This window comes from Oncorhynchus gorbuscha, linkage group LG14 (assembly GCF_021184085.1).
Source record: "Oncorhynchus gorbuscha isolate QuinsamMale2020 ecotype Even-year linkage group LG14, OgorEven_v1.0, whole genome shotgun sequence".
Lineage (NCBI taxonomy): Eukaryota > Metazoa > Chordata > Actinopteri > Salmoniformes > Salmonidae > Oncorhynchus > Oncorhynchus gorbuscha.
The window spans coordinates 41535768-41607856 of record NC_060186.1 but is presented as its reverse complement, the minus strand read 5'-3'; the positions used below and the strand labels follow the sequence as shown (position 1 = coordinate 41607856).

Here is a 72089-nt window from a genome sequence, read left to right as displayed (position 1 = left end):
TTCGATCTTAGTCCTGTATTAACGCTTTGCCTGTTTGATGGTTTATCGGAGGGCATAGCAGGATGTCTTATAAGCTTCCGGGTTAATAAGAGTCCTGTTCCTTGAAAGCGGCAGTTCTCACCTTTAGCTCAGTGCGGATGTTGCCTATAATCCATGGCTTTTGATTGGGGTATGTACATATGGTCACTGTGGGGACGACGTCATCAATGAACTTATTGATGAAGCCAATGACTGATGTGATGTGCTCCTCAGTGCCATCGGAAGAATCCCGGAACATATTCCAGTCTGTGCTAGCAAAACAGTCCTGTAGCTTAGCATCTGTGTCATTTGACCAATTCTTTATTGACAGAGTCATTTGTTTATGATGAAATGGTGCTGGATTAATGGAGGCAGCTCCTGTTTTCAGAGTGACTTGTGGTAACTCTCCGTGGTTCTAAATCAACAGTTGTTTAGTAGTCTGAAAATGTCAGAAATATTAACTTGCTTGACCATGCTGTAGGTCATGTAACTGTTTTTACATGCAATATGCTTTGTGCACTTCACTGGACAGAGTTTGCTCATTGTGATGAAACAAAGGTGTGGTTGAATTTATTCTACCACTGTGTCTTCTTGTCTCTGCCTTATACAGTATATCAAGGTCGCAAGGCATATGAACTAACAGGTTATAGAGAAAACAATGCAATTATCACAATACATTTTCTTGGCTTATCCAGTGATTTTACACACGCACTGCTACAGAAGCTAAGAAAGTAGTGGTGTAGCGTAGGCTGTATTGTAAATCACTTACAAAAAAAGATAACGGTATTTGCAGAATACTGCAGTTATACTGCATTCCAACTATAGTTATACTACAGTGTACTGCAGTAATACTGCAGTACACAGTACATAAGGAAGGCCTAGCGTAATTTCTTTGCAAGCTGTATTTAGTCCTATATAGACCGTTTTCCATCGAGTCCATATGGTGACATGCTTTTCTAAGTTTGTTTTTAAGATTATTTCCCCTGTTCAATTAAGTCTCGAAAAATGTAAGCCTCTCCTATAGCTGACAAGTTCAACGTTCACTTGTCGGTGACAAACACAATGCATTGTTTACATGTTTGTCATAGGTTCTTGTGTCAGGACCCGGTTACGAACCCGGGTCTCCGGAGTGAGAAACAGTCACTTAACCAACTGAGCCACGAATAGTTGGCACAGCCCAGAAGATGAGGCAGACACAGCAGTACTTGAGATGGTGTATTTAATGAAGTAAAAAGTGAAGTTCTTCAGGAAAACATGTAACTCCACAACCTCAAAAGGAATTCCACAAGAACAAAGGTAATCCTCCAAGACAAAAAGGTAAATCCACAAGGTGGAAGGTATAGCACAAAAAGCCTAAAAAAATACTCAAAAACAAACAAACAAGAACAAAAAACAGAATTCCACAAGAGAGTCCACCGGGATCAACAATAGTACACAGAGTACTAGGGCTGGGTGCTAACATACAAACACAGAGCAAAGGACTGAGGAAAACAAAGGGTTTAAATACAATCAGGGGAAACGAGGCACAGGTGCAAATAATAATAGGGATCAAGGGAAAACAAAAGGTCAAAAGGCACAATGGGGGCATCTAGTGACCAAAAACCGGAACAACCCTGGCCAAATCCTGACATTCTTGGGTGGCATGCCCTGTCTTACCTTTTGTACTCGATTGATTGATACATTGCTCCATTTCTTGAACATGTCTTGATATCAGAACCCTCCTTTTTTTAGACACAACAAAGGATGAATTTAATATTTTATTTTTTAATTGCTTCATGCGAACCTCTCACTCATCTCAAATTGCACTATGCTTTACCATCACCACCTCTCTCCACACAGGTTGATGAACGCCGAAAGCTGAACGAGAGACCTCGTTTATTGTTTTTGTAAAGCTAACATTGTTTCTATATACTTTTATTATTTTATTTTGGATTCTGTGGCTCTGTTGGGCTTAGTTGCTATGAGCATTGCTGTCTGTCCCGGGATCCCTCCAGATTCCGCAGAGAGACACCGAAGCCCAGCTAGCCTAGCTGGCTCGGCGGTCTTAAATGGAGGACGCTATTGAACGTTTCCAACATTGCAGGAGCAGTGTTTAATTTTGCTTTGTTCCGGGACAATGTGGACCGTGCTGTCTTTCAATGTAGCAGCTGATTGCTTGCGGAGGACTACAGGGGCAAAGTGGCTACTCTTACCAAGCACGTAGCAAACCTTCACAAGCTACTGGCAAATCCACGCCGCCTACTTTTTATTTTTCTTCCACCCCAGTAGCCGGATGCCGCTCTGGTCTAGTGGAAGTGTCGCCGCTGTGTTGTCTCTCCACAACCGACTGGCAGGTGCTTAGCAGGGTTCCATCCCCAAGGGGTCTTCCCCCTTCCCTGGAGAATGGAGCTGTTCTCGACCCAACCAACCAGCCATGGAGATACGAAACTCGCTGTGGAAGTCAAAGACAGTCCTCTGGCAATGGGAGTCTCCTTGGAGATGTTGAGCCAGGATCTGACAGGGACTAGAAACAGCTTTGCCGCCCTGGATCCAGAGGTTCCAGCGCCGCCTTCCTTGCAGGCTTCCCATTCAAGATCGGATCCGGAGGTTCCTGCGTCTTCGTCCTCTGTTCTGTCTCCCTCTCTGGTGGCTTCAACCTCGGGTTCAGATCCTCGGAGATCCCACCCTCATCAGACCATGAGGCTGCCTGAGAGACCGGCCCATTCATCGCCAGCTGTCATCATAGGCAGCTCTATGGTGAGAAACATCTCAGTTCCCGAGGCAAAAACTCTGTGCTACCCAGGAGCACGAGTACAAGACATCACAAAGCAGCTTCTGACTTTTCTACGACAGATGCCGGGAGCTGGCACTGTCGTTGTCCATGTGGGATCAAACGACATCAGGAGGGCTAGCTCGGAACATCTGAAAATTTATTTTAAAGAACTGATTTTTGTATTACCATCGTTCCATCATTGGTACACATCTGGCACATCTGTACACATCTGGCTAAAATATTATTGTTATTGTATCTCTGAGGGAGTCACTTTTATAGATAACTTTGACACCTTCTGGAAACAGGAGATACTCTTGCTCCTGGACTCCTGTCCAAACAATGACTTATCAATGACCCAAGACCGCCTCAGCTAATCCCTACCATTGTGACAATGAGTCATCAATAATGATGCAGCTAATGTACATTATCCTAGGGGTGATGGCAGACACAATGTAAGTGACTTAATTTATGTCCCCCTAATTGCCCTGAATACCTTTGTTAATCCTACAGCCATTGGATGCAATAATCATGAGCCTATGAACCAGAGTTACACTGTTACCACTGAGGAGGTGTGTCCTAGTAAGAAGACCACTTTGTGCAGCTCACCCTGAACTATCAAGTATACTTCTGATAAGCTTTCCAGTAAAGCATTAAAAACAATCAACCAACAGTGGTATTCTATCCATAATAAAGCGCTGATCTGCCTTCTTAACAACACTATCAACAAGGCAGGTCCAACAGGCCCTGGTTTTGTCGTGCCTGAACTACGTTTCAGTTGTGTGGTCAGGTGCCACAAAGAGGGACTTGGGAAAATTACAGTTGGCTCAGAACAGGGCTGCACGGCTGGACCTTAAATGTACATGGAGAGCTAACATTAATGACATGCATGTCAATCTCTCATGGCTCAAAGTGGAGTCTCTCTGATTGACTTCCTCATTACTTGTTTTTGTAAGAGGTGTTGACAAGCTGTAGGTACCGAGCTGTCTGTTTGAAATACTAGCACACAGCTCGGACACCCATTCATACCCCACAAGACATGCCACCAGAGGTCTCTTCACTGTCCCCAAGTCCAGAACAGACTATGGGAGGCGCACAGTACTACATAGAGCCATGACTACATGGAACTCTATTCCACATCAAATCAAATCATATTTTATTGGTCACATACACATGGTTAGCAGATGCTGATGTGAGTGTAGCGAAATGCTTGTGCTTCTTGTTCCGACCGTGCAGTAATATCTAACAAGTAATCTAACAATTTCACAACAACTACCTTATACACACAAGTGTAAAGGAATGAATAAGAATATGTACATATATATGGATGAGCGATGGCCGTGAGGTATATGCAAGATGCAGTATATGGTATAGAGTACAGTATATACATATGAGATGAGTAATGTAGGGTATGTAAACATTATATAAAGTGACATTGTTTAAAGTGACTAGTGATACATTTATTACATCCAACTTTTTATTATTAAAGTGACTAAAGATTTGAGTCAGTATGTTGGCAGCAGCAACTCAATGTTAGTGATGGCTGTTTAATAGTCTAATGTCCTTGAGAAGCTGTTTTTCAGACTCGGTCCCAGCTTTGATGCACATGTACTGATCTCGCCTTCTGGATGTTAGCGGGGTGAACAGGCAGTGGCTTCGGTGGTTGTTGTCCTTGATGATTTCTTTGGCCTTCCTGTGACATCAGGTGGTGTAGGGCAGGTAGTTTGCCCTGGTGATGCGTTGTGCAGACCTCACTACCCTCTGGAGAGCCTTGCGGTTGCGGGCGGAGCAGCTGCCGTACCAGGCGGTGATACAGCTCAACCGGATGCTCTCGATTGTGCATATGTAAAAGTGTTTTTGGTGACAAGCCAAATTTCTTCAGCATCCTGAGGTTGAAGAGACGCTGTTGCACCTTCTTCACCACGCTGTCTGTGTGGGTGGACCGTTTCAGTTTGTCCGTGATGTGTACGCCAGGGAACTTAAAACTATCCACCTTCTCCACTACTGTCCCGTTGATGTGGATGGGGGGGGTGTTCCCTCTGCTGTTTCCTGAAGTCCACGATCATCTCCTTTGTTTTCTTGATGTTGAGTGTGAGGTTATGCTTCTGACACCATACTCGGAGAGCCCTCACCTCCTCCCTGTAGGCCATCTCATCGTTGTTGGTAATCAAGCCTACCACTGTAGTGTCGTCTGCAAACTTGATGATTGAGTTGGAGGCGTGCATGGCCATGCAGTCATGGGTGAACAGTACAGCAGAGGGCTGAGAGCGCACCCTTGTGGGGCCCCAGTGTTGAGGATCAGCGGAGTGGAGATGTTGTTTCCTACCCTCACCACCTGGGGGCGGCCCATCAGAAAGTCTGGGACCCAGTTGCACAGGGCGGGGTCGAGACCCAGGGTCTCAAGCATAATAACGATTTTGGAGGGTACTATGGTGTTAAATGCTGAGCTGTAATCAATGACCAGCATTCTTCCTTAGGTATTTCTCTTGTCCAGATGGGTTAGTGCAGTGTGCAGTGTGGTTGCGATTGCGTCGTCTGTTTACCTATTGCGGCGGTAACAAATTGGAGTGGGTCTAGGGTGTCAGGTAGGGTGGAGGTGATATGGTCCTTGACTAGTCTCTCAAAGCACTTCATGATGACGGAAGTGAGTGCTACGGGGCGATAGTCATTTAGCTCAGTTACCTTAGCTTTCTTGGGAACAGGAACAATGGTGGCCCTCTTGAAGCATGTGGGAACAGCAGACTGGGATAGGAATTGATTGAACATGTCCGTAAAAACACCAGCCAGCTGGTCTGCACATGCTCTGAGGACACGGCTATGGATGCCGTCTGGGCCGGCAGCCTTGCGAGGGTTAACACATTTAAAAGTTTTACTCATGTTGGCTGAGGTGTAGGAAAGCCCACAGGTTTTGGTAGGGGAACGTGTCAGTGGCACTGTATTGTCCTCAAAGCGAGCAAAGAAGTTGTTTAGTTTGTCTAGGAGCAAGACATCGGTGTCTGCGACGAGTCTAGTTTTCTTTTTGTAATCAAATCAAATCAAATATGTGATTGACTGTAGACCCTGGCACATATGTCTCGTGTCTGAGCTGTTGAATTGCGAGTCTACTTTGTCTCTATATGTCACGTTCTGACCCTAGTTCTTGTGTTATTACTTTGTTTTAGTTGGTCAGGACGTGAGTTGGGTGGATTTTCTATGTTTTGTGTTTCTAGGTTGGGTTTCGTGTTTGGCCTGATATGGTTCTCAATGAGAGGCAGGTGTTAGTCATTGTCTCTGATTGGGAAACATATTTAGGTAGCCTGTTTTCTGTTGGGGTTTGTGGGTGGTTATTTTCAGTCTTTGTGTGTCTGCACCAGATAGAACTGTTTCAGTTGCCACCTTGTTGTTTTGTGTTTTTGAAGTGTTCAGTTTTCCATTAAAAAGATGAACACTAACCACGCTGTGCTTTTGTCCTCTCTATCTCCAGACGACAACCGTCACACTATACTGACGCTTAGCTTGTTTGATTGCCTTGCGGAGGGAATAGCTACACTGTTTGTATTCGGTCATGTTTCCAATCGCCTTGCCAGTGGTTCGCGCTTTCAGTTTTATGCGAATGTTGCCATCAATCCAAGGTTTCTGGTTGGGGAAGGTTTAAATAGTGACCGTGGGTACAACATCACCGATGCCCTTGCTAATAAACTCGCTCACCGAATTAGTGTATACATCAATGTTGTTGTCTGAGGCTATCCAGAACATATCCCAGTCCAAGTGATCAAAGCAATCTTGATGCGTGGAATCAGATTGGTCGGACCAGCGTTGAGCAGACCTGTGCACGGGCATTTCCTGTTTTAGCTTTTGTCTATAGGCTGGGTGTCATGACTTCTGCCGAAGTCGATGCCTCTCCTTGTTCGGGCGATGTTCGGCCATCGCCGATCTATTTGTCATTTTCCATTTGTTTTGTCTCATTTTCCCACACACCTGGTTCTCATTGTTCCTCATTATGTGTTGTGTATTTAACCGTCTGTTTCCCCCATGTCTTTGTGTGGTATTGTTTATCTGTTTTGATGTATGCGCACGTTAGTCTGGTTGCGCTGGGTTATGTATACCCGTTTTGTATTTCGTGTTCATTGTGCCGTGTGCTTTTGGTTCTTTTTGTTCACCTGAATAAAAGGCTTCGTACGCTAGCTAATACCTGCCCTCCTGCGCCTGACTCCCTTGCAGCCACTTACACATACCTGACACTGAGTCGTGGTCAGATTTCCCGAAAGGAGGGCAAGGGAGGGCTTTGTATGCGTCACAGAAGTTAGAGTAGTAATGATCCAGAATTTTGGGTCGCATGGCTCTTGGTAGATAATGCGGTCGGCATTTGATTGTAAGGAATTCTAGATCAGGTGAACAAAAGGACTTGAGTTCCTGTATGTTGTTATGATCACACCACGACTCGTTAATCACAAGGCATACACCCCCGCCCTTCTTCTTACCAGCGATGTTTGTTTCTGTCGGCTAGATGCGATGCGTGAAGAACCGAGTGGCTGTACCGACTCTGATAACTATCCCGAGTGAGCCATGTTTCCGTGAAACAGAGAATGGTAACTAATGCAAGCAGTACAATCTAAATTGTAAAAAGCAGATAAAAATACACCTTATGGAACAGCGGGGACTGTGAAGTAACACAAACACAGCCACAGACACATGCATACAAACACATGATAACACACATACACATGGATTTTGCATTGTAGATATTTGGTAGTGGAGTATGGGCTTGAGGGCACGTAGTGTGTTGTGAATTATGTAATGAATGTATTGTAATGTTTCTTAAAAATGGTATAACTGCCTTAATTTTGCAGGACCCCAGTAAGAGTAGCTGCTGGCTTGGCAGCAGATACACGGCTGTGCCATCGGTTTCAAGACATGCACGCAGCACTGATACATAAGAGTAGAATATTTAACCTAATTTTGGGACATTCTTGCATTTTATTATTATATCTTTCAAGTTAGTTGTAAAACCTTGTGTATTTCTTTAACCGTTTACGAATCAAGAAGGAAATCACAACCAATTATGTTTCTAACGTGGGTGGGCTATTTTCTACTGAGCTCACATGGGTCATCTTGTGGTGTTGAAGTGTTACCATGGTCCACCATTTGAGAGAAAGTAGTCCCATTTTTTCAAATGAAAATGGTTTCAGAAAATGTATTCTTGTGACAATTCACAATCACAATCGGTTTCAAATCGTATTACGTTCATAAATTATTTCAAACTTGTTTGTCGCTTTCCAGTAGCCTACTGAAAACATGAAGCATATGTTTCATGAAAAAGTTAATTGAACCATGTTTTTCAGTTTGTTTATCTGTATAACTTTGTCATTTATCGAATAGTTTTTGTTACCCATTTTTATTTTATATCAACAAGTTTCATATTTTAGATTCTTTAAAGTGGCCACCCTTTGCCTTGATGACAGCTTTGCATTCTCTCAAACAGCTTCACCTGGAATGCTTTTCCAACAGTCTTGAAGGAGTTTTCACATATGCTGAGCACTTGTTGGCTGCTTTTCCTTCACTCTGTGGTTCAACTCGTCCCAAACCATCTCAATTTGATTGAGGTCGGGGGATTGTGGAGGCCAGGTCATCTAATGCAGCACTTCATCACTCTCCTTGGTCAAATAGCCAAATCAAATCAAATTGTATTTGTCACATACACATGTTTAGCAGATGTTATTGTGGGTGTAGTGAAATGATTGTGTTTCTAGATCCAACAGTGCAGTAATATCTAACATTTCAATGCCCTTACACAGCCTGGAGGTGTGGTGATGCGTTGTGCAGACCTCACTACCCTCTGGAGAGCCTTGCGGTTGTGGGCGGAGCAGCTGCCGTACCAGGTGGTGATACAGCCCAACAGGATGCTCTCGATTGTGCATCTGTAAAAGTGTTTTTGGTGACAAGCCAAATTTCTTCAACATCCTGAGGTTGAAGAGACGCTGTTGCACCTTCTTCACCACGCTGTCTGTGTGGGTGGACCGTTTCAGTTTGTCCGTGATGTGTATGCCAGGGAACTTAAAACTTTCCACCTTCTCCACTACTGTCCCGTTGATGTGGATGGGGGGGTGCTCCCTCTGCTGTTTCCTGAAGTCCACGATCATCTCCTTTGTTTTCTTGATGTTGAGTGTGAGGTTATGCTTCTGAGGTGTGTTTTGGGTCATTGTTGAAAAACAAATGATAGTCCCACTAAGCACAAACCAGATGGGATGGCATATCGCTGTAGAATTCTAAGGTAGCCATGCCGGTTAAGTGTGCCTTGAATTCCAAATCAATAGCAGACAGTGTGACCTGCAAAGCACCCCCACATCATCACACCTCCTCCATGCTTCACGGTCGGAACCACACATGCTAAGATCGTCCGTTCACCTACTCTGCGTCTCACAAAGACACGTCGGTTGGAAACAAAAATCTCATCAGACCAAAGGACAGATTTCCACTGGTTTTATGTCCATTGCTCGTGTTTCTTGGCCCAATCAAGTCTCTTCTTATTATTGGTGACTTTAGTGGTTTCTTTGCAGCAATTCACCATGAAGGCCTGATTCATGCAGTCTTCTCTGAACAGTTGATGCTGAGATGTGTCTGTTACTTGAACTCTGTGAAGCATTTATTTGGGTTGCAGTCTGAGGTGCAGTTAACTCTAATGAACTTATCCTCTGCAACAGAGGTAACTCTGGGTCTTCCTTTCCTGTGGTGGTCCTCATGAGAGCTGGTATCATCATAACACTTGATGGTCTTTGCGACTGCAAAGTTATTGACATTTTCTGCATTGACTGGCCTTGTCTTAAAGTAATAATGGACTGTCATTTCTCTTTGCTTATTTGAGCTGTTCTTGCCATAATATGGACCTGGTCTTTTGCCAAATACTGTAGGTCCATCTTCTGTATGTTACAGCACAACTGATTGGCTCACAACACAACTGATTGGCTCACAACACAACTGATTGGCTCAAACGCATTAAGAAGAAAATAAATGAAAATAAATTAATAAATGAACTTTTAACAAGGCACACCCTTTAATTGAAATGCATTCCAGATGACTACCCCATGAAGCTGGTTGAGAGAATGCCAAGAGATTGAAAAGCTGTCATAAAGGAAGAATCTCAAATATACAATATATTTGTATTTGTTTAACACTTTTTTGGTTACTACAAAATTCCATATGTGTTTTTCATTCTTCGCTATTATCCTACAATGTAGAACGTAGTAAAACATAAAGAAAAACCCTTGAATGTGGTGTGTCCAAACTTTTGACTGGTACTGTACATTGGAAATAGATAGGAATGACCAAAAACTTTGCATTTGAACCTAACACATTTTGGGCTATTTCTCATTTCGATCTTCTGATCTGGCACGCATCTCCCACAACAATCCATTATATTATGTTCTCACTATTCTGTAATGGGAGTAAAATATTCATGACAGAGAAAATATATGGGTGTAAAACATAGAACGCTGAGTGAAACATTATATCCCATCTCTTTGGTCAGTCCACAATTTCATGATCATCCAGGGTTGTGACGTTGATGGTGTTTTGACTAAGACGTTGTTGATATAGATGCAGTGACCATCATCCATGACTAATAGAAAATGTACTTTAAAAAACTGTGGTGTGCACAGCTAGTGCATTTCCAGGTAAATGGAGAAAAACACCTGTTTGAAAAGAAAGAAACTCCAGCACACTGGTAATCTGGCATGGTCTTAAAAAAAACTCAAGTAATCTCAGAAGAACACAAAAGGGTAGTTCTGATGTATTTGCTCTCAAAAGTTACAGTTTCAATCACTGTAGCTTTTTCATAATTTACATAATGTTTTGCACATTTTACATTTGAAAAGAAGTAAACGCCAAGCAACATTTCAGTCAACAGCGGTGTGATCTTTAGTCCAAAAAGTTGCGTTTGCAATGAAAACAAAAGTTTCAATAGGACATATTCAGGTAGGTCCCTCCCCGTTTTGTTCTGTTTGCTTCCATTTAAGAAACATTTTGCAACTGAATCAGCGTAATGAATACACCGCAGATCTTCTTCAGGATTTAAATGGATGCAGGGTCTTTTGACCAAAATGTTGATTGGAATTTCTTAATTTTCAAACACAAAATGTAAAAAGTGTAGATGTACAGATAATACTGGAAGAGCATAAACTAATTGAAACTGGAAAGTTTTGAAGCCAAATATATGAGAACAGACAGAAGTCATAATAGATTGCTCCCTATCAGCCATTTTCCAAAATTGCTCCCTTCCTCTCTCCTCATCTCCTCCATCTGCCCTGATGTGAAAACAGACTAGGTAAAATCATTACGGCCGAGTTCTACTAGGCATTTGCTTCCACTTGTCCAGTTTTTTCACCTCGGATTCAGTGTACATGAGATTAACAGATGAAGCCATTTTAGACTGTGGCAATGCAGCCCACATCTCACGTACAGACAGTCACTTTCTATTCGTAGTGGAGGCTGCCCCCTTGTGAATGATCAGGAACAGTGACATTTTCAACTCCAGATACACCAGAGGCTGTATGTATCAAGGGTCTCAGAGTAGGAGTGCTGCTCTCGGACCCTTGTTACACCTGGCCCAGACTAATAACCCTGGGTAGTGTTCATTATGCACCAGAGACATAAGGAAACATACTGAAACAGGGAGGGAATGTGAACTTCTCCAATAAGAAACTCTTGTTTTCCTGAGCAAAATATTTGTCTATGGTCGACCCTAATGAATATGAACCTGGTTTTACTTGGGTCTGCCTTCGGTTTATTTTGTTATTCCCCAAATAACAAATCCACATTGTTTTACAGTGATTCTTGGCAGAGTTCCTCTGTCCAACATCTGCGTTCTTTTGCCCATCTTAATCTTTTATTTTTATTGGCCAGGTTGAGATATTACTTTTTCTTTGCAACAAGGCCAGCATCCCGGAGTCACCTCTTCACTGTTGATGTTGAGACTGTGAAATAACACATTTGGAATCATGTAGTAACCAAAAAAGTGATACGCCATCCTATCTGGTTCGCACTTAGTGGGACTATCATATATATTTTTTAACATGACAAGGACCCAATACACACCTCCAGGCTGTGTAAGGGCTATTTGACCAACGAGAGTGATGGAGTGCTGCATCAGATGACCTGGCCTCCACAATCACTAGACCTCAACCCAATTGAGATGGTTTGGGATGAGTTGGAACGCAGAGTGAAGGAAAAGCAGTCAACAAGTGCACAGCATATGTGGGAACTCCTTCAAGGCTGTTGAAAAAGCATTCCAGGTGAAGCTGGTTGAGAGAATGCCAAGGCTACTTTGAAGAATCTCAAATACAAAATATATTTGTATTCGTTTAACAGATTTTTGATTACTACATGATTCCATGTATGTTATTTCATAGTTTTTGTGTCTTCACTATTATTCTACAATGTAGAAAACCCTTTAAGGAGTAGGTGTTAGAATACTTTTGACCGGTAGTGTATACACTATATATAGAAAGGTATGTGTACACCCCTTCATTAGTGGATTCGGCAATTTCAGCCACAGCTGTTGTTGACAGGTGTATGAAATCAAGCACATAGACATTCAATCTCCATAGACAAACATTGGCAGTAGAATGGCCTTAGTGAAGAGCTCAGTGACTTTCAACGTGGCACCGTCATAGGATGCCACCTTTCCAACAAGTCAATTCGTCAAATTTCTACCCTGTTCGAGCATCCTCAGTCAACTGTAAGTGTTGTTATTGTGAAGTGGAATCATCTAGGAGCAACAATAGCTCAGCCACAAAGTGGTAGTCCACACAAGCTCACAGAACGGGATCGCAGAGGGCTGAAGCGTGTAGCGCGTAAAAATGGTCTGTCCTCGGTTGCAACACTCACTACTAATAACTGTTTGTCGGGAGCTTCATGAAATGGGTTTCTAGAATCACACTTCACACTTCTGATGGACGAATCTGGGTTTGGCGGATGCCAGGAGAACCCTACCTGCCCAAATACATAGTGCCAACTTTAACGTTTGGTTGAGGAGGAATAATGGTTTGGGGCTGATTTTCACGTTTCGGGCTAGGCCCCTTAGTTCCAGGGTTTCTGTCGCAACCAGAAGACCCATGTGGCAGCGCACAATTGGCCCAGCGTCGTCTGGGTTAGTGGAGGGTTTGGCCGGCAGAGATGTCATTGTGCTCTAGCGACTAGGGGGGAATATTCAAATAAACAAACATTAATTGGTCTATTATAATCCGATCGCAGGTGACGTTATGCGGTGGGTGTCACGCCCTGACCTAAGAGAGCCGTTTTATTTCTCTATTTGGTTAAGTCAGGGTGTGACTAGGGTGGGCATTCTAGTTTTCTATTTCTTTGTTTTTGGCCGAGTATGGTTCCCAATCAGAGGCAGCTGTTAACGTTGTCTCTGATTGGGAATCATACTGAGGTAGCCTTTTTCCCACCTGTGTTTTGTGGGTAGTTATTTTCTGTTTTGCCTCTTACCTGACAGAACTGTTCGCTTTTGTTTTGTTACTTTGTTCGAGTGTTTTGTTTGATAATAAAAATAAATCATGAACACTTTTCACACTGTGCTTTGGTCCACTCCTTCCGACGACAGGCGTTACAGTGGGCCAAAATTACATCCCACCAGAAAAGACTGAAATTCCCAGTGATAAAAAAAAAAAACAGCCTACACAAAAAGGGTATTATCATAATTTCTGATGGTTATTTCTACCTCAGTGTGGAAATGTTTAAAAAAAACAGGACGAATGCGTTTTTACCTGCCCTTTAAGAGTTTATTGGCTACGTATTAGGTAACGAGAGTCACACAATGGACAAAAAAGCACTGTTCAAAATGTTTTTTTTTTTAAATTTATTGAAGTTGTGGCATTGCAGTTAGTTGTTTATATCCCTTTCATTGATAAACAATCAGCACATGTCAAGAGGTAGAAATTAACATCAGTCTGAGGATATGTGGACACACACGGACACACACTTTCTTTCTGCATTACCCTCCTCCTGGCCACAGAACAACAAAATAACCTAAATCTAAACCCATTCACGCCAACACTGTGAAGAGTTAAAATCCTAAATGCTATAATAATTTACCTAGTGATTTTACTGAGCAACAGCCTTCCAAATGCACTCCAAATTATAAATACATACAGTTGTCTGTATTGTGTAGGGGGTTGCACCAATTAGGGGCTGTTTCATTTTATGACCCCCTACTGAAGACATTTACAGCCTTAATCTTTGACTTTTAGGCTGATAACTAAGTGTTTTAAGTCCTACCCTGTATCACCTATCTCTCGACATTGAACAAACAAGGGCTATCCGATCAGAACCAAAATACACATGGAGTATAATACAGAGGACGATGACAAATAAGAGGAAGAGCTATGAGGGGGGTTATGTGCCGGGGCTGGCGCCTGCGGGGTAAGGTACTGGGGACAGAAGGATGAGGGATGGAGACAGGGCGGTAACTGTATACTTCTGCTGTCCTGGTGTGCATGCCCAAAACAAGCACACACGTGGAGAGGGGGAAAGGGAGGGGAGAGACAAGAGAAAGAGGACATAGAAAATTAGCATGTATGAAGTGAGGGGTGGTTAATACATATTTGTGAAACAGAGCGGGAGAGAAACAGACCAGAAACACAGGTTCAAGTGTATTGACATTGATTACAGCTCAAGTCAGAGATATACAAAGAAAGAGGATGAGAGGAGGGAACAGTTGAATAAAAACTTAAGTGATCAAGACAACCAGTGAACTAAGAAAGATACTTTCAGGAAGAGTTCCACAAAGAAAGAGAGAAGGGGGAACTAGAACCACAGCGCTCCATGGACCTCATTTGACCCAGGAGATGTTGAGGCAGTGGGCGATGAAGGCGTATGTGTCGGAGGTCTTCCACCACCTCATTTGACCCAGGAGATGTTGAGGCAGCGGGCGATGAATGCATATGTGTCGGCCACCTCCTGGATGACCTTGCTGGTGGGCTTGCCGGCACCGTGGCCCGACTTGGTGTCCACGTGGATGAACAACGGGTTACTCTGGCCCGCCCAGCGGCCCACCACGTGCTGCAGTGTGGCGATATACTTGAGGGAGTGCAGGGGGACAACGCGGTCATCGTGGTCACCTGTGAGGAGGAGGACTGAGGGGTACTGGACACCTTCGCCCTCGGGAACGTGGATGTTGTGCAGCGGGGAGTATCTGGCGGGAGTGGAGAGAGACATCAGGGGACAGAAAAGAGAATTGGGGCATTGGTCAAAGTCAATGCACATTTACATGTGGGTGACCATCATTTAACAGGCAAAAAATAGGGATGTGAACAGAACAACATATCTGAACAAAAATTAGATTGGCTTGGCCAAAGGTACATTTCAATGATGTATCATGTATGATTAGAAGGTTATGTCAGAAAAACAGGGGTTCCTGACTAATGAGGAAAAATCATACCCATAAAAAGACAGTGTGCTTGATTCTATTTTTGAGCTAAAATACACCCAGATACACTTTATCAAGGACAAAGTAACTGAGACTGCACAAACATTTTCACACTAACACATGACAACCCCTATTGTGAGATTATACACTGAGTATTCAAAACATTAAGAACACCTGCTCTTTCCCTGACAGACTGGTGAAAACAGGTCAAACCAGTTTATAGCTATTAAAACTGGTTAACTTCATTGAGAAAGGGGCAGGATTTTCACTTTTGGATGAAAAGCGTGCCCAGAGTAAACTGCCTGCTACTCAGTCCCAGATGCTAATATATGCATATTATTAGTAGGATTGGATAGAAAACACTGAAGTTTCTAAAACTGTTTAAATGATGTCTGTGAGTATAACAGAACTCATATGGCAGGCAAAAACCAGAGAAAAAAATCCAACCAGGAAGTGTGAAATCTGAGGTTTGTAGTTTTTCAACTCAGCCCGTATTGAAGATACAGTGGGATATTGGTCATCTTGCACTTCCTACTAAGGCTTCCACTAGATGTCAACAGTCTTTAAAACATTGTTTCAGGCTTCTACTGTGAAGGAGGGGGGAAGGAGAGGGGAATGAGTCGGAGGTCTGCCAGAGAGCCATGAGCTGGTCAAACGCATTCACATGAGAGGTAGCTTGCGTTCCATTGCTTTCCTACAGACAAAGGAATTCTCCAGTTGGGACATTATTGAAGATTTATGTTAAAAACATCCTAAAGATTGATTCTGTACTTCGTTTGATATGTTTCTACGACCAGTAATGTAACATTTTGGACTTTTCGTCCGACCTTTCCGCTGGACTTGCACGCACGTTTGGATTTGTTTACCAAACGCCCTAACAAAAGGAGGTACATGGACATAAATTATGAACTTTATCGAACAAATCAAACATTTATTGTAGAGCTGAGATTCCTGGGAGTGTATTCTGATGAAGATCATCAAAGGTAAGTGAATATTTCTAATGCTATTTCTGACTTCTGTTGACTACACAACATGGCAGATAGTTCTTTGGCTGGTTTGGGCTTTGAGCGCCGTGCTCACATTATTGCATGGTGTGCTTTTTCCGTAAAGTTTTTTTGAAATCTGACACAGCGGTTGCATTAAGGAGAAGTTTATCTTAAGTTCCATGTATAATAGTTGTATCTATTATCAATGTTTATTATGAGTATTTCTGTGAATTGATGTGGCTCTCTGCAAAATCACTGCATGTTTTGGAACTACTGAACATAACATGCCAATGTAAAATTAGATTTTTGGATATAAATATGCACTTTATCGAACAAAACATACATGTATTGTGTAACATGAAGTCCTATGAGTGTCATCTGATGAAGAAGGATTTTTAAGCCGTTAGACAATTGAGACATGGATTGTGTGTGTGCCATTCAGAGGGTGAATGGGCAAGACAAAATATTTAAGTGCATTGGAACGGGGTATGGCAGCCGGTTTGTATCAATAACTGCAACACTGACCAGGTTTTTCCACGCTCAACAGTTTCCTGTTTGTATCAAGAACGGTCCACCATCCAAAGGACATCCAGCCAAAGTGACACAACTGTGGGAACCATTGGAGCCAACATGGGACCGCATCCCTGTAGAACAATTTTGACACCCTGTAGAGTCCATGCCTAGACAAACTGAGGCTGTTCTGAGGGCAAGGGGGGGTGAAACTCAATATTACGAAGGTGTTCCTAATGTTTGGTACACACCATTTATGAATGGTATAATTGCATGATATGATAGCATTTTGCAAACCTAATTCCCCTGTCGCCCCAAGATGAATGGTTTTGAGCAAGGAGGAGCACTCACTTGATGAGCCAGTCAAACTGTTCCTTGACATCGCAGCAGCCGAAGTCGGTGGTCCAGGCGTGGCCAATAGTGAACTTGTGGAACTTGAGCATGTCCATGACGCCCACCTGGGCCACGGCACAGCCAAACAGCTCCGGCCTCTGGTTCACACACGCCGCTGGGGGAGAGAAAGGGATTGACAGACACACACACACACACAGGTGAGAAGTTTGACACGCACCAAAAAGGTTAGCAGGCAGCAAGAGACATACACACACACAGGTGAGGAAGATCTCAACAGGTTAGGGTAGTGCCAGGGTTAGTTTTCAGACTGGGCGTGAGCTCACTGTCTAAAAGCATCAGCAACAAACAATAGTGATGCTATCATTGTGGGCCCTACCTACGAGCAGGCCCCCGTTGGACCCTCCGTTGATGGTGAGTTTGGAGGGGGATGAGTAGCCCTCTTTGATGAGGTACTCTGCTGCACACTGGAAGTCTGTGAAGCAGTTCTGCTTGTTGGCCAGCATGCCCGCTAAAGAAGGAAAGAAAGACACACACACACACACAGAGAGACAGAACGAATGAGTGTGTGTAAAGTTCAGGAATCAGAATTTCAAACCTGCCAACCCTGTCCAACTTTTTAGAGTATCAGACGCGCGCAGAAAATTAGATATTTAGCACTCGCCGAATTTGGGTTTTCTTTCCCCCCGCTGTTTGTGAGTCTGATCGCAATTATAGAATTGTACCAAATCAAGTCTATAAAAGGTTGGAATACTTTCTTTCTTGACAGCATTCCACTTACACATATGGTAAAAGTCACTCACAAGATGTAATTAGAAAGAACACACAAAGGGCCTTTATTCTTGGAGTTTTTTTATTTTATTAAACACACGTTAGTTTATTAACACAAGTTATTTAGGCACAAAATGTACAAACGTCTTATCCACTATAACTTTTAAAAAACTCTGATATGATAAGAACAAATGTTTGAAGCAGAGCATCAGTATCATATAAACATGTTCTCCATAATAAAACCAAAAAGCTATGACAGGAAACAGGGGGTGAGAACAAATCTTATGGACACCTTTACATGTTCAGGAAGTCATTTCCTAGACAGATTTGCCTGGTAGTTAGCAGATTGAGCATCAGGGTAGACTTTTCTGTGGAAAACTGTACCTCTGGCAATCATTGAAACCTTGGTAACGAGGGCAATCAGCATGTCTGTACTGAGGGAGGTACTGTACTGTGTTTTGTTCTTGGAAACGAGACTGAATATTCATCCGCAATCTGCATTGCTGTGGAATATGACCAATATCCCCAGCCTCACAGCCGGAAGTAGACCAGGCTGCTCCCCCTTTTCATTGTGCCAATTTCTCTCTAGGCCTGATCCGTGCGCATGTTGACCAGACTCTGCTTCAAAGGTTGTTGCCTGATAGAGTCTAAACTCATCATCCACCAGATCAACAGAGGTTCCCCTCAGGAACAACGCAGGGAAAGAGAGCCATGAACAAGTTACGGGATGAGAACTTGGCAGTCTGCCTGCTGGCAATGTCAGCGACCACTGCATGCTGGAGGAGCACATCTCCAAATGGAAATATCAGCAACATGTAGTCTGCTACAGAAGAAAATACGTTTCTGACATCAAGATAGAAGGTCTGCAGATCCAGCTTGCCTTGGCTTCCTATGTAGGTGGGGGTGTCCTGGCCAATGGACAGCTCCTTGTCAGGAAGCTGGTTTTGTCTCTCCAGGTAGAGTGTAGGCTTGACACCACTACTCGTTTCTGCCATCATGGTAGTGACAGTGTCTGGCTTGCAGACGGACAACACTCGTTTCTGCAGTTGAATCTTTAAAGTTGACTTTGCTTCCAGAGGAGCCAGGTGAGGGCTTGGAGGATCCAGGTGAGGGCTCGGAGGAGCCCGTGGAGGCACCAGGTGAGGGCTCGGAGGAGCCAGGTGGGGGCTTTGTAGAGCCAGGTGGGGGCTTTGTAGAGCCAGGTGGGGGCTTGTCGAGCCAGGTTTGGGCTTCGTAGAGTCAGCTGGGGGCTTGAGCAGTGGTATTGGCAATGTGGAGGAGGAGGAAAAACTCTTGGGCTGCCTAGCAGAGGGCTCAAGTGAGGACGAGGAGGAGGATGTGGCTGTTGTGGTGGACCTTGGGGGCACAGTGGTCTTGTTTCCCGATACCTCATCGGCAAAGAACAGTGAGAGGATCCCATTGCTGCAGAAGGCAGTTAATACACTGGCCAAGGGACAAACATCTTGTAGATACCAGCTTCAAAATATTCCTGACATCAGTGTCACATAGGATCTGTAGGTCACGCAGAGAAGTCTTCCTCTTGCTAGAGCGTCTGCTAAATGACTTAAATGTAAATGTAAATGTACTCTTGTCAAGATAGTAAAAGATGGTTTACAAGAAAATCTTCAGTATAAACACCGAGCTGCCTCAACGCCGTCTCTGCAGCTATGTGTATCAAATGGCAGGCACAACCAACCAAGTACACATTTTCATTTCTGGTCTTTAGAAATGCTGCCACTCCTTTTCCCAGACCTTGCATGACATTATCCACTGGAAAACTCACACAATTGAATCACAGAATGCTCCTCTTCTTCATTTCAGAGTCAATTATGTCAAATATAGCTTTTCTTGTGACTCTCTCGATTCACATAGCTTAAGCAATAACACTACAACCTTGCCAATACTTGCATCGAAGAGCCGTACTACAATCGGATACATTTTGACATCCTCCATGTCGGTTCTGCCATCGGTAGCCAGACTGAAAGGACACCTCTTCATTGCCTCTGTGATTCATTGCTTAGTTTGGATTAGAGGTCGGCATGGCTGATTAATTAGGGTTAATTTAAAGTTTTCATAACAATCGGTAATCTGCATTTTTGGATGCCGATTATGGCCGATTACACTGCAATTCGCAAGGAGACTGTGTGGCAGGCTGACCACCTGTTACGCGAGTGCAGCAAGGAGCCAAGGTAAGTTGTCAGCTAGCATTAAACTTCTCTTATAAAAAACAATTAATCTTAACATAATCACTAGTTGACTACACATGGGTGATGATATTGCTAGTTTAACTAGCTTGTCCTGCGTTGCATATAATCAATGCAGTGCCTGTTAATTTATCATCGAATCACAGCCTACTTCGCCAAACGGGTGATTTAACAAAAGCACATTCGCGAAAAAAGCACTTTCGTGGCACCAATGAAGCCTAACAATGAACATCAATGCCTTTCTTAAACCTGCATATTTAGTTAAAATAAATTAATGTTAGCAGGCAATATTAAGTAGGGAAATTGTGTCACTTCTCTTGCGTTCCAGTGCAAGCAGAGTCAGGATATATGCAACAGTTTGGGTCGCCTGGCTCGTTGCGAATTGTGTGAAGACCATTTCTTCCTAACAAAGACCGTAATTAGTGGTCCTTCTGTAGCTCAGTTGGTAGAGCATGGCGCTTGTAACGCCAGGATAGTTTCTTCCTAACGTAGAATGTATGCACACATGACTGTAAGTCGCTTTGGATAAAAGCGTCTGCTAAATGGCATATATTATATTATTATTATTATAATTTGCCAGAATTTTACATAATTATGACATAACATTTAAGGTTGTGCAATGTAACAGCAATCTTTAGATTCAGGGTCGCCACCCATTCGATAAAATACGGAACGGTTCCGTATTTCACTGGAAGAATAAATGTTTAAATGTAATAAATGTTTTGTTTTCAAAGTTATATTACTATATTCTTATTATATTATATATAGTATTATATTATATTCGAGATGATAGTTTCCAGATTTGACCATATTAATGACCTAAGGCTTGTATTTCTGTGTGTTTATTATATTATAATTAAGTCTATGATTTGATATTTGATAGAGCAGTCTAACTGAGCAGTGGTAGGCAGCAGCAGGCTTGTAAGCATTCAAGCCCAGCACTTTCCTGCTTTTGCCAGCAGCTCTTTGCAATGCTTGAAGCACAGCGCTGTTTATGACTTCAAACCTATCAACTCCTGAGATTAGGCTGGCAATACTATATTGTCTACAAGAACATCCAATAGTCAAAGATATACGAAATACAAATGGTATAGAGAGAAATAATCCTATAATTCCTATAATGACTACAACCTAAAACCTCTTAACTGGGAATATTGAAGACTCCCTGTGATATCAAGAAATGATGCACTGAGGTTAAAGGTAGGCCTTGAAATACATCCACAGGTACACCGCCAATTGACTCAAATTATGTCAATTAGCCTATCAGAAGCTTCTAAACCCATGACATAATTTTCTGGAATTTTCCAAGATGTTTAAAGGCACAGTCATCTTAGTGTATTTTAACTTCAGACGCACTGGAATTGTGATACAGTGAATTATAAGTGAAATAATCTGTCTGTAAACAATTGTTGGAAAAATTACTTGTGTCATGCACAAAGTAGATGTCCTAACAGACTTGCCAAAACTAGAGTCGTGGCCAAAAGTTTTGAGAATGACACAAATATTAATTTCCACAAAGTTTGCTGCTTCAGTGTCTTTAGATATTTTGGTCAGATGTTACTATGGAATACTGAAGTATAATTACAAGCATTCATAAGTGTCAAAGGCTTGTATTGACAATTACATGAATTTGATGCAAAGAGTCAATATTTGCAGTGTTGACCCTTATTTTTCAAGACCTCTGTCAATTAACTTCTGGGCCACATCCTGACTGAAGGCAGCCCATACTTGCATAATCAATGCTTGGAGTTTGTCAGAATTTGTGGCTTTTTGTTTGTCCACCCGCCTCTTGAGGATTGACCACAAGATCTCAATGGGATTAAAGTGTGGGGAGTTTCCTGGCCATGGACCCAAAATATAAAAACAATTTTTTCCCAGAGCCACTCATCATGCTGGAAAAGGCATTGTTCGTCACCAAACTGTTCGTGGATGATGGGGGGAAATGGCTCTCGGAGGTATCAGTCTGTCCCTGATATCAGTCTGTCCCCTGATGTTTTTGTACTATACTGGTGGTGCCCCAATCCCGCAGCTGAATCAACTTTAGGAGACGGTCCTGGCGCTTGTTGAACTTTCTTGGGCATCCTGAAGCCGCCTTCACAAAAATCTAACCGCTCTGATTGAAGTTCTTGATGATCTGATAAATGGTTGATTTAGGTGCAATCCTACTGGCACCAATATCCTTGCCTGTGAAGCCCTTTCTGTGCAAAGCAATGATGACGGCACGTGTTTACCATGGTTGACAGAGGAAGAACAATGATCCCAAGCACCACCCTCATTTTGAAGCTTCCAGTCTGTTATTTGAACTCAATCAGCATGACTGAGTGATCTCCAGCCTTGTCCTAATCAACAATCACACCTGTGTTTCACACCTGTGTTAACGAGAGAATCACTGACATAATGTCAGCTGGTCCTTTTGTGGCAGGGCTGAAATGCAGTGGAATTTCTTTGGGGGGGGGGATTCTTTGCATGTCAAAGAGGGACTTCGCAATTAATTACAATTCATCTGATCACTCTTCATAACACTCTGGAGTATATGCAAATTGCCATCATACAAACTGAGACAGCAGACTTTGTGAAAATTAATATTTGTGTCATTCTCAAAACTATTGGCCATGACTGTATAGTTTGTCAACAAGAAATGTGTGGAGTGGTTGAAAAATGAGTTTTAATGACTCCAACCTAAGTGTATGTAAACTTCCGACTTCAACTGGATCAAATAATTTAGCATCCTTATATGTAAGCACTTACCTGAGCTTCCTTGATGACTGTCAACATCATACTTACTACTTACACAAAGTACAAAATGCATGATATGATAGCTTGGATTGCATTAAGCATGACCACTTCTCCTGGTATCGAGGAAGGAACTTTGAGGCACATGCACTCTACTTTGTAGGGTTCGGGGTTACTGCTGCTGCTCTGTCTGTTTCTCTCAGTTCCCTCACTCGCATCGTCTGACATCGCTTTACTGACTGGCTGCAATAACAATGATTTGCTAAATTAGCTGCTCATTTTGTTATTGCATGGGACCTATGCTTACTTGTTTTTCATCAGCACATGTGCTTAGACAAACATTTTGGATCACACCTGGTTCAGTCCTCTGAAAAGGTATTTACAAAACATTAATAAAAGACTACAGAACATTTCAAATAAATATATGTTTTGTGGAATTAGCACAGATTGCCTGTATGTTTATTCTATTACATGTACAGTGTAGAATGGAGATCATTATAACGTTTTTCTTAGCACATGCCCCCAAGTCTCTATAGTAGAGGAACGCTTGTCACCTCAAACAGGGCCAATCACTAGGGCCAGCTCACAAGTATTATCTTTTTAGACACGGTTCCTAATCAACACTAAAAACAAAATCATTTTGAAAACATAAAAACAAAAACAAATGATTGCATCGACACAGACAGCAAACTGGCTACACAGAGCTTAAGTAGGCTAGCGCAAAGGGAATCTGAACACTGATGAGGAGGCTAGCGCAAAGGGAATCTGAACGCTGTTCAGTAGGCTGGCGCAAAGGGAATCTGAACATTGATCAGTAGGCTAGCGCAAAGGGAATCTGAACACTGATGAGGAGGCTAGCGCAAAGGGAATATGAACGCTGTTCAGTAGGCTAGCGCAAAGGGAATCTGAACACTGATCAGTAGGCTAGCGCAAAGGGAATCTGAACGCTGTTCAGTAGGCTAGCGCAAAGGGAATCTGAACGCTGTTCAGATGGCTAGAGCAAAGGGAATCTGAACACTGTTCAGTAGGCTAGCACAAAGGGAATCTGAACGCTGTTCAGTAGGCTAGCGTAAAGGGAATCTGAACACTGATCAGTAGGCTAGCGCAAAGGAAATCTGAACGCTGTTCAGTAGGCTAGCGCAAAGGGAATCTGAACACTGATCAGTAGGCTAGCGCAAAGGGAATCTGAACGCTGTTCAGTAGGCTAGCGCAAAGGGAATCTGAACGCTGTTCAGTAGGCTAGAGCAAAGGGAATCTGAACACTGTTCAGTAGGCTAGCGCAAAGGGAATCTGAACGCTGTTCAGTAGGCTAGCGCAAAGGGAATCTGAACACTCTTCAGTAGGCTAGCGCAAAGGGAATCTGAACACTGTTCAGTAGGCTACAGCAAAGGGAATCTGAACACTGTTCAGTAGGCTAGCGCAAAGGGAATCTGAACGCTGTTCAGTAGGCTAGCGCAAAGGGAATCTGAACACTGTTCAGTAGGCTACCGCAAAGGAAATCTGAACGCTGTTCAGTAGGCTACCGCAAAGGCATTTTAGAAGCATTGCTTCTATAGCTAATACCGGATGCTTCTAAAATGCCTTTGCACTAGATTTGAGATTTGATCAATTAAAAAAATTCTGAAATGATGTATGCACTGCAAAGAAATACAATAGGCACCTTTACAACCTGATAGACTGTAACTGTAGTTGTGAACCACGTCACAAAAAGCATTACAAAAGTATAATAAAAAATACGTTGGGAGTTTAGAAGACTTTTTATTATACTTTTGTAATGCTTTTTGTGACGTGGTTCACAACTACAGTTACAGTCTATCAGGTTGCGTGATCGTTGTAATGTTACGTGGAAAATACAACTAATGAGACGCAGAATTAAATGTATATCACACTCACACAAATGCGACCAGTTACTTTTCATATTTGTATTTCATTTCTTTCACTAGCAAATGCAAGTGAACTGCTGACACTTTAGAGCCCACTGAATGTCCATCTTATGTTCGCTAACGTTAAACAACAACCTTTCCACAACACACGGAGTCGAAAAGGGATTTGTCCATGTGTTTACGCACAGCTGACAGTCGGCAAACTCAGCATCACATCAAACAGGAGGCGGGGCAGACGGGGTAGCTGCGTCCAATAATGATGTATTAATCTCCATGTCCGCTGACACAAACTCCGTACATGTCTGTGTGTTGCAGCTAGAGAATCGGGATTTACTCAGCGGATTTATTTTTTCTTAAAATGTAAGAAAATAATAATCAGGCCCTATTAATTTATGCGTACTTTTATCTCGGATCGCGTACCTGCATACATGGACAGAGTGTAGTTGGTAGGCAAAATTAGTGCATGTTGGCAGGTCTGGAATTTATAACCGAGGGTCCTCTTCTCTCAAGTGACTGGCAACCTGTGTCTGTGTTACCTTTGTGCCAGGTCTCTCCATACTCCCCTCCTCCTCTGATGTTGGCTACCGCCAGGACTCCTCCCATGTGTCGGACAAAGATCAGCCGTGATACACTGGAAAAAACAACATTTAACATCCTGTTACTTCATTTACTCTGTCTAAACAAGTCAAGGTAGATAGAAAGCATTGTGTAGAAGGGCCAAGATATGATACTCCTCAAAAAGACAGTAAATGGAAACATTGCTTGCAAATAATGTTACCTTAAACAGCCTTACATGTCAACAATACATCTGTACTAGTCAAGGTAGTGCTGAACGATTAACCAAAATGCTGTATGTGGACACACCTTCAAACTAGTGGATTCAGCTATTTCTGGTAGGCCACAGAAAGGGACCACCGAGTGATGAAGTGTGTAGCGCAGATAAAATCATCTGAAACTACCAAGTTTCAAACTGCCTTTGGGAGCAACGTCAGCACAAGAACTGTTCGTCGGGAGCTTCATGAAATGTGTGGCTAGCAGTGTCACATGTGGTTGTATCTGTAGCTACCAGTATAACAGCCAAATAGAAAAAGTAGCCAACCAGTGAGTTCTAGGGGGAAAAGATTGCAGAACAAGCTCTAATTTGGTGGCCTCTGGTTCATTCTAATGCCTTGATTCCATCCGAAATACACAGCTAAATTATTGAATACTTTCACAAGTTTAGCTCCCAGATTGGTAAAATGAGTTGAGGTATTGAACAGAAAAACATGACTTTCCAATTCAAATGACTGAACATTTATGTTTTCAGTGTGTTAGTTGTTTTGGATATCGCCTAGGCCTATACGATCAGGACTGTTTTCTAAGTAAGATAACCTTTTTACATTAAACCTGTCTCTTGAGATGCAGTAAACTGTAAATATGACTTGTAATATATTTGTAAGGTATGAATTGCAACAATAATGTTTGTTCTTCAAATGATGTATTTTATTGGCTCTTCTGCTGTTTTTGCTTGATCTGAAATGTGGTCGGAGGCTCAATATGGATGGTGTGACGCAATTGTGGAGTCTCCAGAGGCATGCAGAGGCCAAATTGAGCTCTGTACTGCATCGCTGTACACCTCCCAAATGTTAGAACAATGCGGAAGGCTCCATATAGCTCCGCAATGGCATAATTGGGTGACGGTAGATGGGGGCGGAAGGTCCAGTATAAACACAAACTCACTTCCTTGACAACTTCCTTCAAATCAGCTCTGTGAAGGCCATATCACCGTAAACGCTGCGCGGCCAATGCAGACGTCGGATTGACCACGCAGCCAGCAGCATTTTAGGGCAAGGAAACCATTTTGTAATTTGGGTCAACCAACCTTTTAACAGTTTGGCCTGTCAATCAAGCAGAGTGACAGAGTGACAGCACTGTTAGTCAGACCAGCAGGAATCCCAAAAATCGGTCTTCTCACAAAAAACGTCTGTAATGCCGAGCGGTTTGGCCACTAAGGAAAGATGAGACTCTCAAAAACAAAATGGTGTATTCTGTTTTGCTCTACAACCCTCAAAACAGTCACAGAACTCGTCTAAAGGTAACCCGGTACTGTTTTTTAAAATGAATGGAAGTATGGAAGTAGTTTTCTACCAACAACAACCAAATATTTCTTGAGCTTTATTATATGTGACCTGTTTCAAGAACCTAGGTGTATGTCGCACGTTACTACTTCACGGGAGAGGCATTTTAACTTAAACATTTTTTTCATCAAAATGTGCTTTTGGGCAGAAATGCCTTCTGGAACATGTGCGAATACAATTGTTAAATTACATACCTAGTTTGTTTAGCCAACGAAAAAAGTCAGGAACCTTCCCGCTAGCCATGATTGGCTGAGAGAATGGATGGGCTGGACATGCTGAGAGATGAGTTCAGATTGGTCTGCCATGTAGCATCTTATGTCTTTAACATGAGCTTCTCATATGTGTAGATAATCCTTGCTACTGTGGCTTTTTTGAAAGATATGGAGAACTGCAAGTGTTGCTACTGCTCTCAATAACATTGCTGCCCTGAATTTATCAGGCGCTATCGACAAAGGTCAGTGGGGAAAAGTTGTGATGGACTACTTTCTGGAGGACGATCGTGCCATGCTGACTCTCTCGGACTCCGAAAATGAATTAGACGATGAGGATGTCCTAGATATAGGACAGACACTTTAAAACCTAGTTTAATTTTTTTTAGAGACCATCCATTTTTACATTTATGAATGTATTATTCAACGCATTTCTATGGGCTATAGTAATAAAGTCCAAATTCAAAATTGTATCAAATCATTTTTTACATATTTTGGTATGACCATCTTAATGAAGTGGAAAAAGTAGCCAGCAGAGCAATGAGTCTGTTATCGTCTATTTAGCCGACGAACGGCGCATATGGGAAACACAGGTATTACTTGTGGTAATCAATGTGACTTGTGGTTGTACCTGTAGATATCAGTGTGACTTGTGGTTTTAACTGTGGCTAACAGTATGACTTGTGGTTTCACCTGTAGCTAGCAGTGTGACTTGTGGTTGTACCTGTAGCTGGGAGTGATGGAGATGTTGAACCCTCCGTAGCCGTAGAGGAAGGCTGGGTGAGAGCCGTCCAGCTTCAGGCCCTTCTTATGGACAATAAACATGGGGATCTCTGTGCCATCCTTACTGGGGTAGAATACCTAGAGACAGATACACACTGAGTGCAGAAAACATCCTCTTTCCATGACAGATTGACCTGGTAAATCCAGGAGAACGCTATGATCCCATGAATCCACTTCAATCAGTGTAGAAGGGTAGGAGAAAGGTTAAAGAAAGATTTTAAGCTATGAAACAATTGAGACATGGATTGTAATATGTGTGCCATTCAGAGGGTGAATGAGCAAGACAAAATATTTAAGTGCCTTTGAATGGAGTATGGTAGTAGGTGCCAGGAGCACCGGTTTGAGTGTGTCAAGAACTGCAACGCTGCTGGATTTTTCACACTCAAGAGTTTTCCGTGTGTATCAAGAATGGTCAACCACCCAAAGGACATCCAGCTAACACCTTGTAGTCCATGCCCCGACGAATTTAGGCTTTTTTTAGGGCAAAACGAGGTGCAATGCAATATGAGGTGTTCCTAATGTTTTGTACACTCCGTGTATACACAGTGGTTTGTTGAAGTGACAAACCACACACATCCAATCAGTCAATTCTGGTGATTTGTGTTAGTAAAGAAAAGCACAAAGTACATAAAATAAAGAACACACCCTTTAAGTGAGGTCCTGACTAACAGAAGATACACTATACATAGGAAAAGGCTGCACACTCATCTCTCATTCGGGTGGATATATTTGACCAACGTTTCATCTTTAGCCAAAATGTTGGTCAATTAAATCCACCTTCTTTTTCATTGGCACTGTATGTAAAAGGATACCATCCTTTGAAGGGTCATCATGTACATGTAATATGGTAGGTATCTCACCTGAGTGGTCTGGTAGTCAGAGGGGTCAAAGCCCTTGACAGTGACTTCCCGGAACACGTGGGGATGCAGGGGCTCCTTGGTCAGGTCACAGTGATAGATAACAGCTGGACGGTACAGAGAGGAGGGACAGATCATTTTATATTTTTCAGATTCAGTTTATTTGTAGAAAAGTCACATCTGAATTACATTTGTACATTACAAGAGCCAAGAGAGAGGAAGGGGGTGAAATAGTAGAAAGTGTGTGTGTGTGTGTGTGTGTGTGTGTGTGTGTGTGTGTGTGTGTGTGTGTGTGTGTGTGTGTGTGTGTGTGTGTGTGTGTGTGTGTGTGTGTGTGTGTGTGTGTGTGTGTGTGTGTGTGTGTGTGTGGGGGGTTATCTGGCAAGAGGAAGGAGGTGAAGCAGTAGAACATCTGTGCGTGTGTATGCATGTGTATCGGTCTCTAACTCAGAATTGAGGGAAATATGATAGCCTAGAAGGAGGTGAAGCAGTAGAACATCTGTGCGTGTGTATGCATGTGTATCGGTCTCTAACTCAGAATCGAGGGAAATATGATAGCCTAGGAAGGAGGTGAAGCAGTAGAACATCTGTGCGTGTGTATGCATGTGTATGTAACAATGCATGTGTATGGGTCAATCACAGCCTAACAGCCAGAAGGGTCTGTAAGGGAAGGACTGAGATGCAGTGCCTAGAGGAAGTAGAAGATCTGAGTCCTTATTGCATCTGAAGAAGAACATCTGTGTCTGATTCACTGGTGGCACCAACTTTTTCAGTTGACGGCACCAGCACATGATTTGTATCGATAATGTCGTCCCATAATGTGCCTGGATTCATACCGAACCAGGCTAAAAATGACAAATAATATTTTTTTTGGGGGGGGGGGGATTTTGAAGTCACTCTACAGTTGTAGTACACTATGAAAGCAGTTTTATCTTTTGGTAAATTTAGTTGATTTTGAAGAAATCTTAAGGTATCAAAAAAATAGATTACAAAAGATATGGAATGGAAATATTGAATTTGGCATTACTGGTATTAGCCCATACAAACGTATTGCATAACATATTCACTACATGGAACAACAGACAGCCCCCCCCAAAAAAAGCTGAAGGAAGTTTGTGGACGGAGGGCCAAATAAAAATACAAGCCGAGGGCGGACTGTTCGAATGTTCATTGAAAATTTTTTAAATGACCATATAGTCTAGTGAACCTAATTGAACCTACTGAAAACCTAACAAATCAATATGATCAGATAAATAAAGCAATATTTTCTTATGGCTCTGTCAGTAATCTTTAATTTTCAACAGACACAAAAGACAAATTTCCTTTATATAAAAATCCCCATAACATGAACATTAAATGAAAGAAACCGGTATTCAAGGCACCATCAGTAGCCTATATTTTCTATTTTAGCAAAAGTGGGCTAAATTTACTTCAAAGAAAAAAACAATAATAGCCATCCACTCAACTGAAATATTTTAAAAATATAATTGGATTGAAATACAATAAAATAAAGTGCAAAAATCTATTAATCAAAAACAACACTTTGTTTAAGAAGATGCAGTGAAAACAAATATTAAACTTTAACTTTTAAACTTGAACTGAGTAAAAACTCTAAATATGTGATTGCACAGTAATGTTCACTTGTTTGAGGTTGAGGTGATACTTGAGTCCCATCCACAAGTTCATCAATTGTAAGGCTCAGCTGGGAAATCTCAGAATTGAGTGGAGGTGTTCAGCAGTAAGTCGACTTCTGTGTGATGTTTTGTTCAAGTTCATCAAAGAAAACAGTTGTTCACACAGGTATGTGCTGCCAAACATAGACAACGTTTGAGCAGCCTGGATGCGCAGCTGGGGCATTGTGTGAAACGGGCGAACTCCGCAGCACCCACTGCCGCATATTTTGCCCTCAGTGCATCATTGCATTGGAGGTCAATCAACTCCATTTGGAGGTTTGTGGTGAGCTTTCCACGTCAACAGCAAATGGGTTCGAGCAGTTCCAACCTGCTTTTTTGTGCTTCAAAGTCAGCAAATTGAAAGTCAGCGGCAAGCATACCTATTTTATCAGCCAACACGCACTGGTAGAGAGCTTCTCTTTCATGGTCTGGCAGCTGGGAAAGTGGCTCAAATTTTCTTTCCGCATCTGCGTCTCCCACAGAGTCAGTTTGGTTTTAAATGACTTCTGTATGTCCTAACCCTGCAGCTGCAAGTTCATTGCATTCAGATGACTCGTAATGTCACACAGAAAAGCCATTTCACACAGAAACATTCTCGGAGTTGTGTTGTGTCTTTCCCTTTGCTGTCCAAGAACAGACAAATTTCACGAAGCTGGGGGAAACATCTTTGAAGCACCTTTCCCTGGCTTAGCCATCGCACCTCTGTGTGATAAGGCAAATCACCATGTAACTCCGTCAGAAATGCCTTGAACTGGCGGTGATTCAAACCTTTGGCTCTGATAAAGTTAACTGTGCGCGTGATGATGCTCATTACATCCATTTTGGTAAATTTAACGCTTCCTGGTGTATGATACAATGAAGAAATCTTTTTATCTTCGCCACCAGTCCGCTCCTGTGTCCACACATAGCAGGTTCCGTCGGTTGTCAAACCCACGAGTTTTTCCCAAGGCAGCTCCATCTCATTTACACATCTTGACACCTCTTCATACAAATCATGCCCCGTAGTTGTGCCATGCATAGGACGTAAAGCCAAAAACTCCTCTGTCACGCTTAGGCTGGAGTCCACTCCGCGGATGAAAATTGACAACTGGGCAATGTCAGAAATGTCGGTGCTCTCATCCACAGCCAAGGAATATGCAATGAAATCTTTTCCCTTTTTCACAAGCTGCTCTTTTAGATTGATGGAATGGAAATGGTGTTTCTGCTCAGACTCACATTTTTGGCAAACTTTAATCTGGTTTTATGAAATCCCCTCCGTAAACGGGTATCTCTTCTGCAAAATAAAACTATTGACAGCAGCCTGGCCTGATTTGGAACAGACGAGATTTGAGCCTCTGCCAAAAAAATGTGCATGAAGGAAGTTTGTTCTCAGATTATACTCTTTCAGTCACTTTCTCCACACAGAAGACACACAGGTTTTCCAGCTACCTCCGTGAACAAATACTCCGACTCCCACCTTGATACCTTCCGTTTTGCCATTTTTGATGGGTAGAAAGATTTTAGTGATGCTGACAACATGGACTTGAACCCATTCAAATATCTCTGGTAAAAGATCTGTAAATCAAGATCATGTGCAGCGGACGCGGGCCTGAGAGACCCCATCCAACCTGACAGAGCTTGATAGGATCTGCAGAGAAGAATGGGAGAAACTCCCCAAATACAGGTGTGCCAAGCTTGTTGCGTCATACCCAAGAAGACTTGAGGCTGTAGTCGCTGCCAAAGGTCCTTCAACAAAGTACTGAGTAAAGGATCAGAATACTTGTGTAAATGTGATGTCAATTATTATTATTTTTTTTTAATTAAAACTATTCTAAAAACCTGTTTTTGCTTTGCATTATGGGGTATTGTGTGTAGATTGATGGGGGAAAAAAACTATTTAATACATTTTAGAATAAGGCTGTAACGTAACAAAATGTGGAAAAGTCAAGGAGTCTGAATACTGTCCGAATGCACTGTAGTTCCATTCATTTTTTAACTGGCCAAAATGGAAAACCACTGTGTTCGTGAGTCAGCTTTCAATAGAGTGTTCATAATAGTTTGTCGGCCAAACCTTTTGGACGCTACTGCCGTTTTTGTGAGAAGAACTGATTTTCAGGATGTCTCATGGTCTGATAAACACTGCTCTAGCTCTGCCACCTTGCACCACAGATGCGGAAGGACGACATCGGCGGATGTGGTGGATTGAGACGCAGCCCATTGAGACACAGCCCAGGTTAAAGCACATTTGAGGTCTGGGAACAATCAAAAGATTTTTGGGCGGGAGCGTCCAAGTACACGTTGTGTTTGGCTAGCAGTGTTTTTGTACTGTACAGTGTAGGCTACATGTGATGGCAGAGTTTCCAAAACAAATGCGCTGTCATTGAAACAAATCATCATGATATCAGTCTGCCAGGTAGGCCTACTCTTTAGTCAACATTTAACTGAGAAGGTTTTTGGGGATGCCTTTAGAAATGTATATTCAAACAATGCACTGCACATCGCAAAGATTCAACCAAGACTTCAGATTTTATTTTATAAATAGGTCTCCTGGTCTGCATATCCATTGTGTTTGAATACATCTTGATAATAAAAGCACATTGTAAACCAAAAACTAACATGAACAAAAACAACACTTATTTTCTCCACTGGCACCCTAGCGACCGATTAAGAATAGGTGTTTGGGTCGCAGTTTTGAGCCCTGGTCTTTGATAGCCTACCTGGCGAGAGGAAGGAGGTGAAGTAGTAGAATATCTCAGAGTCCCTCTTGCGTCCGGTGAAGCCCACCACAGAGCCCACATCCAGGGGGAACGTCCTGAGCTCCTCCCCCGAGCTCAGACGGTACATCTTAAGGACGTTCTTCACATCGTGCAGGAAACACACGAACAGGAGGCTGGAGTAGGTACAGGTGGCAAACACTGGGAGAGGGAGTGAATGAGAGAGAACGCAAGAAGGGTTAGTCAAACAATCTACATTTTTAATAACCATGATCATGTGGTTAACAGAATACTCCTAGAGAGTATATAGCATTTGTTATTTACTGAGGACCTGATCAAAACCAATAGAGACTGACTGTCGGTCTGGTAGTGCTCCATTCCTCCCTGTCATAATTAGCAACAGAGGACATGGAACGCATATTATGTCCCGTGGTGTGGTTAATGTAAATCACTTAATTTATCTTCCTTTAACTCCCCTGAATACCTCTGTCAATCTGGCAGCTACCCATGTCAAGATTGGTTTATTGAATGTAAGATATCTAAATAATAAGTAGTTCATATGCAATGATTTTATTATTTCCACTGACATTGACAGTGTTTTCCAAAAGCACATGGAGTAGCCAGCCAAATAGAAAAAGTAGCCAGGCACTATTTTGGTGGCCTCTGGTACATTGAAATGCTAGATTGTATTTTCAACCAGCAACTATGAGGAAATAACACTGATTACACATTTTCACTTTGGCAGTGTTAGTTTCATCAGCTGTTGTACAATATGATATAAAACACAGGAACATTTTAATTTGGACTGCAGGCTTCAAGCTTCCTTTTAAGAGGCATTTTCTCAGCTACCTGCCATGCAGGACTGATTGAATAATGAAGCAGGTGTTAATCATGGCCTTTACTACACAGAAAGCAGCAGTGGACTACTCTTATTACTCTTATTGTCAACCTTTTCATTAAATCACTAAATCAATATCTTTGAAAATATCATATAAGTATCATTAGCTTTTAAAACAATTCAATCTGTTTTCTTATATTATATTTTGGACCAGAGTGAGGCTCTCTCTCCACCAGCCTACATATTGTTCCTGCAGCGAGGAGGATTCACCATCGTCATCTAATGTTTTCATAATTTATCTGCAGATTAATTGGCAAAAAGCCTTCCAGTGTGCAAATTAGGGAGCCAAATGAACAGCTCTTACCGATGCAATTCAGTAGGCAACTGACGATTCACTCACTTTAACGCCACTGTCTGGCAAGTCCTGATGGACTTCATATCGAAAATACAAACGAGATCTTTGCTTTATATACGAAACCATGAATATATAACTATGTTGTATGATTTATGACTGGAAAGGATATATGAGATTGACTTTATTCAGTCAGTTCGATACCTGGCTGCATATGAAACACGCCAGAGTCCAACATTAACTTTTCTCACTGGCCCAGTCGGCCAAAACTCTACTGGCCCGAACAGAATTTCTACGGGCCTGGACAAGGTGTAGTTCTTAAATGCAGAACCTATAGCAGAGGTAGGCAACCCGGGAAGACCAGGTGTTTTATTTTTACATTTGATTTATTTCACCCTTATTTAATAACCAGGTAGGAAAGTTGAGAACAAGTTCTCATTTACAAATGCGACCTGGCCAAGATAAAGCAAAGCAGTTCGACACATACAACGACACAGAGTTACACGTGGAGTAAAACAAACATACAGTCAATAATACAGTAGAAACAAGTCTATATATGATGTGAGAAAATGAGGTGAGATAAGGGAGGTAAAGGCAAAAAAGGCCATGGTGGCAAAGTAAATACAATATAGCAAGTAAAACACTGAAATGGTAGATTTGCAGTGGAAGAATGTGCAAAGTAGAAATAAAAATAATGGGGTGCAAAGGATCAAAATAAATAAATACAGTAGGGAAAGAGGTAGTTGTTTGGGCTAAATTATAGGAGGGCTATGTACAGGTGCAGTAATATGCTCTGAGACCTGGTGCTTAAAGCTAGTGAGGGAGATAAGTGTTTCCAGTTTCAGAGATTTTTGTAGTTCGTTCCAGTCATTGGCAGCAGAGAACTGGAAGGAGAGGCGGCCAAAGAAATAATTGGTTTTGGGGGTGACCAGAGATATACCTGCTGGAGTGCGTGCTACAGGTGGGTGATGCTATGGTGAAAAGCGAGCTGAGATAATAGGAGACTTTACCTAGCAGGGTCTTGTAGATGACATGGAGCCAGTGGGTTTGGCGACGAGTATGAAGCGAGGGCCAGCCAACAAGAGCGTGCAGGTCGCAATGGTGGGTAGTATATGGGGCTTTGGTGACAAAACGGATGGCACTGTGATAGACTGCATCCAATTGGTTGAGTAGGGTATTGGAGGCTATTTTGTAAATGACATCACCGAAGTCAAGGATTGGTAGGATGGTCAGTTTTACAAGGGTATGTTTGGCAGCATGAGTGAAGGATGCTTTGTTGCGAAATAGGAAGCCAATTCTAGATTTAACTTTGGATTGGAGATGTTTGATGTGGGTCTGGAAGGAGAGTTTACAGTCTAACCAGACACCTAGGTATTTGTTGTTGTCCACGTATTCTAAGTCAGAGCCGTCCAGAGTAGTGATGTTAGACAGGCGGGCAGGTGCAGGCAGCGATCGGTGAAGAGCATGCATTTAGTTTAGTTTAGGTGTGTTGAATTTAGGAAATCACTGAACTGACGCATTAACTAAGTAGCTCAATGTGGTTCCTAGTTGGAACAAAATCCTGCAGTACCTGCTGCACTCCCGGAACAGGGTTGCCTACCGTCTCTCTATATTCAGCAACGCTGTCTAATACTCCCTTTATAGGACAGAGCAAACTGCCTTTAACCAGAATAGAAATAGGAGTGGGAGGTCCCTGTGCACAACTGAGCAAGAGGACAAGTACATTAGAGTGTCTAGTTTGAGAAACAGACGCCCCACAAGTCCTCAACTGGCAGCTTCATTAAATAGTACCCGCAAAACACCAGCCTCAACGTCAACAGTGAAGAGGCGACTACGGGATGCTGGCCTTCTAGGCAGAGTTGCAAAGAAAAAGCCATATCTCAGACTGGCCAATAAAAATAAAAGATTTAAGATGGGCAAAAGAACAGACACTGGACAGAGGAAGATTGGAAAAGTGTTATGGACAAACAAATATAAGTTTGAGGTGTTCAGATCACAAAGAAAAACATTTGTGAGACGCAGAAAAAATGAAAAGATGCTGGAGAAGTGCTTGACGCTATCTGTCAAGCATGGTGGAGGCAATGTGATAGTCTGGGGTGCTTTGGTGGTGGTAAAGTGGGAGATTTCAAATCAAATCGGTCACATACACATGGTTAATGCAGATGTTAATGCGAGTGTTACGACAGTGCAGTGATATCTAACAATTTCACAACCACTAGCTTATACACAAGTGTAAAGGAAAGAATAAGAATATATACATATAAATATATGGATGAGCGATGGCCATGCGGTATAGGCAAGATGCAGTATATGGTATAGAGTACAGTATATACATATGAGATGAGTAATGTAGGGTATATAAACATATAAAGTGGCATTGTTTAAAGTGACTGGTGATACATTTATTACATCCCATGTTTAACTATTAAAGTGTCTAGAAATTTGAGTTAGTATGTTGGCCGCAGCCACTCAATGTTAGTGATGGTTGTTTAAAAGTCTGATGGCCTTGAGATAGAAGCTGTTTTCCATCTCTCGGATGTGTACAGGGTATCTTGAAGAAGGAAGACTATCACTCCATTTTGCAACGCCATGCCATACTCTGTGGGCGTGCCTTAATTGGAGCCAATTTCTCCTAGAATAGGACAATGACCCCAAGCTCCAAACTATACAATAACTATTTAGGGAAGAATCGGTCAGCAATTATTCTGTTTATAATGGAGTGGCTCGTATAGTCACCGGATATCAACCCCATTGAGCTGTTGTGGGAGCAGCTTGACCGTATGGTACATAAGAAGTGCCCATCAAGCCAATCCAACTTGTGGGAGGTGCTTCAGGAAGCATGGGGTGAAATCTCTTCAGATTACTTTGACAAATAGAATGCCAAAAGGTCTGCAAGGCTGTAATTGCTGAAAATGTAGGATTCTTTGACGAAAGCAAAGTTTGAAGGACACTATTATTATTTCAACTAAAAATCATTATTTATAACCTTGTCAACGTATTGACTATATTTCCTATTCATTTTGCAACTCATTTCATGTATGTTTTCATGGAAAACAAGGGCATTTCTAAGTGACCCCAAACTTTTTAACGGTTGTGTACATGAGATGAATGCCTTGAAATGAGTGATGAGAACTATGTAACACTGGAAAGAGAAACTAAAAAGCGGAAGGGTACCATCAAAGTTAACGAAGCTGACATTAATTAACTTAAGAGAGAGAACAAGTTGTTGAGCAGATCCCTACTTGATATACAGACTAGATCAATGCACGAAAATCTGGTGCTTAATGGAAAAAGAAGACAAAGGTGAAGATCCAGAGAGAATGGGGAAAGAATTCATGGTAAACGCAGATCCCTGGCGGTACGGTTTACCAATTGAAACTCTAACTCTAGAGGACAGCGATACGAGCGCCCAATCGTTGCCAAATATACATCCTTTTAGTACTGTCCCAGACTAAATTAAATCTTGGTCAACCGAAAGTCATCTGTTCTTTCGACCAATTGATTGGTGGAAATGTTTAAACATGTATTTTTCCATATATAGACACACATTTTAATAAAATCAACTACATGCATTGAACTTGTCTGATGATTTAAGCTTCCTGTTTTGATGAAATAAGACACATGTACCGCTTTTTCTCCCCAATTTTGTAATATCCAAATAGGTAGTTACAGTCTTGTCTGTACGGGAGTTGCAGTGATGGGACTCGGGAGAGGTGTAGTTTGAGAGCCACACGTCCTCCGAAACACGACCCTGCCAAGCCGCACTGCTTCTTGACACACTGCCCGCTTAACCCAGAAGCACCAATGTGCTGGAAGAAACACTGCACTACTGGCTACCGAAGTCAGCGTGCATGCGCCCGGCCCACCACAGGGAGTCGCTAGAGCGCGATGGGACAAGGACATCCTGGCCGCCCAAACCCTCCCCTAACCTTGACGACGCTGGGCCAATTGTGCTCCACGGCCGGCTGCAACACAGCCTGGGATCCAACCCGGGTCTGTAGTGACGCCTCAAGCACTGCGCATCGCTTTAGGCCGCTGCGTGACTCAGGATGCCCCCTTTAGGTGCTTTTTGGCAAACTCCAAGCAGGCTGTAATATTACTGCCTTTTACTGAGTGGCTTCCGTCTGGCCTCTCTACCATAAAAGCCTGATCGGTGAAATGTTGCAGAGATGGTTATCCTGTTCTCTCATTTCCACAGAGGAACTCTGGAGCTGTATCAGAATGACCATCAGGTTCTTGGTCACCTCCCTGACAAAGGCCCTTCTCACCCGATTGCTCAGTTTGGCTGGGCAGACAGCTTTAGGAAGAGTCTTGGTGGTTCCAAGCGTCTTCCACTTAAGAGTGATGGAGGTCACGGTGTTCTTGGGGACCTTCAATGCTGCAGAAGTGCCGACACGATCCCGTTTCGAAGCTCTACGGACAATTCCTTCAACCTCACGGCTTGGTTTTTGCTCTGACATGCACTAAACTGTGGGACCTTATATAGACAAGTGTGTGACTTTCCAAAGCATGTCCAATCAATTGAATTTACCACAGATGGACTCGAATCAAGTAAAACCATCAAGGATGATTAATGGAAACAGGATGCACCTGAGCTCAGTCTCGAGTCTCAGAGCAAAGGGTCTGAATACTTATGTAAACAATAAATGTTTCTAAAAAACTGTTTTGCTTTGTCATTTTTTAAATTGAATTCATTTTAGAACAAGGCTGCAATGTAACAAAAATGTGGAAAAAGTCAAAGGTTCTGAATACTTTCCCGAATGCACTGTATAATAAACACAGAGACAGAGAAGATGCCCACTGCAGGTTCACAATGGTGTATGTTGGTGCATAAAGCCGAGAAAGCTATGGGAGTGTTAAAAGTTATTTTGAGTCCAAACTGTTGCAGAAGACTCCCCCGCCAGCTGTCCTGCTAGGCACCACAATGCCAAGTCCTCATATTTTCCTCAGAGATTAAGCTTTTCCCCTACATGAGAACCTCACTCGAGAACCCTTATCCAGGTATGTTGAGAAAGTTGGAATAAATTTCACTTCTCTGTTTCTAATTTCCTTTGTTACTGCATACATGCATACACCTCTTTATGACAAGTGCCATTTTATCAAGGCTTTTGCATCCTGGAAAATTGTATATTTTTTTTGTTTACCTAATATGACTTTCTCTTGGACACCTCCTGAATGACAGGTAACATCTCAATAAACCTGGGCATACCTGGAACTACCCCCTCTCGTTGTCGGAGAGTTAGAGTATGCATTCGGCATCATCGCGTCATCTTCAAGGATGAAGGTTCTTGATGGATGCACACTTAGTTCTTTGAGTGCACTGTAACCAGTAGTTTTAAATCTTGTTAATAAAATTCAACCCGATTCTGGGATGCCTCAGTGTGCAGTAATTTAGATTAGACCAAACTATACCACAAGCCTGTAAAGTCGTTGTCAGCAATTGATGTTCAAATATAATCCATTGAAACAACTTGTATTGAAATTAAGAAATGTCAGTGCTTTTTCAGCACACAAATACACCTTTATTCTTGCTTCTGAAAATATACCACAATACTAAAGTGTCTGTTGAGAACAGACATGTAAAACAAGTGTCTATGGAATAAAATGTGTAAAAGTGTAGTTACAAATATTTGTGTCTGCCATGAACAGACATGTAAACAACAAAAGGGTCAAATATAGTGTCAAGAGTGTAGATATAAATATTTAACAGCAATATAAATATTCCAGAACAATAGTAAAACAGACATGTAAATGAAAAAAGTGCGTATGGAATAGAAATGAAAGTGTCTATTGTCTGACTTCTGAGATATCTGAACAGAACAAGTTGTTAATTTCATGCAGCTGGTGATCGAATTCCTCCATAGGTGCCAGGACCCTGTGGGGAGGATGAGAAGAGGGGGGAAATTAGGAGTGTCTGGAGAGTGTGCATGGTGAAGAGGAAAAAATAAAACAGAAGAGAGGAAAGGAGATCAGAGTAAAGTCTGACATTTTGATTTATTTACCTCTGGGACAAGCTGGTGGCTTGGTGCATGATGTTGTCCAGATCTTGATGTCCAGACAGAGTCTGCAGCCCTTTTCTCCATTCTTCTCACACCCCTGCTACTACTGCTGCTGCTCTGTGGCGTCGGTGAGGAGCAAGCCAGTGGAGTAGTTCTCGGAGGTGGGCCCAGGATAGAGTTGCCCAAGTCCTGCATGGAGATTGTTCCTAATTCTGCACTGCAACTCAGTGTGGGAGATGGGCTGGGGGCCAGTCACCAGTTAGTACTGGGGACAGAGGTCGTGCTTGGGGCCGGTGAACAGGAAGTGCTGGGGTACAGAGAACAAAACCAGGTGCCGTCTCCATTCACTGGTGTTTGTTCCTTGAAAATAAAAAAAGAGTAGAGGGCTATTTAGTACACATTTCAAAACATTAATGAACATCAAATATCATTAAAACGAGACCACAATAGACTATATAATGTTGCAAACGTTTGAGCAGAGTTGAGTAGGCCTGGCCTAGCTACTCAACTCTGCTCAAACATTTGCAACATTTTGACTAGCTGACCCTTGCTACCAAACATTGACTTTGGGAAGATTATGTTTTTCTTTTTATGACAAAATGGTTTAAATCAGAAGTTGAAAAGCTCTTTAGTTTAGTTGGTTGGCTTGCTTCCCCTGCACGACTATTCTGCTAGGCTATCCAGCCATTAGCCAGCCAAGTAGCTAGCACTAGCTGGCTTGCTATTGTTGGCAAAACATGGCTACCCTTTTCGTTAACTACAATAGAAAAATACAACATACCCCATCCTTTGGTGAAGATAACATGTTGCTTCACCTGCCGTAAAAGCCAGCAACATTCCTGGAGAAGCCTTTCCACCAGCATCTCCACTGCGGACCTTGTTTCTTTTCTTTGCCTTGAACTGGTTGCGAACACTTTTTTTTAAACAAGTGGTCGGGTCGGACTCCAGCGTCTCTGCAATCTCCCTCCATGATTTGGCATTTACATGGTAGTGTTTATATAATGCATGGCTGGAATCGTATCAGTCAATCGATGCATGACGTTGTCATTCACCATGCTGAATCCACACGGAGTTTTGGGCTGAATCGACAAGAAGCACCCCTGCAGTTGACCAATCACAGAAAGAGGCATAGAGAAAAAAAATGTGCACCCAAATAGCCGACAAAACCCGAACCATAATCCAAAACGTTAATAATATGCACAAACTGTACCGAACAGTTTCGGGTGGGAAGCATGCGGCTGGCTTAACAGTGACATGCTCGCATTACCTGATCTCTGCAATTTTTTTTACGATTCTTTACAGAAAAGATAGAAAATATTAGAACTCCGATTGACAGTAGCTGACACCATACCAGCATTTCTGGTCAGGAAGCACATACGGCAACTCCATATACGTGAGCCCTACTAGACTACTAAAAGAGGTTATGCCTACTGTTGGCCCCAACATTCTGTTCATTGTAAATAGCTTCCTGACCTCTGGCTCCTTTCCAGCCTATTTCACCATGGCGCCTTATTGAAAGGTCACCGGTTTGCAAGCTCTGGCCCAACTTCGCTATTTTGTGAAAAATCTTGTTTATTTTTAGTCTACTTACCCGTAATCTATCCTCTATTATTTCTTACAACCGACAAGAACTCTTGAACATCAGATCTTTAGTTACTTACCCCTATTCTGGCTTCTACATCAGCTAATCTGCCCTGGGCTCTCTCTGTAATTCCAACCCAATTTTAAGGCTACCGAAGAGGTAACGCTGGCGTTACAGAGGCAAGAGAGGGGGGTGAAAGGGAAACCCTCCATTCTACTGGCACAAGTACTTGATAATAAAATGAATTTGCTACCAATGAGACTCTCGGAATTGCGATATTCTTTGCTTTTCAGAAACATGGCTCTCAGACAAGATACCCCCCCACGGCTATTCAACTCGGATTCTCAATTCTCATTGGCCACACTGGACAGTGAAGTCGGGGAAATCGAGGGGGGAGGGAGGCGTTTGCCTCATCAACTCCAACTGATGTGGTAATTCCAACACGATGGAAGTGTCAACCCACTGTTCACCCGTCTTGGAATACCTTATGGTCAAATGCCGGCCCTTCTACCTCCCGAGGTAGTTTTCAGCTGTTATCGGGAATGCTGTAAACATTTCACCACAGGACAATAAAAATAATAAGCTGGCGCTTAAACTGTGCAAGGCTACAAACTATCTGCAATTTTAAGTCGGCATCAATAAGTCACTTGATGCCCAACTTTCATCAACACGTCTCCAATCCACTAGGGGCTATTAAGTCCTAGACCACTGCTATTCTACCCACAAGCAAGCATTACAAGACCCTCCCTCGTCCTCCATTCTGCAAATCAGATCACGACTCAGTTTCAGCAAAAGCTGAAACAGGAAGTACCCACGATTCACTCAGTTGAGAAATGGTCACCAGAATCTGAGGGTATGCTTCAGGACTGCTTTGCTAGTGCTGATTGGAATATGTTTAATGACTCCACCAATAACGTTGAAGAGTGAACCACCTCAGTCACCGGCTTCAATAGAAAATGCATCGGCTGAGCAAGGGTCATAACACTGCATTGCAGTGCTTGAGGCGAAACTACAGACCCGGGTTTGATCCCAGGTTGTGTCAAAGCCAGCCGTGACCGGGAGGCCCATGAGGCGGTGCACAATTGTCGTACGAATTAGGGGAGGGTTTGGCCGGCCAGGAATTCCTTGTCCCATCGCACTCGGCTCGGCGATTGTGGAGGCCAGGTCATCTGATGCAGCACTCGATCACTCTCCTTCTTGGTCATATAGCCTTCAAACAGCCTGGAGGTGTGTTGGGTCATTGTTCTGTTGAAAAACAAATTTGTCCCACTAAGCCCAAACCAGATGGGATGGCGTATCGCTGTAGAATGCTGTGGTAGCCATGCTGGTTAAGTGTGCCTTGAATTCTCAATAAATCACAGACAGCGTCAACAGCAAAGCACCCCCACACAATCACCGCACCTCCTCCATGCTTCACAGTGGGAACCACACATGCGGAGAGCATCCATTCACCTACTCTACATCTCACAAAGACATGGCAATTGGAATGTAAAAATCTAATTTGGACTCAGACCAAAAGGACAGATTTACACCAGTCTAATGTTCATTGCTCATGTTTCTTGGCCCAAGCAAGTCTCTTCTTCTAGTAGTGGTTTCTTTGCAGCAATTCGACCATGACGGCGTGATTCACCCAGTCTCCTCTGAACAGTTGATGTTGAGATGTGTCTGTTACTTGAACTCTGTGAAGCAATTATTTGGGCTGCCATTTCTGAGGCTGGTAACTAATGAACTTATACTCTGCAGCAGATAACTTTGGGACTTCCTTTCATGTGGCGGTCCTCTTCCTTTCCTATGTCCAGTTTCATCATCGCGCTTGATGGTTTTTGCGACCGCACTTGAAGAATCTTTAAAAGTTCTTGACATTTTCTGTATTGACTGACCTTCATGTCTTAAAGTAATGGACTGTCATTTCTCTTTTGCTTACTTGAGCCGTTCTTGCCATAATATGGACTTGATATTTCATCAAATAGGGCTATATTCTATATACCCCACCTACTTTGTCACAACACAACTGATTGGCTCAAATGCATTAAGGAAAGAAATTCCACAAATTAACTTAAGGCACACCTGTTCATTGAAATTCATTCCAGGTGACTACCTCATGAGGCTGGTTTAGAGAATTCCAAGAGTGTGCAAAGCTGTCATCAAGGCAACAGGCGGCTACTTTGAAGAATCTCAAATATAACATATATTTTGATTTGTTTAACACGTTTTTGGTTCCTACATGATTCCATGTGTTATTTAATAGTTCTGATGTCTTCACTATTATTCTATAATGTAGAAAATAGCAAAAATAAAGAAAAACCCTGGAATGAGTAGGTGTGTCCAAACTTGAATGGTATAGGGTGTGTGTGATATATATAGCACACAGAGCTATCGCAGAAAACACTGATGCTACAGCCAAAGACAGCAATAAGTACACGAAGGCCCGCTATGACCTCCGCAGACAATACAGGAATAAGGTGGAATCAGATCACACAGGCTCCGACACGTGGCATGGGCTAGTCTATTACGGAGTACAAAGGAAAACACAACCGTGATCTGCCCAACGACGCCTCCCTACCAGACGAATTCAATGCATTTTATGCACGCTTTGACAACATCGAGCCGGGTGTGAGGGCCGTCGCTGACCCAGAGGACTGGGTGTTTTAAGATGACCACAATCAATGTCAATTGCTCTCCACACTGCCCTCACCCAACTAGATAAGAGAAATACCTATGTGAGAATGCTGTTCATAGACTACAGCTCAGCGTTCAACACCATTATCCCCTCCAAGCTTAGGACTCTGGGTCTGAACACCTCTCTATGCAACTGGACTTTGACGGGCTGACCCCAGGTGGTGAGGGTAGGCAACATCCCTGTGTTAAGGGTCAGCGTGGTGGAGGTGATGTGTGCTTAGTCCCCTCCTGTACTCCCGGTTCACCCACGACTGTGTGACCAAGCACAACACCATTATCAAGGTCATTGACGTCACGATGGTGGTTGCCCTGATCACCGGTGACGATGAGTCAGCCTACAGGGAGGTCAATGACCTGACAGTGTGGTGCAGGAGCAAAAACTTCTCCCTCAACACCATGAAGACAATACATTTCATCCTCCGAATTTTGGTAATGATGAGAGATGGAATGTGGAAGATTAATGTCTACTTTGTCATGTCATTAAACATTAAATGAAGATGTAACTTGAAGAGTTTTCATACGGTCTATATCATGTTTACATCTTTTCCACACAGCGTGAAGTATCCAGGATAAAGAGAATATTTTTGTGACGATAAAATTGTGATTTTTAGCTCTCCAAACGAGATCATAGTAAATTCTGATACATTGCCTCGAAACTAGCTACGCCCCCAGGGAACCCAGAGGTGTCAGCAAGATGGAAACGCCCCCTTTTTACTTGAGGGTATAAAGCATTTGAGTTAATAAATAATATATCTGACTAGGATGACCACGAGCTGCAGCCGAGGTCTACGATTTGTCACGACCCTGAAAACGCAACATAAGATTGAAGACAAAGGAACCTCTTAACAATCAATGCTACGGTTGAGTACTGTATCTAAGATGAGGAATTCAAGCAGGACTATCTGGTTATTCTCTTCAAGTCATCGTTTGTCTACACTGCTTTCATCCCCATTCCCCATGGGAACATCTATTCCGCTGATTAGCCGTCCATCAGAAGACCACTCTTCCAGAACGAATACAAGGAAAATGACAACTAAGAGAAAGGACATTGTGACATCTTGTGGACAATCAGATACTTACACCCGAGAACGAAGGAGACGGTCAGCCAAAGAACAAGGCCTCTGTCGAACCTTTCTCACTAAACCCACGAAGGCCTGGGCCCAACAAAGAAACCCAACGAAGACCTTCAACACGTAAATACATGCATTACACTTCTTACCCATAAGAGCGGCAGTTCGGGGCAAGGTATTAGGGCTATTATAAGTATAGTTCCCAAATGTATCCAAGTGTTGCTTTTCTCTCTTGCCCTCTCCCTTGCTCTCACTCTCTAAATCTCCATCTTGTGTAACACTTCGTGTTGGTCCGCTAGGTTGTCATTGTATACACACACACCACATTCATTTATCTTGTTAGTAAATAAATAATCAAATAAATGTGTGTGGTATGGAATGATTAGTGAGACCCAGATTTGTGCAGTCTACGATGTTCAGAATGAGACTGATATGAGGAAATGACTAATTTATGACTAGTATATCTATATTCTTGAGTTCATTCGGGAAATGGTGACTCATTAAACAAACTCCTCCAGTGGTGCCCCAAATTCCGAATGAGTGCAATGTTACATGATTAATTAAATTGAGTAATAATTAAACAGAGTAGGTAATTAAATTGATGAATAGCAGTGATCACATTAATGATAGTCACGTCAGCTCTATTGTAGTTATTTTGGATCTCAGTGACACGTTTGATACTATTGATCATAACATCTTTGTTGACCGGCTGGGTAGGAATCTCTCACGCTGCCCACCAGTGGTTCAGGTCATATCTATGTGGTAGATGTTTCTCAGTGAGCATGGGTGGTTCAATATTGTCCCCAACACCTATTCACTACGGTGTCCCGCAGGTATCAATTCTGGGCCCCATCCATTTTTCTCAGTACATGCTTCCATTTATCATGCGCAATCATTACATTTAGTTATGATTGACACACAGCTGTATTTACCAATCAGACTCAATGACCAAGCTAGCATAGCTAACCTTAAGTGTCTTGCTGACGTCAAATGTTGTATGTCTCAAATGTTGTATGTTCTCAAGCTCAATGATATTTGTCCCACACCTCATTAGTCAACCAATGTAAAGCCTGCGGCCAGAAACATTGGTGTCTTCTTTGAACCTGACCTAAACCTTGAGATGCATGTAAAGAAGTTTGTCCAGTCCTGCTTTTATCATCTAAGAGACAGCTAAAGTCAAGTATTTATTTTAGTCACTGATCTGGAGAAAGTTATACATACAGTAATCTAGGCGTGAGGGAATAAAATTAACTCTGTATTAATGTCTGCCAGAAATCACTGCATTGTTTAGTTAAGGGGTGTCAAACATTAGGCCCCAAAAGGGGTTCAATCCAACCCGTAGTTGGTTTGAGTAAACATTATATATTTTTTAACCGTGAGGACTACTTTTTGCAAATATTGACAGCAAGGAAATATAACCAAATTTCAGCGCGGACCTCCTTAACAACAGAATGCGGCCCACGGGGCAAAATTAGTTTGAAAAATTAGTTCAAAATGGTGCAGCTCAGCTTTTAAACAGGCAAAATAAAATGTACCCATATCACACTTACTTTAGCTTCTCTACACTGGCTACCAGTCACTTTGAGAATAGATTTAAATGTTTTATTAAATCGTCCTATATCTCTGATCTTGAATATCCCTACGAGCCAGGACGCAGCCTGAGATCCTTTGACAGGGCTCTGTAGATCATTCCAAAGTCTAGATTGAAAACTAAAAGAGACTGGGCATTTTTACCAAAAAAATGTTTGGTAAAAACCTACAGTGCATTCGATAAGTAATTTAATCCAATGTAGACTAAAGCTTTAATTTAACAATGTTTAAAAAGTCAAGGGGTCTGAATACTTATCGAAGGCACTGTAGGTTTTTAGGCACTTTAGTATTGCCAGTGTAACAGTATAGCTTCCGTCCCTCTAGTTAGCGTGCGCTAACTAGCTAGCCATTTCACTTCGGTTACACCATCCTAATCTCGGGAGTTGATAGGCTTGAAGTCATAAACAGCGCAATGCTTGACGCACAACAAAGAGCTGCTGGCAAAACGCACTAAAGTGCTGTTTGAATGAATGTTTACGCGGCTGCTTCTGCCTACCACCGCTCAGTCAGATACTTAGATACTTGTATTGCTCAGTCAGATTATATGCAACGCAGGACACGCTAGATAATATCTAGTAATATCAACCATGTGTAGTTAACTAGTGATTATGATTTTTTATAAAGATACGTTTAATGCTAGCTAGCAACTAACCTCGTCTTACTGCATTCGCGTAACAGGCAGTCTCCTTGTGGAGTGATATGAGAGAGAGGCAGGTCGTTATTGCGTTGGACTAGTTAACTGTAAGGTTGCAAGATTAGATGCCCCGAGCTAACAAGGTGAAAATCTGTCGTTCTGCCCCTGAACAAGTCAGTTAACCTCGAAGCTAGGGGGCACTATTTTAAAAATAACGTTCCCAAAATAAAACAGCCTATTTCTCAGGACCAGATGCTAGAATATGCATTTCATTGACAGATTAGGATAGAAAACACTAAAGTTTCCAAAACTGTCAAAATATTGTCTGTGAGTATAACAGAAATGATATTGCAGGCGAAACCCTGAGAAAAATCAAACCAGGAAGTGGCTTCTATTTTGTGTACTTATTGTTTCGTCGAGCAATCGATAAACTTACAAACGCTTGTATTGCTTTCGCTGTAAAGTATCATTTCAAAATCTGAGACGACAGGTGGATTAACAAAAAGGGAAGCCTTTAAATATATATATATATATATATATATTTTAAAATCGGCGCCCAAAAATACAGATTTCCGATTGTTATGAAAACTTGAAATCGGCCCTAATTAAATCGGCCATTCCGAGTTATCGGCCGACCTCTGAGATAGTTGTTCTTCTGGAAGGTTCTCCCATCCCCACATTGGAACTCTAGAGCTCTGTCAGAGTGACCATCGGGTTCTTGGTCACCTCCCTGACCAAGTCCCTTCAACCCCGATTGCTCAGTTTGGCCGGGCAGCCAGCTCTATGAAGTCTTGGTGTTTCCAAACTTCTTCCTTTTAATAATTATGGAGGCCACTGGGGACCTTCAATGCTGCAGAAATGTTTTGGTACCCTTCACCAGATCTGTGCCTCAACACAATCCTGTCTCGGAGACCTACGGACAATTCCTTCGATCTAATCAAAACATCTTCATTAGGCTGCCTTTTAAAGATCACTTGTTGGCAGTGAATGGAAATTATTTATTTTTGTCTAGCTTCTGTATAAAGTATATTATTTGCGTAAAACTGTCTTTTCATTGTCTGTGACCTACCGATGACGTCCTTGTCGTGCTGGGGGATAAGCTCCTTCCAGTTGGCCTGGGCAGGCTGGGCAAAGTTTATGTTGATGAGGCGGTAGCGCGGGGCCTCTAGGTTGGTCTTGAAGGTGAACACTGTGCCCTCATTGGTCACGTACTCGTACTCCGCATCAAAGTTGTCTATCAGCTTCACCCACGGCAACAGGCCTGGAGAAGAAAGAGATACAAGAGGATACGATGAGTGATCTAATGCGATGCACACAGAGGGCCAATCAAAAGATCTGCTTATGGATGGATTTTGCCCATTTAACCAGGTTTTCCCATTGAGCTCAAATGAAGAAAAAAAATCTAGGGAGATTTGGCATGATTTATAGCCAAGATGGCAAAACAAATAATGTCATGATTAGGGCCAGGCCTTTATTTTTTTTTAGCATGTCGACCATCACACCAATTGTCACGTGTGCATACCATGATGCAGGCCCGGGACCCTCCAGTCTTCGGGGGGCCTGATTGGTGTCACACTTTTGCCCCAGCTAACACACCTGACTCCAATACTCAACTAAACATATTCAGTTAAAAATGCAATTGCTTTAAAATCAGGTGTGTTTGCTAGGGATGGGGGAAAAGTGACACCAAATCAAATCAGGCCCCGGAGGAATGGAATTGTCCAGGCCTGAATCTAACGTAATTAACCAATTAGTCCAAAATAAATTCCCAACCATGTAGATTGACTTCAAATTAAAATGTTTGCTGACAATTATTCACATCAGCAGCCTATGCTTTAGCCTAATGCTCTTTTTTTTAACTAGAAAATTATCATGATCCATTGGGTAATTTGTCACTTTCAATGACAAAGTAATGTTTTGTATTAAAATAAACACAGTATGTCAGATTGCATTTTACACCCCCTCCACCCGTCACCTCAAGATTAATGTTTTGGTTCATTAGCTGCACCACTGAAGTTTAAAATGAAAAGGACATTTTAAAATGTATTTTGTTGAACTGTTAGATTTGTATCGCTGTTTCAAGTCCAATTGAGTTGTTACATACAGTATAATTTGAGCTGCGTGAACCACAAGCAAATTATTTGGATAATTTCATGTTCCCTGTAAGAACCCTGATGAGCATGGCATGTCTGATTAGGCTTCGCTGTATAGCAGACAGACGCTGTCATCAACCTACCACAGGTTTCACCTTAGCAGAAACCTGCATGTCTGGTAGATTGCCAGCAGTCAATGGGGACCTTGTAAGCAGTTTACAAGCATTTAACAATTTTTGCCATCTATTTTCCAAACTTCAAATAGGTTAAATCACATTGTTAAAATGTTTTAATTCAGTTCCAAAAGCAACAGTCCTGGCTGAGCCCCACAGGCTATGCACACCATGGCCGCTTCATGGTTACAATTTAGCCAAGCTGTGTCGGTATGCAGCAAATGAGAAAGCACATGATAAAACAGATCTGCTTCCGGGCCCGGCTCCACGAGGGGGAAAAAAAAGGAGCTTAGCCACCTGTGAGCCAACTAAGTTTTAGTTTTATGTCCCAATATAAAAATAGCAAAAAAGTTCAAATGATTGAGTGACTGAGCAGGGGTGCAACCATGGGTGGGCCTGGGAGAGAATAGGTCCACCCACTTGGGAGCAAGGCCCACCCACCACGGAGCCAGGCCCCGCCAATCAGAATAAATGTTTCACTACAAAAGGGCTTTATTACAGACAGAAATACTCCCCAGTTTCATCTAATGTCCAGGTGGCTGGTCTTACACAATCCCGCAGGTAAAGAAGCCAGATGTGAAGGTCCTGGGCTGGCGTGGTTACACGAAGTCGGAGGTTGTGAGGCCGGTTGGACGCATCGGCAAATTCTCTAAAACGACGTTGGAGGCAGCTTATTGTAGAGAAATTAACATTCAATTCTCTGGTAACAGCTTGGGTGGACATTCCTGCAGTGAGCATTCCAATTGCACACTCCCTCAAAACTTGACACATCTGTGTCATTGCACTGTCCTATCCCATCTGGACAAGAGCAATACCTATGTAAGAATGCTGTTCATTGACTATAGCTCAGCATTCAACACCATAGTACCCTCCAAGCTCATCATTAAGCTCCTGATCCTCAACACTGGGGCCCCACAAGGGGGCATGCTCAGCCCCCTCCTGTACTTCCTGTTCACCCATGACTGCATGGCCATGCACGCCTACAACTCAGACGACACAAAAGGAGTAGGCTTGACTACCAACAACGAGACAGCCTGCAGGGAGGAGGGGAGGGCTCTGGGAGTGTGGTGTCAGGAAAATAACCTCACTCATCAACAAAACTAAGATGATGATTGTGGACTTCAGGAAACAGCAGATGGAGCACCCCCTATCCACAGACAGGACAGCAGTGGAGAAGGTGGAAAGTTAAGTTCCTCTGCGTACATATCACTGACAAACTGAAATGGTCCACCCACACAGACAGTGTGGTGACGGCACAACCGCTCCTCTTCAATCTCAGGAACATGAAGAAATTTGGCTCGTCACCCAAAACCCTCACACACTTTTACAGATACACAATTGAGAGCATCCTGTCGGCCTGTATCACTACCTAGTACGGCAACTACACCGCCCACAACCACAAGGCTCACAAGAGGGTGGTGCGGTCTGCACAACGCATCACCGGGGGCAAACTACCCACTCTCCAGGACTCCTACAGTACCCGATGTCACAGGAAGGCCACTGCCTGTTCACCCCGCCATCATCCAGAAGGTGAGGTCAGTACAGGTGTATCAAAGCTGGGACAGAGAATGAAAAACAGCTTCCATCTCAAGGCCATCAGACTATTAAACAGCCATCACTAACACAGAGGCTGCTAATTAGAGATGTATACAAAGCTCTCCCGCGCCCTCCATTTGGCAAATCTGACCATAATTCTATCCTCCCGATTCCTGCTGCAGACAAACAAACAAAAACTAAAGAAGGAAGTACCAGCGACTCACTCAATATGGAAGTGATCAGATGATGCGGAATCTAAGCTACAGGAGTGTTTTGCTAGCACAGACTGGAGTATGTTCCAGGATTCATCCAATTGCATTAAGGAGTATATCACCTCAGTCGCCGGCTTCAGAAGAAAGTAATATGTGCCATGTAAAAATGTGTGCCATGTAAAATATGTGTCATGTAAAAAAGCTAACGTTTAAGTTCCTTGCTCAGAACATGAGAACATATGAAAGTTGGTGGTTCCTTTTAACATGAGACTTCAATATTCGAAGGTAAGAGGTTTTAGGTTGTAGTTAATATAGTATTTATAGGACTCTCTCTATACCATTTGTATTTCATGTTCTTATAGGAACTATAGTATTGCCAGTGTAACAGTATAGCTTCCGTCCCCCTCCTCGCCCCTACCTGGGCTCGAACCAGGAACACGTCGACAGTCACACTCGAAGCATCGTTACCCATCGCTCCACAAAAGCCACGGCCCTTGCAGCGCAAGGGGAATAACTACTACAAATCTAAAAGAGAGTGGCGTTTGAAACAGTATTAGCGCACAACCAGCTAAACTAGCTAGCCATTTCTCATGGGTTACACCAGCCATTAGGCTGATAGGCTTGAAGTCATAAACAGCTCTGTGCTTGTGAAGAGCTGCTGGCAAAACGCACGAAAGTACTGTTTGAATGAATGATTACAGGCCTGCTGCTGCTCAGTCAGACTGCTCTATCAAATCAGACTTAATTATAACACACAGAAATAAGAGTCTTTGGTCATTAATATGATCGAATCCGGAAACTATCATTTTTAATACAAAACGTTTATTATTTCAGTGAAATATGGAACCGTTCGGTATATTATCTAACGGGTGGCATCCCTAAGTCTAAATATTCTTGTTACATTGCACAACCGTCAATGTATGTCATAATTACATAAAATTCTGGCAAATTAGTTCGCAATGAGCCAGGCAGCCCAAACTGTTGCATATACCCTGACTATGTGCAAGAGAAATTACAATTTCACCTGGTTAATATTGCCTGCTAAACTGGATTAGTAGTTATAACTAGTGATTATGATTGTTTTTTATAAGTTTAATGCTAGCTAGCAATTTACCTTGGCTTCTACTGCATTTGCGTAACAGGCAGCCTACTCATGGTGTGCAATGGTTAGAGCGTTGGACTAGTCATCTGTGCGGTTGCAAGATTGGAACCCCTGAGCTGACAAGGTGAAAATCTGTTGTTCTGCCCCAGAACAAGGCAGTTAACCCACAGTTCCTAGGCAGTCATTGAAAATAAGAATGTGTTCTTAACTGACTTGCCTAGTCAAATAAAAAGGTATAAAAAATAATAATAAATCGGAGTCCAAAAATACCGATTTCCGATTGTTATGAAAACTTGAAATCGGCCATAATGAAAATCGGCCATTCCTATTAATCGGTCAACCTCTAGTCCAAACACACCCAGACAGTTGTGAAGAGGGCACGAAAACCAATTTTCCCCCTCAGGAGACTGAAAAGATTTGGCGTGTGTCTCCAGATCCTAAAAAAGTTTGACAGCTGCACCAGAGAGCATCCTGACCGGTCGCATCACCGCCTGGTATGGTGACACTGCTCGGCATCTGACTACAAGGTGCTACAGAGGGTAGTGTGTACGGCCAAGTACACCACTGGGGCCAACCTTCCTGCCATCCAGGACCTATATACCAGGCGGTGTCAGAGAAAGGCCCTAAAAATTGTCAAAGACTCCAGAGGCCCTAGTCATAGACGGTTCTCTCTGCTACCGCATGGAAAGCAGGACCAGGTCCTTCTGTAGCTCAGTTGGTAGAGCATGGCGCTTGTAACGCCAGGGTAGTGGGTTCGATCCCCGGGACCACCCATACGTAGAATGTATGCACACATGACTGTAAGTCGCTTTGGATAAAAGCGTCTGCTAAATGGCATATATTATTATTATAGCACAAAGTCTAGGTTCAAAAGGCTCCTTAACAGCTTCTACCACGAAGCCATTAGACTGATAAACAATTAATCAAATTGCTACCCAGACTATTTGCATTGACCCGTTTTTTTACGCTGCTGCTACTCGCTGTTTATTATCGATGCATAGTCCCTTTACCCCTACCTACATGTACAAATGACCTCAACTAACCTGTACCCCCGCACGACTCAACCAGTAACCCATGTATATAGCCTCGCTGTTATTTTATTGTTACTTTTTATTTTTTTTAAATGTACTTTAGTTTTATTTAGAAAATATTTTCATAACCATTTCTTGAATTGCATTGTTGGTTAAGGAAGCTACAGAAAGCTTCAGCGGAACCATCGTTTTGGGCGAGGGTACTTGTGATTATTAATTTATTATGAAGGCAAGGGGTACCTGTGATGCCCTGAGGAGTGGTTTGGAGGTCGCAGTACCACAGCCGGTTGACCGGGTCACAGCCCTCCCTGATGGACAGCAGCACATAGCGTCCGTCATCGGACACCTGGAGAGAGCGACACTGGTCAAGCACTCTGACCACAAAACTCTTCCGCTAACCCAAATAAAATACCAGAGAAATTGCTAACAGCAAAATTGTGTGTAGAGGGGAACAGGATTGGCATAGATGTGAAATTAACAGAAAATATTACTTACATTAAAGATAACGACATTACTCAAATAATGTAATTTCTGCTTCAGTGCCCATTAAAACTTAGAACCAAGTCAAGCACCCACCTGTCTGTTGAGGAGCGTTTAAGTAATAGTGACGCCATCCTACCTCAACACCGCTCATCCACTTGGGGTGGTCGGAGAACTCAGCACATAGGCAGTCCTGGGACTGGGGGGTCCCCAGCACGTGAAAGTAGAGCTTCTGGTGCAGGTTGGTAGACGTCTCCGTGCCTAGAGGAGAGAGAGACGTTAATGTACCATGTCTGCCCCATTGAGGCAATGGGAGATCCCTAACATATTATAAACACGCAACGATTTTACTGAGTTACAGTTCTTGTAAGGAAATCAGTCAATTGAAAATAATTCATTATGCCCTAATAACGACTGGGAATACAGATACGCATCTGTTGTTCACAGATTGAGGCTTGGATCAGAAAACCAATCTAGTGTGACCATTTACTTCATGCAGCGTGACATCTCCTTCCCATAGAGTTGATCAGGCTGTTGATTGTGGCCCACTCCTCTTCAATTGCTGTGCAAAGTTGCTGGATATTGGAGGGAACTGGAACACGCTGTCGTACACGTCAATCCAGAGAATCCCAAACATGCTCAATGGGTCACATCTGGTGATTATGCAGCCAAAGGAAGAAATGTGACATTTTCAGCTTCCAGGAGTTGTGTACAGATCCTTGCGACATGGGGCCGTGCATTATCATGCTGAAACATAAGGTGATGACTGCGAATGTATGGTAAGACAATGAGCCTTAGGACTTCGTTGTGTATCTCCTTGCATTCAAATTGTCATCACTAAAATGCAATTGTGTTCATTGTCTGTAGCTTATGCCTGCCCATACCCTCCCCGCTGGGCACTGTTCACAACGTTGACATCAGCAAATCGCGCACCCACACGAGGCCATACAAGTGGTCTGCGATTGTAAGGCCAGTTGGATGTACTGCCAAACAAAAACACGGAGCCGGCTTATGGTAGAGAAATGAACATTCAAGTCTCTGGCAAAAGCTTGGGTGGAAATTACTGCAGTCAGCATACCAATTGCATGCTCCCACATTTTATTGGCCTTTTATTGTCCCAACACAAGGTACACCTGTGCAATGATCATGCTGTTTAAATCAGCTTCTCAGGTGGATGGATTACCTTGGCAAAGGATACATGCTCACTAACTGAGATGTAAACTAATTTGTGAACATTTCTGCAATCTTTAATTTCAAGTCAAGATACATGGGACCCACACTTTACATGTTGCGTTTATATTTTTGTCCAGTGTGCGTCTACGTAGCCAGGATGCTCACCGTCGCTCTTGCCCTCCTGCATGGGGTAAGAGTTGTAGAAGAGGCCCTTGCCGTCGTGGGTCCAGGACATGCAGCTGAACTTAACCCTGTCTAGTTTGTCCTTGAGGGCGACAGCCCCCTCCACCCGCAGGAAGTGCATCTCCACCCAGTCCGAGCCGCTGGCGCTGGTACCATACGCCAGGTATTCGCCATCCTCCGAGAACGCATAGCCTGAGGATTGACAGAACCTGATTTAAAGCATTTATTTAACCAAGCAAGACTTTTATAGTGAAGACATAACAGGAGACACTGGAGAGCAGGGTCACAATGAGTTAACCTATGCCAAGATTCAACGACTTATGGTCCACAGACAAAATTTGGTCGACAGGTCTCTCGACATACAGTACCAGTCAGAAGTTTGGACACACCTACTCATTACAGGGTTTCTTTACTTCTACAATGTAGAATAATAGTGAAGATCAACACTATGAAACATATGGAATCATGTAGTAAACAAAAAAGTGTTCAATCAGTTTTTGTTTCTTCTTTTTTCTTTCTTTCTTCAAAGTAGCCACCCTTTGCCTTGATGTCAGCTTTGCAGACTTGGCACTCTCTCAAACAGCTTCATGAGGTAGTCAACTGGAACGCATTTCAATTAAGAGTGTGCCTTGTTAAAATTACATTTGTGGAATTTCTTGGCTCAAACACATTAAGGAAAATCAGTTGTGTTGTGACAAGGTAGGGTAGTATACAGAAGATAGCCCTATTTGGTAAAAGAGCAAGTCCAAATTTAGGCAAGAACAGCTCAAATAAGCAAAGAGAAATGACAGTCAAGCATTACTTTAAGACATTCAAGGTCAGTCAATCTGGAAAATTAAGAACTTTGAAAGTTAAGTGCAGTCGCAAAAACCATCAAGCGCTATGAAACTGGCTCTCATGAGGACTGCCACAGGAAAGGAAGACACAGAGTTACTGCTCATTAGAGTTGCCAGCCTCAGAAATCAAAGCCCAAATAATTGCTTCACAGAGTTCAATTATCAGACACAACATCAACTGTTCAGAGGAGACTGCATAAATCAGGCCTTCATGGTTGAATTGCTGCAAAGAAACCACTACTAAAGGACACCAATAAGAAGAAGAGAGTTGCCTGGGCCAAGAAACACGAGCAATGGATATTAGACTGGTGGAAATCTGTCCTTTGTTCTGATGAGTCCAAATTTGATTTTAGGTTCCAACCGCCATGTCTTTCTGAGACAGAGTAGGTGAACGGATTATCTCTGCATGTGTGGTTCCACCGTGAAGCATGGCGGTGGTGGTGTGATGGCGTGTGAGTGATTTGCTGGTGGAACTGTCAGTGATTGATTTAGAATTCAAGGCACACTTAACTAGGCACACTTAACTAGCATTGCTACCACAGCATTCTGCATCAATACGTCATCCCATCTGGCTTGCGCCTATCATTTGTTTTACAACAGGACAATGACCAAACACACCTTCAGGCTTTGTAAGGGCTATTTGACCAAGAAGGAGAGTGATGAAGTGCTGCATCAGATGACCTGGTCTCCACAATCACCCAAACTCAACCCAATTGAGATGATTTGGGATGAGTTGGACCGCAGAGTGAAGGAACCGCAGAGTGAAGGAAAAGAATTCCAGGTGAAGCTGGTTGAGAAAATGGCAAGAGTGTGCAAGGCGTGATCAAGGCAAAGGGTGGCTAATTTGAAGAAGCTTAAACAAATAAATATTTTACATTTAACGTTTTTTTTGGTTACTACATGATTCCATGTGTTATTTCATAGTTGATGTCTTAAAATTAACTGTTATTCTACAATGTTAAAAATGGTTTAAAAAAATAAACTGGAATGAGTAGGTGTCCAAACATTTGACTGGTACTATAAACACACACACAATGTATTTAGACCCTTGCCTTTTTCCACATTTTAATAATATAATAATATATGCCATTTAGCAGACGCTTTTATCCAAAGCGACTTACAGTCATGTATGCATACATTCTACGTATGGGTGGTCCCGGGGATCATTTTGTTACATTATAGCCTTATTCTAAAATTAATTACATGTTTTTCTCGTCACACTAGACACAATAACCCATAATGACAAAGTGAACAGGTTTAGATATTATTGCAAATGTATTAAATTTAAAAAACAGAAATAACTTATTACATAAGTATTCATACCCTTTGGTTTGAGTATCAAATTTGAGCTGAGGTGAGCTCAAATATCAATGTTTTGTTCCCCGAGCCACTTAGTTATCACTTTTGCCTTATGGCAAGGTCCTCCATCATGCTGGAAAAAGCTGTTAGTCACCAAACTGTTCCTGGATGGTTGGGAGAAGTTGCTCTCGGAGGATGTGTTGGTAACATTCTTTATTCATGGCTGTGTTCTTAGGCAAAATTGTGAGTGCGCCCACTCCCTTGGCTGAGAAGCAACCCCACACATGAACGGTCTCAGGATGCTTTACTGTTGGCATGACACAGGACTGATGGTAGAGCACACCTCGTCTTCTCCGGACAAGCTTTTTTCCGGATGCCCCAAACAATTGAGAAAATGACTTTACCCCAAAAATGACTTTACCCCAGTACTCAGCAGTCCAATCCCTGTACCTTTTGCAAAATATCAGTCTGTCCATTATGTTTATCCTGCAGAGAAGTGGCTTCTTTGCTGCCCTTCATGACACCAGGCCATCCTCCAAAAATGTTCACCTCACTGTGCGTGCAGATGCACTCACACCTGCCTGCTGCCATTCCTGAGCAAGCTCTGTTCAGGTGGAGCCCAATCCAGCAGCTGAATCAACTTCAGGAGACGGTCCTGGCGTTTTCTGGACTTTCTTGGGCGCACTGAAGCCTTCGTCACAACAATTGAACTGCTCTCCTTGAAGTTCTTGATGATCCGATAAATGGTTGATTTAGGTGCAATCTTACTGGCAGCAATATCCTTGCCGGTGAAGCCCTTTATGTGCAAAGCAATGACGACGGCACGTGTTTCCTTGCAGGTAACCATGTTTGACAGAGGAAGAACAGTGATTCCAAGCACCACCCTCCTTTTGAAGCTTCCAGTCTGTTATTCGAACTCAATCAGCATGACAGAGTGATCTCCAGTCTTGTGGCATATATTATATTCTTATGTGCCATTAAACCCCTATTATATTCTTGTCCTCATCAACACTCACACCTGTGTTAACGAGAGAATCACTGACATAATGTCAGCTGGTCCTTTTGTGGCAGGGCTGAAATGCAGTGGAATTTTTGGGGGGAATTTAGTTCATTTGCATGACAAAGAGGGACTTTGCAATTAATTTGATCACTCTTCATAACATTCTGGAGTGTATGCAAATTGTCATCATACAAACTGAGGCAGCATACTTTGTGAAAATGAATATTTGTGTCATTCTCAACTTTTGGCCACGACTGTACACGCAATACCATATAATGAAGTGAAAGCACGTTTTTCTCTCTCCAAATGTCGCAAATGTATTTACATTTACATAACTGTTCACACCCCTGAGTCAATTCTTCATATAAGCAACTTTGGCAGTGAATATAGCTGTTAGGCTATCATTTTTTAGTCCAAGAGATTTCCACACCTGGATTGTGCAACATTTGCCCATTATTATTTTCAAAATACTTAAAACTCTGTCAAAGCTGTCAAAGCATTTCTCGACGGAAGGCCATGCCTTCCGCATGGCTACTCCGACCTCGACCAACAGCTCCGCCCCCCCCCCCCGAAGCCTCTCCAGGTTCTCCTTTAACCAAATCCAGATAGCAGATGTCCTGAAAGAGCTGCAAAACCTGGACCCGTATAACTCAGCTGGGCTTGACAATCTGGACCTTCTATTTCTGAAACTATCCGCCGCCATTGTCGCAACCCCTATTACCAGCCTGTTCAACCTCTCATATCGTCTGATATCCCCAAGGATTGGAAAGCTGCCGCAGTCATCCCCCCTCTTCAAAGGGGGAGACACCCTGGACCCAAACTGTTACAGACCTATATCCATCCTTTCCTGCCTATCTAAGGTCTTCGAAAGCCAAGTCAACAAACAGGTCACTGACCATCTCAAATCCCACCGTACCTTCTCCGCTGTGCAATGTGGTTTCCGAGCCGGTCACGGGTGCACCTCAGCCACACTCAAGGTACTAAACGATATCATAACCGCCATCGATAAAAGACAGTACTGTGCAGCCGTCTTCATCGACCTTGCAAAGGCTTTCGACTCTGTCAATCACCATATTATTATCGGCAGACTCAGTAGCCTCGGTTTTTCGGATGACTGCCTTGCCTGGTTCACCAATTACTTTGCAGACAGAGTTCAGTGTGTCAAATCGGAGGGCATGCTGTCCGGTCCTCTGGCAGTCTCTATGGGGGTGCCACAGGGTTCAATTGTCGGGCCGACTCTTTTCTCTGTATATATCAATGATGTTGCTCTTGCTGCAGGCGATTCCCTGATTCACCTCTACGCAGACGACACCATTCTATATACTTTCGGCCAGTCATTGGACACTGTGCTATCTAACCTCCAAACGAGCTTCAATGCCATACAACACTCCTTCCGTGGCCTCCAACTGCTCTTAAACGCTAGTAAAACCAAATGCATGCTTTTCAACCGATCGCTGCCTGCACCCGCATGCCCGACTAGCACCACCACCCTGGATGGTTCCGACCTTGAATATGTGGACATCTATAAGTACCTAGGTGTCTGGCTAGACTGCAAACTCTCCTTCCAGACTCATATCAAACATCTCCAATCGAAAATCAAATCAAGAGTCGGCTTTCTATTCCGCAACAAAGCCTCCTTCACTCATGCCGCCAAGCTTACCCTAGTAAAACTGACTATCCTACCGATCCTCGACTTTGGCGATGTCATCTACAAAATTGCTTCCAACACTCTACTCAGCAAACTGGATGCAGTTTATCACAGTGCCATCCGTTTTGTCACTAAAGCACCTTATACCGCCCACCACTGCGACTTGTATGCTCTCGTCGGCTGGCCATCGCTACATATTCGTCGCCAGACCCACTGGCTCCAGGTCATCTACAAGTCCATGCTAGGTAAAGCTCCGCCTTATCTCAGTTCACTGGTCACGATGGCAACACCCATCCGTAGCACGCGCTCCAGCAGGTGTATCTCACTGATCATCCCTAAAGCCAACACCTCATTTGGCCGCCTTTCGTTCCAGTACTCTGCTGCCTGTGACTGGAACGAATTGCAAAAATCGCTGAAGTTGGAGACTTTTATCTCCATCACCAACTTCAAACATCAGCTATCTGAGCAGCTAACCGATCGCTGCAGCTGTACATAATCTATTGGTAAATAGCCCACCCCTTTTCACCTACCTCATCCCCACACTGTTTTTTATTTATTTACTTTTCTGCTCTTTTGCACACCAATATCTCTACCTGTACATGACCATCTGATCATTTATCACTCCAGTGTTAATCTGCAAAATTGTAATTATTCGCCTACCTCCTCATGCCTTTTGCATACATTGTATATACACTCCCCTTTTTTTCTACTGTGTTATTGACTTGTTAATTGTTTACTCCATGTGTACCTCTGTGTTGTCTGTTCACACTGCTATGCTTTATCTTGGCCAGGTCGCAGTTGCAAATGAGAACTTGTTCTCAACTGGCCTACCTGGTTAAATAAAGGTGAAATAAAAAATACAATAAAAATTGGTTGTTGATCATTGCTGGACAACCATTTTCAGGTCATTCCAAAGATTTCAGAAGATTTAAGTCAGAATTGTAACTCGGCCACTCAGGAACATTCAGGGTCTTGTGGTAAGCAACTCCAGTGTAGATTTGACCTTGTGTTTTAGGTTATTGTCCTGCTGAAAGGTGAATACATCTCCCACTGTCTGGTGAAAAGCAGACAACCAGGTTTTCCTTTAGGATTTTGCCTGTGCTTAGCTCCATTCTGGAAAACTCCCTAGTCCTTAATGATTACAAGCACACCCATAATGTGATGCAGCTACCACAACTCTTGAAAATATGGAGAGTGGTACTCAGTAACGTGTTCTATTGGATTTGACCCAAACATAACACTTTGTATTCAGGACAAAAAGTTAATTGCTTTGCCACATATTTTACAGTATTACTTTCAGTGCCTTGCTGTAAACAGGATGCGTGCTTTGGAATACGTTTAATTCTGTACAGGTTTTCCTTTCACTGTCAATTAGGTTAGTATTGTGGAGCAATTACAATGTTGTTGATCCATCTTCAGTTTAATCCCATCACAGCCATTAAACTCTGTTTTAAAGTCAGCATTGGCCAAACTGAAATCCTTGAGCAGTTTCCTTCCTCCCTGGCAACTGAGTTAGGAAGGACGCCTGTATCTTTGTATTGACTGGGTGTATTGATACATCATCCAAAGTGTAATTAATATTTCACCATACTCAACGGGATGTTCAATATCTTTCCCCCCCCTTTTTACACACACATCTACCAATAGGTGCCCTTCTTTGTGAGGCATTGGAAAACCTCCCTGGTCTATGTGGTTGAATCTGTGTTTGAAATTCACTGCTCAAATGACGGACCTTACATAATTTAGTGTGTTGAGTACAGAGATGAGGTAATGATTAAAAGAAAAATGTTAAACACTATTACTGCACAAGTCCATGCAACTTGTGACTTTAGGCAATGTTTACTCCTGAAGTTATATAAGCCTGCCATAACAAAAGGGGTTGAATACCTATTAACTCAAGATATTTCAGCTTTTCATTTTTAATTAACTTGTAAAAATGTCCAAAAACATAATACCACTTTGACATTATGGGGTATTGTGTGTAGGCCAGTGACAAATCTCAAATTAATCCATTTTAAATTCAGGCTGTAGCAAAACAAAATGTGGAAAAAGTCAAGGGGTGTGAATACTTTCTGAATACACATCATATAGCCTTGCATGTCCGGCTAGACAACATAGTACACAGTCAGCAACACACATTGATTGTTAATAGAGAATATATCATGAAGACAATGGCCATCTGTGTAGTTTTGTCAATAAAGAATGTATTCTACACAAATGTGTTTAAAATATTAATATTGTTTGTACACATTTCAGTCTCCCACCTTGTAAAGCAACAGTCCCGTCCTCAGAGAAAGTGTTTGGGTCCAGAAAGACTGTGGGCTCTGCCTCCAGGCTCTCCTGAACATACATCACACTCTGGTTCTGGAGACCCGTGTTGTAGAAGTGGAAATACCTGCAGAGGGGGCCAGGAATGTGAGCCAGACATCAATAGAACCACACTACCCAGTATTCCAAGAGACAAGTCCCCCTGAGCCTCTCAGGGCGTTGTCACACAGTTTTGAGCTACAGTTCGAATCAGAGATCGCCTACTTGTTATTTTGTATTATTTACATTTTAGTCTGGTAGGTTTCACATTAGAAATGTTAGTTGGACACCACGTGTCCATGCATGTCTTTTGTTAAATCCATTTATGATTATCATGAAACATCACTTGTGGCCCAATCTTCATATTACTTTCACTTTGATCTTTCAACATGCAGCAGGAAACAGAGAAATAGATGCTCTAACTCCGACGTGAATAGGCTATATTCAAAAGCCTATAACCCCGGAATAGCCCTCGTCTCCCCTAATCTGCATAGGATGCTCTCAAATGCGCTGCTACTCACAGAATGTTTCAGGGATCTCAAGTTATGATGCTGTGTGCATTTCGTCAAATGCTCGCAGTCAAACAACCAATAATAGCGCTCGACTCTGGTTATTTTTCTTTCTCGCCTGCAGCGAACTGCACCAGAGTTCGAATTAAATCGGACCACTACTACCCTTTTTGAGCAAACCATGGTGGATTGTTTAGTGCGTTTCTGAGTGCAGTGTTCAAACCAGTAAAAACAAAGCAAAATAAGGGGGTAAGAGCTCTGAACAAAAATGCACCAAACCAATTTGATGGAAAGCCACCTTCAAGGAGCAGCTAGATCGTGTTCACAAGAAACCAAACTGGGAGGGCCAACAACGAAAAACATTTTGAAGAGAATCATTTTCTATTTGACAAATGCAGCTAGGTCCCTGCACCATTTGATAGTTTGCATCTGTTGTGTTTCTAGTGAATAAACCTCTGGAGCTGTCCAATAAGAAATGCTCATTTTTATTTTTCTGTTGCAGAACATTTAAGACATTTTCTGTTACATGCCCTAATGAACATGACCATGTGTTTTTGGGTGCAGCAAAAGTCCTCAAAACTCCCACACCGTGACCTAGCCAGCAGATCCGACCTGCTTGCTTACAGATGCACTAGAGTCAGAATGACTGCTGTGGACATTTTTCCAGAAAACTATCAGTCATTCAATATTTTCCGTGTAACAGTTGGGATAATGGAAAAACTCTCACCCCTGGAATGAGGGACATTTTCCGAGCCATATCCGCAATTTCTTAATTTACAAAGGATGGCTGTCTGACCCTAGTGTAGCTGTAAGCAAGCGGGTCGGATGTGCTCGCAAACCTTGACCCAACCCCAACCCTACTCCTCTCACCTGCTCCCCCTCTTGAAGGGGCAGCTGTATTTGGGGTAATCGTAGAGCTCCGTCATGCGCTCTTTGAACAGGTCTCGCACCTCACAGCGCTCCAAGTAGGGCAGTGTCAGCTGGTTCTGAGCATTGACAAAAGCCTGGGAAGAAACAAGATATATCAACATCAATGCAATGACCACTAATTCACAGGTGGTGGTGCTGGTTGCAACCTTAGGCTACTGACACAGTAGGTGTGTCAATACCGGTTGGACATTTTTGGTAGATGTGCTGAGTTGGTGACTCAAATTTAATTTAACTTGATTGTGGGGAGTTGGCAGTGGCACATTCTACAACTCAGCTAACTTTATTATACCTTGATAAAAGTAATAACATACAAATTAATGTGAATTTCATCAGAATTGAACATATTGACCCCGACTAAGGACTCCCTGACCGAAATCAACTGGTAACGTTGCGATAACATTCCTTCAACCAGTGTTGACTGAATGGCAAATGGGCGTTTACCTGCGTCTTTTCGCTGTCTGGGTCTTCCAGCCAACTGTACGGGTCTGGAATCTTATTGCCATGGTAGTCATCCACCTGTGAGAAATAACAAGTAGGTGAAATCCATAATGTGCGGCAGCAGTCACCCAACAACATTGATAATTTGCTGCTGGATGTTATGCGATGACATTACATCGCTAAGGTTAGCTTGCTAGCTAGCCAGCCTATGCAAAAGCTTTGCTAGCAGCTAGCTAACATGAGACAAAGCCAACAAAAGGCGAACGAAGCCGAGCTAACGTTAGCAGTCTAGCTGACTCATTCATTCATTTGAGGTTTGGGTATCCATGCCAGTAACATTAGCCTACAAGCGAACGGTTGGCTAGCCGATGTTCATTTGTTAGCTCGCGAACTCGGTTCATAGCTAGCAATGTGCATGTGTTCAAATGTCAACTAATTTTAGTAGCTTCAAACTATCTACATAAACAAAGACCGCTAGCTAGTTAGCAAGTACCGGTACATGGCAAGCTAGCAAGTGGCTTGCTCCTCCCCATTGCCTTGGAAGCGACATGACAAGCTAGCCTGTTACTTACAACTGCCTCGTCACGGTAAGCATTTGGGTACTGGAAAGACATTTTAGAAGTGACTGTTCTTGAATTCCGTAATAAGAAAAGTTGCGTCAAAGACTTAAATAATTGTTTGGGTATGACTTTCTGGACCCGTCCAAACATCAACTTCTTCTTAAAATGTCTTACTCTTCTTCAATGATTTATTGACAGACTACATCCCAAAATGTGTATTGCCGCCACCTATTGGGTGGGGTAAAAATTAAAATACTCTAACGAAAATATATACAAAATAATAATAATATAACAACAACAAAATTATAATAATTTCCACATATTATCCTCAAAAAACGAAACAAAGGTCAATGTACTCCTTCACTTAGTCAAATGTACTCAGATCCCTACAGGGGGGAAGCATCTTCAAATCAAATTAAATCAAACTTCAAATCAAAGTTTATTTGTCATGTGCGCCGAATACAACAGGTGTAGACCTTACAGTGAAATGCTTACTTACAGGCTCTAACCAATAGTGCGGGAAAAAAAGGTATGTGTGCGTGTGTGTGTGTGTGTGTAGGTAAGTAAAATAAATAAAACAACAGTAAAAATACATTTGAAAATAAGAGTAGCAAGCTATGTACAGACACCGGTTAGTCAGGCTGATTGAGGTAGTATGTACATGTAGATTTGGTTAAAGTGACTATACATATATGATGAACAGAGAGTAGCAGTAGCATAAAGAGGGGTTGGTTGGTGGTGGGTAGCGGGACACAATGCAGATTGCCCAGTTAGCCTATGTGCGGGAGCACTGGTTGGTCAGGCCAATTGAGGTAGTATGTACGGTTAAAATGACAATGCATATAAGATAAACAGAGAGTAGCAGCAGCATAAAAGAGGGTTTGGGGGGGGACACAATGCAAATAGCCCTGGTAACCATTTGGTTAACTGTTCAGGAGTCTTATGGCTTGGGGGTAAAAACTGCTGAGAAGTCTTTTTGTCCTAAACTTGGCACTCCGGTACCGCTTGCCATGCAGTAGTAGAGAGAACAGTCTATGACTGGGGTGGCTGGGGTTTTTGATCATTTTTAGGGCCTTCCTCTGACACCGCCTGGTGTAGAGGTCCTGGATTGCAGGCAGCTTTGCCCCAGTGATGTACTGGGCCTTACGCACCAACCTCTGAAGTGCCTTGCGGTCAGAGGCCTAGCAATTGCCTACCAGGCAGTGATGCAACAGGTCAGGATGCTCTCGATGTTGCAGCTGTAGAACCTTCTGAGGATCTCAGGACCCATGCCAAATCGTTTTAGTTTCCTGAGGGGGAATAGGCTTTGTCGTGCCCTCTTCACGACTGTCTTGGTGTTTTTGGACCATTCTAATTTGTTGGTGATGTGGACACCATGGAATTTGAAGCTCTCAATATGCTTCACTACAGCCCCGTCGATGAGAATGGGGACGTGCTCGGTGCTCCTTTTCCTGTAGTCCACAATTATCTCCTTAGTCTTGGTTACGTTGAGGGATAGGTTGTTATTCTGGCAACAACCGGCCAGGTCTCTGACCTCCTCCCTATAGGGTGTCTCGGCGTTGTTGGTGATCAGGCCTACCACTGTTTTGTCGTCAGCAAACTTAATGATGGTGTTGGAGTCGTGCCTGGCCATGCAGTCGTGGGTGAACAGGGAGTACAGGAGGGGACTTAGCACGCACCCCTGGGGAGCTCCAGTGTTGAGGATCAACACAAGTTGGTGAAAAAATGTGTAGGTGGCAGGGCCTATAGCTTCCTATGGATGCAAACTTTTTTAAACCAAGGGTAATTATTGCCCATCACGAGAGAGGGTATTAACCAACATTTGGGACCTTTAGCACCTCGGGAAGTATTTTTTATCTTTTTTTATTATTCAGAAATTGATCGAAAAAGTGACAGTGCCCACTTTTTCCTTTCGCTCCAGAGACTAAGTCCAGCTGTGGACCTGGTGATTGGATGGGTTACCAGGCCCATATTTTTAAAATGCTTTATAATCCATTTAGGGGGTATCCAGACCTCCATGCCCGCTATGGGAGCACCCCACTACGGGCCCAAATCAATGGGGGCTGCCCCTAGTGATTTATGGAGTTTTTCTTTTAAATCTTCAGAAAAATGACTAAGTCCACGGGCATCTGGTATTATTTTTGGGTTACCAAGCCCAAATTTTCAAAATGGTTTTAAATGCATTTAGGGGAGTTCCAGACCTCCATGCCCGCTATGGGAGCACCCGGCTGGCGTTATGAGGCAAATTATGGTACCAGTAGTGCCTTGCCTGTGTTTCAAGGGAATGGCACATATGGCTGGCCACAGATCCGTGGTCTGTAACCGAATCTTGATTTAAGTTCATTGTAGCAACGCTTCGTTGAAGTGTACCGAAAGTCACTTTACTTCCAATGCCAAACTCGGCAAATATCAGGCCCACATCCTGTTGTACATCCTATTGTACGTTTTTCCGCAGGACGTGAAAAATAATGCTTCTTAGTCTGAGCAGATTCCACTCAGATGAGGCCTGATCTGATGGAATTGTTTAAGCCAAATGTATTCATCCTCCGATATCACAATTCTGCACTCCCTGAAGCTATAGTTCGTTTTGTGACTTGCAACACAGAGCTGAAACCCCCCCACTTTCCTGGGTTCTTCCAGAAAATCACTGAACATTGTGACTGGTGATCGTCTAGTGCCACTAAATACGGCCAACTTGCTGGTCATGAGAGCCGCAAAACCTACGTCTGTCAGAGCAAGTTGCTCAAACCTCCAGTCTGCTGAGAACCTAAAGGAATAGCTTTAGCACTTAGCTGGACAAACTGCTTTAACTCTGCAGCATTGAGCACTTCATCTCTGCAGCGCATGCGACATTTCGCCCTGTACTTTGCCTGGGTCTGCCGGGAATCACGATCCATCTTTGCCATGTAGAGTAACACCCATCTAATTCCACTGGCTTTAGCCCGCAGCCGTTTAGGCTTAAACTCAATAAGATATTTGAGGAAACTTTGAACATCGGCCCGATAGATTCTTAATGTGGTTGGGGCCAAACCACGGTCTTCAACTTGGCTATACCACCCAGAAACACGCCTGTAATTATCCAGGGAACACAGTCCTTCATCTGCCTTTTCCTTCTGACATAACACGGAGGAATTCCTGTAGTCGGGAAACACTACTGCGAGTATTGTCAATTCGTTTCACTGAAGGGTTTTTACCCAGAATAAAGTGTTCATATTCAGTCAAAATTGCATTCCCCTGACCTTCAATGCTGGACGATTCAGAGGCGAATTCATCACTCTCGCTGTTTGTTGAAGTCTCTCCGACGCAGACTTGCTACATCGGTTCCAAACGTGGTTCCCTAGGCTGCCCTGATTCGGCTTGCTGTCTGGCAATAGACTGTTGGCTACCTTGCATAGCTTGCTTCCATTTGATAGTCCCATACTTAAGAGCATGGGTGGACTTGAAATGTTTGTCTATCCGCACGATATTCTGCTTGGAACAGAGCCCACGATCACGTTTTTTCCTGCTCTTCATAGCTTCTTTGTCCTGCCTTCCCGCACTTCCCTTTGTTTGCTCAAACAGCCGCCAACGAACTAACCCTAAATAGGCCTTTTGAGCAAACATTGTTTTATGGAAGAGGTAGGCTTTTGGCACAAGCACATTGGCTACCGCCGGCAAGTGAGCTGCACATCATCGGGTGAGTCAATGAAACTGGAAAGCTTTTTTAGGACTATATAATTTCCTCATATTGTACAGTACAGGGTTCAAGACAAGGTCGTTTTTATTGATCTCAGATTCTCAGTTTGTCAGTATCAAAGTAGCCTGTCATTTCGATCGTTTGTATGGTATTTACTAAGGATTCTGGCAGTCTCCAGTCATGTAAAATGACATAGATTTGCATGAAATGCATTTATAAAAGGCCACATTTCTCCCAGACAATAGACTACAAAAAAATGGTACTCCTGTGTAACTTCTGCTCTATGCCACTATGCAAATACAATGGTATGCATGCAATGCTTTATTATAATGTTTATTTTATTTTATATATCATGCGTTCCGGTACCTCAGAGCTCCCAAGGTCACCCCCCTCTAGCGCTCACTTTTTATTCCTGCCCCTCCCGATTTACAAATTAAGCACCAAGCACAGGTAGCACAGACTTTACCTAACCACCATATATATACTAAAATATCCACACAAGCCATTAGCCAGCCAAACATATATTATGAGTTAAAAGATGATGAATATTAGGCTATATTATGAAGCTATTATTTAAGAGCATTGAAGATAAATCACAATCAATAAAACAAATAATTGAGCTAGCTAACGAGCAGATTTACATGAATCATCTACATCAATATCTTTAGGAGGCACTGTAACTAACTTGCTTACAATTTGTGATGAGTGTTTGATGTTGCAGAAATAAATAGACCTATGCAAAACAAAAGGGGGGGTGGCTTTTGTTCATTTTGAGCACCTGCCCCTGAAAGGTCTTGTGCATGGCCCTCGCACAGACACACACACACACACACACACACACACACACACACACACACACACACACACACACACACACACACACACACACACACACACACACACACACACGCACAAACAACGATAAAGACACCCACTGTCTGATACAACAGTGTCCTCCTGTGCCCTCCCTCACCTCCTCCAGCTCTCCCCTCCCCCTGTGTCATCAGAGAAACTCCATCACGACCTCTTTCACATCAGGGAGGAGAGAGGGGGATCTGTCCATCCCTCATTCTCCCTTCTTTCCTGCTCCAGTCCCTTCCTCTTCCTCCCCTTCCTCCTCATCCATCGACTGGTGTGGGGTGTTTGTGTGTGTGTCTGTGTTTGAATAATAGAAGTTGTATCATACAAAGGATTTGCTTTATACAACTTAGATGTTCTTGTTATTTAACTGCGACACCTGTAAGAATGTGACTTTGATTCATTCTTCAGAGATGGTAATAAGACACAGATACAGATTACATACTGGAGTTTTGCTCCATTTTTAGCAGAACAGCCATTTTGAAGTAAAAAAATAATTAAAAATAAGCAAAAACTTTGAATGCTAAACCCCCAATTGAAAGCCTTCATTTTAATCCTGTCACAGAGTTCCCTAATATCAGAACTGTCATGATGGACCAAGACGCACTTTTTAAAGTTGACAAGCAGAACAATAGACAACTTATCTTATGACATCCACTTATGGTAAAATGCATAGTAAAAGTGGAGAGATAAGGTGTTGTAAAAAACAATAAACTTTTGAACTGCAGGTAATGGCATAGGTGTCACAGGTGTTTTTGTTTATTGTTGTTATGCAGGTGAGTGAGGACCCAAAAGCGACTTAACAGAAACTGAGTTTATTAAAGTCCAAACAGAGATAACATAATCCTCAATCCTTTACAGGAAATGTCCAAACGGGGAAAACATAAATCCTCTAGTTGTTGAGGGGAATTGCAGGATAAGCGGCAACAGACTGCAGGTCCCTTCGGGTAGGCGCGGGCCGTAGCGGACAGAGACACCTGCTCACACGCAGCATCTGATGATAAGGCAAAACACGACAGGACGGAACAAGGACACAGCAAACAGCAAACAAGAATCCGACAAGGACAGAGGCAGAAACCGAGAGAGAAATAGAGACCTAATCAGAGGGCAAACTAGGGGACAGGTGTGAGAGAGTAAACGAGGTCATTAGGAGAATGAGGAACAGCTGGGAGCAGGAACGGAACGATAGAGAGAGAGAGAGATAGAGAGAGGGAAAGAAACCTAATAAGACCAGCAGGGGGAAACGAATAGAAGAGAAAGCACAGGGACAAGACATGACAATATATGACAATACATGACAGTACCCCCCCACTCACCGAGTGCCTCCTGGCGCACTCGAGGAGGAAACCTGGTGGCAACGGAGGAAATCATCGATCAGCGAACGGTCCAGCACGTCCCGAGATGGAACCCAACTCCTCTCCTCAGGACCGTACCCCTCCCAATCCACTAAGTACTGGTGACCACGTCCCCGAGAACGCATGTCCATAATCTTCCGGACCCTGTAGATAGGTGCGCCCTCGACAAGGACGGGGGGGGAGACGAACGGGGGCGCGAAGAAAAGGCTTGACACAGGAGACATGGAAGACTGGGTGGACGCGACGAAGATGTCGCGGAAGAAGAAGTCGCACTGCGACAGGATTAACGACCTGAGAAATACGGAACGGACCAATGAACCGCGGGGTCAATTTGCGAGAAGCTGTCGTAAGGGGAAGGTTACGAGTGGAGAGCCATACTCTCTGACCGCGACAATACCTAGGACTCTTAGTCCTACGCTTATTAGCGGCTCTCACAGTCTGCGCCCTATAACGGCAAAGTGCAGACCTGACCCTCTTCCAGGTGCGCTCACAACGTTGGACAAAAGCCTGAGCGGAGGGAACGCTGGACTCGGCGAGCTGGGACGAGAACAGAGGGGGCTGGTACCCAAGGCTACTCTGAAAAGGAGATAGCCCGGTCGCAGACGAAGGAAGCGAGTTGTGAGCGTACTCTGCCCAGGGGAGCTGTTCTGCCCAAGATGCAGGGTTTCGAAAGGAAAGACTGCATAAGATGCGACCAATAGTCTGATTGGCCCGTTCTGCTTGACCGTTAGACTGGGGATGAAAACCGGAAGAGAGACTGACGGAAGCCCCAATCAAACAACAAAACTCCCTCCAAAACTGAGACGTGAATTGCGGACCCCTGTCCGAAACGGCGTTTGACGGAAGACCATGAATTCTGAACACATTCTCAATGATGATTTGTGCCGTCTCTTTAGCGGAAGGAAGCTTAGCGAGGGGAATAAAATGAGCCGCCTTAGAGAACCTATCGACAACCGTTAGAATAACAGTCTTCCCCGCTGACGAAGGCAGACCGGTAATAAAGTCT

General features: G+C 42.9%; 1 protein-coding gene across 1 annotated transcript; it reads right to left on the bottom strand.

Moving 5' to 3' along the window:
• Nucleotides 1-13598: 13598 nt before the first annotated feature.
• LOC123994946 (prolyl endopeptidase-like) lies at nt 13599-65373 on the bottom strand. The gene is made up of 15 exons (XM_046298080.1): nt 65207-65373; nt 64638-64712; nt 64137-64270; nt 62715-62845; nt 55650-55859; nt 54451-54572; nt 54072-54177; nt 48754-48945; nt 32944-33141; nt 28578-28681; nt 27659-27795; nt 25145-25239; nt 17397-17528; nt 17018-17174; nt 13599-14936 (listed from the first exon to the last, which is right to left on the bottom strand). The coding sequence occupies exons 1-15, from the start codon at nt 65342-65344 to the stop codon at nt 14642-14644; spliced, it is 2226 nt and encodes a 741-aa protein (XP_046154036.1). The 5' UTR covers nt 65345-65373; the 3' UTR covers nt 13599-14641.
• Nucleotides 65374-72089: the final 6716 nt, after the last annotated feature.

What these genes read in the sequence shown, in the direction of transcription:
- LOC123994946 (XM_046298080.1), bottom strand. Translation starts at nt 65,344, where the DNA reads ATGTTTGGACGGGTCCAGAAAGTCATACCCAAACAATTATTTAAGTCT. An exon ending in CTTACCGTGACGAGGCAGTT is followed by an intron (nt 64,713 to 65,206) that starts GTAAGTAACAGG and finishes TATTTCTCACAG; the next exon opens with GTGGATGACTACCATGGCAA. An exon ending in CACCTCCTTCCTCTCGCCAG is followed by an intron (nt 28,682 to 32,943) that starts GTAGGCTATCAA and finishes TGTACCGTCCAG; the next exon opens with CTGTTATCTATCACTGTGAC.